General features: G+C 38.0%; 2 protein-coding genes across 2 annotated transcripts; one reads left to right on the top strand and one right to left on the bottom strand.

Moving 5' to 3' along the window:
• The first annotated feature begins 19,371 nt into the window (after positions 1-19,371).
• LOC121374513 (neuronal acetylcholine receptor subunit alpha-7-like) lies at positions 19,372-20,628 on the top strand. Its single transcript, XM_041501615.1, has one exon. The coding sequence runs from the start codon at positions 19,372-19,374 to the stop codon at positions 20,626-20,628; it is 1,257 nt and encodes a 418-aa protein (XP_041357549.1).
• Positions 20,629-30,635: 10,007 nt separating this feature from the next.
• On the bottom strand, positions 30,636-59,356 carry LOC121374512 (ganglioside GM2 activator-like). The gene is made up of 5 exons (XM_041501613.1): positions 59,302-59,356; positions 38,724-38,928; positions 36,908-37,037; positions 31,451-31,502; positions 30,636-30,745 (listed from the first exon to the last, which is right to left on the bottom strand). Exons 1-5 carry the CDS (start codon positions 59,354-59,356, stop codon positions 30,636-30,638), a joined length of 552 nt encoding a protein of 183 aa, XP_041357547.1.
• Between the last annotated feature and the right edge of the window lie 12,733 nt (positions 59,357-72,089).

Raw genomic sequence — 72,089 nt, 5'->3', positions numbered from 1 at the left:
CGTTTGATTTGTTTAACGACATCACTTGCATCCATTAATAGCAAGGGATATTTTATATACACGATCCTACAGACAGGATAACACATACCACGGCCTTTGATATACCAGTGGTGTTGCACTGGCTGGAAAGATAAATAACTCATTGGGCTCACCGACGAGGTTTGATCCGAGACTGTCCGCGCAACAACCGAGCGCTTTACCACTGAACTACGTCCCGCCTTCCTCTCTAGTATACATAATATTTACCTATGTAAATTGAATAAACTATCAATAATACCGCACATCTCTAGTATACATAATATTTACCTATGTAAATTGAATAAACTATCAATAATACCGCACATCTCTAGTATACATAATATTTACCTATGTAAATTCAATAAACTATCAATAATACCGCACATCTCTAGTATACATAATATTTACCTATGTAAATTGAATAAACTATCAATAATACCGCACATCTCTAGTATACATAATATTTACCTATGTAAATTGAATAAACTATCAATAATACCGCACATCTCTAGTATTTATCTCGGTAAATTTAATAAAGAATAAATAGACATGTTTAGGTCTCACTACACAGATGTCATCTGCCATTGAAGTCTATGTTAAATTACCCAACTTCAAAAGAAGATTGCCAATAGAACGGGTTCTCGTTGGCACTAACAACATACTCCATTGCGAACATTCATTATATAAACATTTATTTTCACTCCAAAATTGAGAATATTTCTTTCTCCGTTTTTGCTATATGACCGCATCTGGCTGTAGTACCGGTCCGAACAGGTGGTTCATTAACCGATTCACTCCGACTGTCTCTTCCGCTATACACCTATCTTCCAAAAGGTCAATGCATAACATTACAAAATAACATGTGCAAAATACAGTCAGAAGGCTTACCATTAAACATACAAATTGTTTTAATTCTTCCCCAATTCCTAGAAGTGAATATGTGAACCACAACATATGCACAGTTAGGAACTATAGTGGACTGTGATCAATGAACTCTCACCCAGAAGTGAACTGTGTAGTGAGACCTTACCGCATCATATTGTATTTATCTCTGTAGATTCAGTAAGTTGTGGGGACGGGACGTAGCTCAGTGGTACAGCGCTCGTCTGATGCGCGATCGATCTAGGATCGATTCCAGTCGGTGGACCCATTGAACTATTTTTCGTTCCAGCCAGTGCTCCACAACTGGTGTAACAAAAGCCGTGGTATATATTATCCTGTTCGAGGGCTGATGCATATAAAAGATCCCATGCTGCTGATCGAAAAGAGTAGCCCATGAAGTGGCGACACCGGATTTCCTCTCTCAATATATGTGTGGTCCTTAACCATGTGTCCGATGCCATATTACCGTAAATAAAATGTGTTGAGTTCGTCGTTAAATAAAACATGTCCTTCCTTCCTTCCTTTCCTTCAATAATCTGTAAACATACATGTTTACCGCATTATGTGTTATTTATCTCTGTGAGTTCAATAATATAAACACACATCTTACTCTATATACACAATATTATTTTCATCTGTAACTTAATTGTTAATTGTATATTGACAGTACACAAACTGACAATAAAACCATCTAAACCAGCTTGTTGCATCCCAAAAACTGATAAACATTGTAAGCTGTAAAAAATAAATATATAAAAAGGTGTGAAAAGATATGTGGGTGTAGTAAGGCCATGTGGTATGTTCTGAAATGTGCATCCACTGCATTGGGATGGCAGGTGGTAACGTTCCCACACTGGACACGAAGGATGACTGAGACGTGTAACATCTTGCAAAGTTCACTACGACTGGTATATCAAAGGCCGTGGTATGTGCTATCCTGTCTGTGGGATAGTGCATATAAAAAATTCCTTGCTACTGATGGAAAAAATGTAGCGGGTTTCCTCTTTATGACTGTCAAAATGACCATATACTTGACACCCAATAGCCGATGATTAATAAATCAATGTGCTCTAGTGGTGTCGTTAAACAAAACAAACTTTATTTTTTTCTTGCAAAGTAAAAGTTTGTGTTGTTTAACGACACCACTAGAGCATATTGATTTGCTAATTCTGAAATACTCTTAAGAGAAACCCTGCTACATTTCCTTTTTCCATAGTAGCAAGAGATTTTTTATCTGCACTATCCCACAGACAGGATAGCACATACCACGGCCTTTGATAAACCAATCGTGGTGCACTGGCTGGAACAAGAAATAGGCCAATGTGCAACCGACGGGGATCGATCCTAGACCGACAGCGCATCAAGCGAGCTCTTTACTACTGGCCTACGTCCCGCCCACCTTTTGCCAGCTATGACCACCCATAATGAATTATTATTACTGTGACGGAACATGCTCTTATCTTTTCGCCTGTGGCGATGTTAATTGTTTTAGAGGGCCGTGTGCAGCTTGGTTACGTAATACCCCCGCGCGACGGTGGTAGAGCTGCGTGACATTATGCACTTAGACCAGTTGTGGAGGCCATGTGGCCAGTAGTTACGTAATACCTCAGATAGTGCGGTTTACGACCGGGTATTTCTGGCGAACTGGCGACAGTAAGTCTGGCCACCTAAGGAAATATACCGTCTTTGGGAGTTGTGGGAATATCACATCATAGGTGAGGTACCGCGTTGTGCCCCCAGGCGATATTCGCTGTCTCTCAGATTTTTGAATAAATAGATAGGATTTTAGATATATCGGGGAGAATCATTGGAAGGCTCCCGGGGAACGTAGTCCGACTGGACTTGGTAAATATATTTTTCTGCTCTGTTGTATAATCTTGATGTGATTGATGTGACTTTAAATATTTTAATACTGTATTATACCAATATTATTTAGACAGTGTCTCCGGTAATCTGACGAAGTAAATTGTAGGCTTCACTGTTCTAAAATATTAAAGCGTAGCCAGTCATCCTAGAGGACCTAGGTAAACTGTATGTTATTGTCTTTATTGTGATAGGTACCAGTATTAATTCTGTATTACAAGGTTACTGAATGAGTAGTTAAGGGTTAATTAAAACTTAACCAGTTAGGAATAGAGTTGTAATTCCTTTATTAATTAAGTTCCCCTGGAAGCGTTTCTCAATTATCACACGTGTGAGTGTTGTATCACAGTGAAGTGATTAGAATATTGTGTAAACTAGACACCTAGTGATTAACTAATTAAGTGATTAGTTCTGGGTTGTTATTATATTGTTGTTGTTAATTAACTACTGCGGCAAGTACATTTGTCAGCGTAGTGTTAATACAGATTCCAAAGTGTATTGTGTTTTGTTGTGTTTTTTAGTCAACTAAACGTGCTACATATATATATATATATATTTATATAAGATCTTATCTCTGATATACCTAGAGCCGAGCCACTCGGGTATTAGACTGCCCGATACAGAGAGATCTAAAAGATATACAGTTAGAAGAGATATTTGGATAATCGTGTTTTATTCATTTACGGGTATTATAGGATCCCCGTGATAATTACTCTATTCAAATAATACTATATATTGTTGATACATAATCTACATGTATTATGCGACACAATTACAATTATATTGGATTTACTCCTGTATTTTAAAATAGTATTTAGTCTCACATGACGACTTTCAAGGTATGATAAAGTCTTGTTAAAAGTATCTTCGTATTACCCTGTTGACATCATTTTATGTAATTATGTTCTATAATTAAACAAATCATTTTCTGCATGTATAATAACAAAAGAATTGCCTACCATGTAGACCAATGTTAGGGGGAATATTTCTGTAAAAAATTTATATAGGTAATAATTATATATGTATCAAAATCCATGTGCTAGTGAGTTCCGTGGTCTAGTGGATAAGCTGCTGGACAATCAAGCTGACGACAGTGGTTCAAATCCCGTCAAAGCTGGCTCACACATTCATTCATCTTTCTCATCTATCACCCTTTGCCTATCATTATCATTATCTTAATATAAAAAAACTTTCCAATTTCTCCCACGATTTCAATCTGTTTCGACCCTTTCCTTCAGTTTCCTCCGACTCTGTCTTCTGAGCTGTCCACACCATCGCCTACCTGTCTCAACTTCCTCCACGGGTGCAGTCTCTGTGTACTTCCCTGCACCCACCTGGCATCCTCGTCCTGTGCCGCTAATAAAGCTGGTCTGACCCACGGCACTAACTAACGACCGCCGGTAGTAGGGGTGCATAGTAGGTGGTTACAAGTGCCTCTTAACAATGCCAGAAGTAACTACTGAACACTCCCCGAAGTGGTCAGACTAAGCCCACAGCTAAACGCTGATGGGGAATGGCAGGTGTGTGGCACAGATAGCCACAGAAGACAAGCATTTGTTGTTTTTGGAGAGACAAGAACTGGGATGCGGAGGTGGACAGCGAAAGAAGTTGAAAGATAGGAGGAGTTGCCAGATCGGGAAGAAATGAGATGAAATTCAAAGGAGAGAAAGGAAAGGGGGCAGTGGGATAAAAAAAATCCATGTGCTATAAATTTTAAAGGGATAAGTCGGTTTTATTCGTAGAACATTTCTGAGCTGTCTTTTATTAGAGAATCTGTCATGTTTTTTTCTAATAGTGATTTTTTCCAAATTAAGAAGAAACGTGAACGTGAACTGTTTGAGCATGATGCCCCTATACCACTTGGTTTCAGGCATGTCCGTCACGGGTCCGATCTCTGGATAGCCAGCGATCTGACCCCGGACAGAAATGAAGAGAGATGATAATGTGAATCTTAAATAGACCATTTCTAGCTTCTATTTATTTCCTGGCCGGGTCTATTTTTGATGTAATGCTCTTGAACTATTTGATAAGATGCACGCTGGATGCACCACCTACCAACAATCTCTCACCCTCTCCCAGAGGCTATAAAATGGCTGTGCAATGTGGTGCGGCACCAACCGTTCTACGGACCACATTCGCCAAGATTCCTGGCTCTCGAAAGAGCATATTTTCGTAAACAGAGTCTTTATCTTTGCATCCTCCTACACACAAACAACGAGTTAAGCCAAACGCGTCGTTTCGTGCGTGTGGTATAACCGATACCATCAACAATATATTTACGGAAATCAAGGCGCCCGTTTTATTGCGGCACTCAACGGGTATACATCAGCGTGTATCAGTCAGATCCGAAACGGAGAGGGGAAAAGGAAACGGAAAAAGCCGACACTTCCCTGACAGGTGATATGAAAATATGCTACCTATCGGGATGAAAGGCAAAGGTGTAGTGGTGTCGGTAATAATGTCTCGAGCACGAGAAAAATGCATACTAGTGTATTTACTATTTACAGGGGCGTGTTCAGGAGGCCGAGTGCTCGCAAACTATTTGATTGGTATCATCGTCTTCTATTAGAAATATATCACATTCACCAGTCTTACGAGAGACCGCGATCGTCCGCCCTCCTGAACATGCCTTAGATTATATTCGGCGGTTTTGAATGTCAATTCCGTGCTTCTGCGCAATTCCGGTTCTGACCACATATCTCAGTGACACCTGGGTCCAATTTAACAAAACATCGTAAGTCTAGTTTTGGATGTGAACGTAAATTTACGACTAAACCACAATTCTTATTACTGTTACAGAACAATAAATATAGTTAGAAGTACACGTATTTCATTTAGTTTTGTACTTAAAATGCACCTTGTTTCGTAATTATGTACTTTTCTTCGTAAAATAGATGCCAAACATGTGTAAATATGCCCGGCGTAACTGCTAGTCGAAGACGTAAAGTTACGATGTTTAGTGAAATGTGTCTACAGAACGGCACCATTCGAGAGCTAGACGGACATTTGGACGGCTATAATCGCTCTCTGCAGTCGGACGGAAGGAAGGAAATGGTTTATTTAACGACGCACTCAACACATTTTATTTACGGTTATATGGCGTCGAACATATGGTTAAGGACCACGCAGATATTGAGGGAGGAAACCCGCTGTCGCGACTTCATGAGCTACTCTTTTCGATTAGCAGCAAGGGATCTTTTATATGCACCATCCCATATACAGGATAGCACACAGCACGCTCTGCAGTCGGAGATAATTCTCTCTAACGGAAATGCGAGATGTTCAGGTATCACCAAATAGACAAAGATTTCCGCTGTAATATAACAATAATCCTATGTTTGACGTTAAATCGCCGGTAACAGATATTTCACATATTGAACACTAATACAATACAGGAAGAAACTCGTCAGCACCTACGTAATTAACCGAAACATGGTTTGAAGGAAATGTTATTAGTAATTGGTATTTATTAATAAACGTTTTATGACTAACGATATTTGATAAAATATCACATTTAAAAAAATCCCTAGAACGTTTTTTAATATTTTTATTAAATGAAAAAATTAAAATAACAAAATAAATTGCCATTATTTGCAATAACTTTAGGCGAAACATAACATACATACATAATATATATAACTAGATCGTTCCAATGGATCATTTCTGGAATGAGCAATTGACACGCTGTGTTTAAATATCACAAACACACATACACACGCGCGCGTGCACACACACACACACACACACACACACACACATGCATACATACATACATACACATATATGCACGTGCGCACGCACACAGACATGCACACACAGACATACACACACAGTCACACACACACATACACACACACACACACACAAACACACACACACAAACACATACACAGTCATACATACACACATACACACTCACACATATACAGACACATACATACACACAGACAAACATGCACACATACACACATACGTACACACACATATACTCATACGCGCACACACACATACATGCACAGTCACACAGTCACACACACACACACACACACACACACACACACACAATACGAAATTGTGTCTTAACGCTCCAAATGTAATTATGTTCTACAGTAACATTTTAAAAAATATTTTGACAGAATCATACGAAAATATGTAGCACACTATGTTTTAAATGTAGCAGAATGGTGTAGTTCAGTATTATAGTTTCGCCTGAAATGCAATAAATGAACAAATATTTTCTCAGTGGATCAACTGATTGTTTTATTTCCCGTTCCAACCAGTACTCCACAGCCAGTGTATCAATGCGGTGTATGTGCCGTCTGTGGGCAGGATTTAGTTCAGTCGATATAGCGCTCGCATCGGGTGCTTGGGTCATACGATCGCAACCTCTCGGGGGACCCATTCTCTGATTGTTGTGGTTGTGGTGTGTGCTGTCCTAGCTGTGCAAAAGTTAATATAAAAGATCCCGTGTTGCTAATGGAAAAATGTAGCGGGTTTCCTCTATATGTTAGAATTAACAAATGTTTGACGGCTGATGATTAATAAATCAATGCGCTCTAGTGGTGTTGTTAAACAAAACAAACTATAACTTTATTCTATGTGTGGAAAACATAACTCGTGCTTCTAATCGGGAGGAGTACTGGTAACTTGTGTGACCGAAGCGGGTTTCTTCACTCACTGTCAAGAACAACAAAAAAGGTTTTTGTTTAACGACACCACTAGAGCACATTGATTTATTAATCATCGGCTATTGGATGTCAGACATTTCGTAATATTGACGTATATTAAGAGAAAACCCGCTACATTTTTTCGTTGGAATGGAATGGAATAATGTTTAACGTGCACGTTCAGAGCAAGCTGTTGTAGCGCACGCCTGTCCTCCGTCCGGAACAGGACATTTTTCCATTAGTAGCAGGGGATCTTTTATATGCACCATCCCGCAGACAGGATAGCACATACCACGGCCTTTGATATGCTAGTCGTGGTGAATGGGCTAAAAAAAAAGTATTAGCTAAGCCCAATAAGCCCACCGATGGGGATCGATCCTAAACCGACCACGCACCAAGCGAGCTCTTTTATCATTGGGCTACGTCAAGTATATTATGATCTTTTCACCTTCAAATTTCACCGAGAACCACCTTTATCAACTTGCTCCGGGCCTGATTACCACGTGTTAAGAATCTCTCATTAGGCGCGGTGCTGGGGTGTCGTTAACCAGACCTACCTTTCGCGATAACAAAATGACTGCGCAGTAAAATACAATAGTGATTTTCGCTGATGAGTTTTGGGTTAATCAAGACTACCTGTGGTTCTACCTGTGAGGTCTCGATCTTCCCGGTAGGTCTGTATTGCCACTGATACCCTCCTCCACGTTTAATCACTCGTAGAGATGGGCGATACATCGAGAGAGACTCATTTAAAGTCTATGATTAATTCAAGATACTAAATGTTCCTGTATCGGAGTGGAGAGAGAGAGGGGGGAGGGAGAGGGAGAGGGAGAGAGAGAGAGAGAGAGAGAGAGAGAGAGAGAGAGAGAGAGAGAGAGAGAGAGAGATAGAGGGGGGGGGGGGAGAGTGAGGGAGAAAGAGCGAGAGAGAGAAAGAGAGAGGTGGGGGAAGAGAGATACAGAGACAGAGGGAGGTGGATTTTTTTATTATTATTTCTTGGAAACTCCTTAACACTTATAGCTTAAGTGTTTGTGTTCGATTCCGGAATTCTACCTACAAGGATTGGCTTTGTTTTCAATGATTCACACACAATCAAGGAAAGGATTTTTTTTATTAGCAACATTTTTGCTGAAAATCGCAGTTAGAATTTTGGGGTTACGCTGCGCTAGTATATTGCACAATAACAAGTGTATTTATTTATTTATTTATTTATTGGCAATGAACAAAATTAATAATCTTGGCAATGAATAATAGTATTTAAACAAATAATCACATATTACAACCAATCACAGCCGCAGCTATTTTTACTCGGAACTTTCTTCTTTGATACAATGCAACCTAATTTGAGAGCCATGTTCATATATACATGCAGGCCTTTCCCCAGGATTGATTTAAAGGGACATTCCTGAGTTTGCTGCTTTGTAAGATGTTTCCGATTAAAACAATATTTCTTTTTTTTAGGATATAAAATGAAATTTAACCAAGTACAGATATTAGGACGATCAGAAACACGTTTAATGTACAGCCACTAATATTTTATGCAGAAAAATATATTTGATATGTAATTGCAACCGTTAAAAAGTCACTGTTAGTCGATAACATCTTAAAAATAGCAGCAAACTCAGGAATGTCCCTTTAAGGCGCTTACCTTTTTAGCATCAGTTTAACACAAATCAAGCCAAAATAAGTGTGGTAGTGGGTTGAAAACAATTAAGTGTTTGCCGTCAGTCCAGAAAATCATATTATAATGTATTATATTATTTATTTTATATTTCTTTAATTATTTTTATTTAATTTATATTATTTATTTTATTATTATAATTATTATTTTATTTTTATTATGTCAGCATTCTTTTAAGACCGGGCAGTGTTCTCGTTGAGTGACTCCTCCCCCCCCCCCCCCCCCCCCCTCAGTTTTTTTTTAAATCCTTCCTCATCCTTCCAAGTAAATCAGAGGGAAAATCCACTAAAAACATTTGAAAGCTTGGTTATATCTTTGTGTGTTAGGCCTACCCCATATTTAGCCCCTCAGTATCTTGTACAAAAAAAGATTGGTACAATGTATTTTATATAGTTGAACTGGAGATAATGTCAGTCTGTCATTCACAGGCATTCATTTTGGTATTATATAATAAAACATTTAAGTTTCTCAAAAATCTTCTTTTTTCTTAATATGATCCCCATATGTAAGATAACACTGTTCTGACTTTTTTATTTCTATTTTATTCAAATGAATCGATCGCTTTGATATTGCCGGCTGATAAAAGTAGTTTCGTTTTAATAAAGGCGGTGTAAATATTATTTGCTACCCAAGATATATAATTTAATGTTAAACACAACTTCCTATACAGTATATATTATACAAAATGTATATATAGTGTATTAGTGTGTGAGTGCGTACGTACATACGATTGTATGTACAAATCATTGAGGAAATAGTAAAGTACCTTGAAAAGCTTCACATGTATCATAGATGATAGAAACATAATATAATTTAGTGTGGAATTTATATACGTACTTAATGACTAGTATGTAAAAGTATCTATATAATCTTATGTTGTGTATTGTATCAGGACGTAGCTTCTATAAGAGTCTACCATGAACACTTTTATAAGTTCGTGGTTTTAATAATCCCGATGAAACAACTGCTTTGCCAAAATGTTATGTACAAAACTACTCTAGAAAAGTGTTTCATTGATGCATACCATTATTATAACCTGGGAAAACCTCTAAAGTCCGTGTTATTCAGAAACACAAGTTTGAAAATGTAAGGGGTTTTTATCAGGTGCACATAAAAAGGCTATATAGAGGATATTTCATGTTTTTTGTCAAATATGATTTATATCTCATCGAGTGAAGTTTGCAGTCATATCTTACGAGTCGCGCTTATGATTGCAAAGTTCACTCGATGAGATATAAATCATATTTGACAAAAACATGAAATTTTCTATTTATTATATAACTTTTGACAAAAACATTTTCTTTTTTAATTTATTTCCCTAGATCATTTTGGCAAAGTCAAGTTTGGGTGCCTTGCCTCAATGCCTTACAGAATTTATATGCATAGAAAATATTCAAATATATTCAACATATGCACACATTTAAATAGGTATATAAAATGTACACAGTTTGTTTAATTGTACAGTACATTCATTTTTTTATAAAATAAATCATGGATATTGAAATGGACTCAATATACACCCGTAAGCTATTTGTTATGTTTATTTGTTCTGAGGACGGGCTAGTACAGAGAAAACAAGGTTGAAGAAAAAACAAAACAAAACAAAAACAAAGTGGTTGTTGTATTACAAAGGTGGACAACGATGAGAAAAACAAAGGAAAAAAAAAAGAGAGAAGATATTGGTTAGTTTGAAATATTGTGATTGTAACACTATCATAATAGAGATGGAGTAATGAGACTTAATAATAGAGAAAAAAATATATATATATATTTTTTCTAAAGTTGAAACCGTGTAGACATTTGTATACAAAATCAGTTGTTTCTAGTATTTTTTAATCGAAAAGATTAAGCCACTTAGACCATTCGATGTTAAATTTATCATATTCACAGTTTTTATAATAGATATATTTTTTTATCACTTTTATAGTATCAATACATAGATTTCTTTTAACCATCTTCATTGAATAAATATAATATTTAACATTAATTATTAACCAGTTTATATTTTTTGCTTTTTTATCATCTATCATACCAAAAATAACTATATTTTTAGTAAATGAAATGCGAATTCCAGTTTTTATAAATATCCATTTTTCAAAACATTTCCAAAGTTCTCGGACTTTGTCACAATCGTAAAACAGGTATTGTAGCGTTTCTGGGAGATTACTACAGAAAACGCATTTATTTGAATCAATATAATTTATCATTTTGTCAATTTACCTTTATTTTTAAAATGCCAGCAGAAAAATAGTTCCCGCTTTCTTACAGTGAAGATAACACAGTGCCGATAACACATTTTAGAGTGGCATAGTGAAATTTTCGCTCTAAAATGTGTTATTGTCACTCAGTGACTGATAACACTTTTACTTCACTGATATTTTAAGATATTTCACTAAATAGTATATAACAAAAGGTTTTATGTAATGAAATAGTTTAATTATTTTAATGCATATATACAAATTATTAATATTATTTCAATTATATTTTTTCTCAGCTTTTTTTATTTCTATGCATTGATGATAATACATTTTATTTATCACAAATCAGATTTAAAAGGATGAAAAAAGGTACCGAGGACTTTCCACAGAAATGACAAAAGTGCCTCGTAACATCGTTTCAATCAGTTTGTTTGTAAGTTATACATTTGGGATTTTCGGATCTATTCAGGAATCGACGATAGTTAACTGGTTTTATATTTTATGCTGACGATGTGTTTGCGTGCTGCCTTTAAAAAAAGCTGTTCTCGCAGGGAATTGCATTTCAGGACACTATGCTTTGCGCCCTAGATTTCAGTCAGCCTCCCCACCCTCACCCCAATGTTTACTTGCCTCCGCCAGGCCTCTTAAGGCGCGTGTGAGGGGCGGGGGGGGGGGGGAGTGGAGGTGCTCAATTCCCTGCTCCAAGCTAATTTTCTTCTTTTTAATTTTTTTAAAAAGTATTTTCCTGTGGAGCATCGTATAAAATGTTTTAGTCGCCAAATCGGCGACAGTGCAGAGGGCTGTAAAAAGTGGTTTAACAGTATTTCCATTAAAATAGCAGTAGATCTGTGTCTGTATGAAGATGCAGTTCAAATTCAAACTGCGATGTCAAATGTTAATCTGTCGGTCACCCTTGTTAGATTTTGCAATAATATACATTTAATAAACAGTAGTAAATTAAATTATTATGATTCAATCTTTTGTCGGCATGTAAATCAAGGTCTAATCTTTTATTTCAAAATAATAATAATAATAATAATAATAATAATAATAAATAAGTAAAATAAAATAATTTGTTTTAAATACATTGAAATAAAACACCGAACAATTTGGTCATTATGCAGCATTGAAACTTTCTCTATAAACTTTCATAGTCTGTATGTTTATGTAAGGCCTATCTGTCTAATTTATTTACCTATCTACCTACCTTCACACAGATACAAGCGTAATACATGCCATGCCTTCTTTATACAGGTGGTTATTATACATAGCAGGTTCTACTGTCTTGATATTCTCGTTAAAAACAAGACAGCCACTGTGAAATGTTATTACTGTGTATGTATAATTAAGTCAATTTGTATTCTGTCGTTAAACGCCAATGCAAGTCGCTTTGAAAACGCTTAAAGTTTCTAAACCCGACCCAGCCTGTGAGCGAGACAATATGGCCACTAAACCGCGTTTTATACATCCAGTGGACGCCATCTTCCCTTCTTCTGCCGACGTGTCGGTGTCGCTGACAGTTACTACTCCTTTCGTCGCCAGCGGTCCGACGCCACTGGTAACGGCACCGCCATCTTTCTCACAATAAACATTTTGATTGGCCGACGTTCAGTGTTTTGGCGCCATGTCATCGCTCGTATGCTACGCGCCACAACAGTGGCCGGCCAGATTAGGTGGGTGGTCCATTTATTTCACCTTTTACTATCATTAACATAAATCAGTCAAAGGCACAGTCAATACAAACATGTCACGTTATGCATGGGGAACCGAGTGCCATTTTTCTTAATTGAGTGCGGGCCTGTTTTGTGCGCACACCCTATGACTTCTAATGGCCCATTACAGAGAGGATATTTCTCTCTTTTTTTTTTTTTTTTTTTTTTTTTATGTTGTTCAACCAAATAAGACGTTAACCGAGAACATACTAAAATATCTTCTTAATCCATTCATAGAAGGATGTTGATATAAAATATACGTTACACAGCATTAACAGTACTATTAGTCGTTAATGTTCCTTGTGTATAGAGAGTACAGATAGGTTGTTGATACGCTAAGATTAAGTGTTCAGTAATCTGCTGGAAAACTTAATACAGGACAACCGGTATTAAACAACCATTTATGGAAGTATCAATATGTGACCTTTAAACACAGGTGGCTGCTTTTATTATGACAAAATATCTAATGCATTATTTAGTACGGTGAAAAGAGCAGACGATATTAACATGGAACTCATTTTCTGCAATATTACACAGAAAGAAAATTCTGTCATAGCTTTCTATTGGTGTCTGTGCGAAGGCAATCTTTATTTACATAAAATTTATATTTCATTGTGTTTTTATAATAAGATTAACATTGAAACAGGATATGTTAAATACAAAAACAAAAGAATAAAGTTAATTTTGTTTAACGACACCACTAGAGCACATTGATTTATTAATCACCGCCTATTGAATGTCAAACATTTGGTAATATCGACATAGTCTTAGAAAGGAAACCCACCATATTTTTCCATTAGTAGCAAGGGATATTTTATATGCACCATCCATAGACAGGATAGCACATACCACAGCCTTTGGGATACCAGTCGTGGTGTCCAAAAAAAAGAATTGAATAAACAGATTTGTGATTACAATATCCGTTTATAAAACGTCATTCTATAATCAAGGGGACATGTGTTACTATAAAAGTTACAAATATAATACCATCTTCGACGGACCTGAAAGTATTATGTGATAGACATACATCAAATGCTTGGCTTCCTTATAGATAACATAAGAGTATGTCAGATTTGGGAGTGAGACATATTGGTAAGAAGTAGGTATCCCCAATGGCACCAAATGTGCTCTATTACTCGTTGATTTGTTTCTCTAAACTCTCGCAACTTTGCGATCTCGCAGTGAAATGCTAAAAGTCTTGCAAAGAGGATGCTTTGTTGTCTAGCAGAGCCTAAGAGACCTTTGTGAATTAGGCCCCTGGTTAAATCGAAACAAATGAATCTAGCTAAAGAATTAAATTTAGGTTCTTATATCATGTAGTAATAGCAAGATCACATTTTCTTGCCCACTGGACAGGGTTATCCAGCTTTTGCACTGTGCAAGAAAAATCTGTCTGACCCTAGGGCTAGATAAATCTATCTGACCCGAGGGCTAGATGATTTCTACATACGCGTGACGTCATAACTCATGTTTTACGGCGATTGACATCATAACTCATGGTTTTCAAAATTATGTTTGCCATTGCACGTTGTATCATTGTTTTAAAAATATTTAAACAAATTAATATTTTCAACTTTAGATTTATTGTTAAGTTGTTGCATTTTTATGTCGTACCATAAGTTGGACTATATTTTTCAGCGTATGATTAAATGAGTTTCATTGTTTATAGGTGATATGTTTTCGAATCGTTCAACAATAAACAAACCGTACGTAGCTTACACAATTAATGTTTTGTTACTGTAATTAAATGGGTAAGAAAAAGAATCAATCACCGTTGTGAGGTATAGATAAGGCAATTCCAACCCTCGGGACAAAATGTTTTTGTAAGGGCCTCAGTAAACCTTGGCCTCACAAAAAAACTTTTTGTCCTGAGGGTTGGAATTGCCTTATCTATACCTCACAACGGTGATAGATTCTATTAACCTTCCACTGATTTACCCACCAGTTAGAAATAAAAGAAAATAGAGAAAGTGAAAAACCCAAAATCAGTCCGTTTCATACCGTGATCTATAGGCCTACATAGAGATTCAAAACGACGTTGGCCTTCATACAAAGCTGTATGATAAAAGGGATGACTTCAGCTTTTCAGTAGTCAATTTTCCTTTTTATGTAAAACAATATTTCTTCTGCTTCAGCTTTTGTACTATGTAGTTTGTAACTAATGAGATACAACAGCGCTTATAAAATGCCAATTTTAAACAACGACATATCATTCTGGTAGAGAAGTTGTTTAATTAGGGTTATAACATTGAAGGACTCCTGAAAGCTTTCACAACGTTTTATGACAGACATTGAGAAGCCAATTGATTACAATAAAATGCAATAAAATCTTTATTGCAACCATTGTGTGAGTACACTGGTTAAGGGCACAGATTTCCATTTAATAAAAGAAAGAGAAAACAAACATATGAACTAGTTATAAAAACAGTAAACAACAGATATTTAATATATTATGATATGACGCATTAGAGAATAAAATTATGTCTGATGCAATGCCCTATTTTGAATATGCATATAACCTTTCAAGATTTTGGTGAACATCTTGTATATACATCTCAGCTTGTTAATGAAAACAATGGAATATGACGATAATAGGCTATATTCATGACGGGTGTCACTATCTAGGCAGGATATGTTCATTTTTCGCGAACACCTAATATCCTTCACTGTTTTGAATGCCGTGGCACACACACACGCACACACACACACGCACACACACACACACACACACGTATATATACACACACACACATACATACATACTCACACATACACACACACATATATATACACACACACACACACACACACACACATACACACACACACATATATATGTGTAAATATATATGAAGAGTTCAGGCGCAAACTGCGATATAAACCATTTTCTTTCTTGTTTTTAGTTAAAGCCATTATTGTATGCCCGCTGATTTGCCGCAAAACGCGATTGATCCTTATGAAATTGTATTGGGTAAATCCCGGGGTTTTTTGGGGTTTTTTTTTTTTATCAAAACGCGATATACGCCAATTTAAAAAATCACTTTTACTGAAAATTAAAAATGGATATATCGCGTTTTGCGCCTGAACTCTTCATATATATATTCCACTGAACCCTGTTCTGAGCAAGTTTTAACTGGGAGTTGCAAGGATGAAAAGGATCTTCTGGGGAGTGGCAGTCCTCCTATGGCCGACGAACCTGCATATTAAATATATATAACAGCAATCACGATTTTTCGAAATACCCTTTCGACTCTGCCTTGTGCAGAGATACGGTTTGGATTACAAATTTTAAAAAACACCGGTTTTGTCAGATTATGAGATTTTGATTATACCATATACTGTACACTAAACAACAAAATATACGTAAATGTTAATTTAGTGTTCTTTAATTTATTTGAAATTATTCTGTTTGATTCTCATTAGCTTTACGTTGTAAACATTTTATATCATACTGACAGTCCATTTAACGAATTAATTTTAGCATAAAAAAACAAATATATACTAGCATTTATTATGTTATAATCACGTTTGTTTCGTTGTTCAGTGTATGTTATAGGGTTGATCTCTGGTAGAGCGCCTGCCTGAGTTTCGATGGGTTGTTCAGTGTATGTTATAGGGTTGATCTCTGGTAGAGCGCCTGCCTGAGTTTCGATGGGTTGTTCAGTGTATGTTATAGGGTTGATCTCTGGTAGAGCGCCTGCCTGAGGTCCGATGGGTTGTTCAGTGTATGTTATAGGGTTGATCTCTGGTAGAGCGCCTTCCTGAGGTCCGATGGGTTGTTCAGTATATGTTATAGGGTTGATCTCTGGTACAGCGCCTGCCTGAGGTCCGATGGGTTGTTCAGTATATGTTATATGGTTGAACTCTGGTAGAGCGCCTGCCTGAGGTCCGATGGGTTGTTCAGTGTATGTTATAGTGTTGATCTCTGGTAGAGCGCCTTCCTGAGGTCCGATAGGTTGTTCAGTGTATGTTATAGGGTTGATCTCTGGTATCGCGCCTGCCTGAGGTCCGATGGGTTGTTCAGTGTATGTTATAGGGTTGATCTCTGATAGAGCGCCTGCCTGAGGTCCAATGGGTTGTTCAGTATATGTTATAGGGTTGATCTCTGGTAGAGCGCCTGCCTGAGGTCCGATGGGTTGTTCAGTATATGTTATAGGGTTGATCTCTGGTAGAGCGCCTGCCTGAGGTCCGATGGGTTGTTCAGTGTATGTTATAGGGTTGATCTCTGGTAGAGCGCCTGCCTGAGGTCCGATGGGTTGTTCAGTGTATGTTATAGGGTTGATCTCTGATAGAGCGCCTGCCGGAGGTCCAGTGGGTTGCAGGATCAATTATCGTTGTCCCATAACTGCTATATCAAACGTCATGGTATGTACTGTACTGTCCTGTCTATTGTAATGTTTATAAAATATGTCATGCCGTTGGTTTCTTCTTTCCTTCATTCTCTGACAAAGACTCAGCATAGCAATTTGTTGGCCCAAAAACAGCCATAGCTTATGATGTCTGGTGATGTGTTTAAACATAATTATGCCCATTTCCTTTTCTTTCTTTTGTGAGCATTTGTCCACAGACGGAAGGGCACATACCACGATTTTTAATATGCCTGTCGTAGAGTACTGGATTGAATTTTATATTTCTCCCGCTACCACAGTGGGTCTACCCATGGGGATTGATCCTACGATACTTTGGACATCATATCACTACAGCGACAAACACACAAACAATAATGAAAGTGACCTTACTTCAGGCTTCGTAATTATAAGAATCTCGCGAAATTAAATGTTTCGCCTACCAGAACCTTAACATGTACACTGTGATGAAAATCCATAGGTGCAACTATAAACCAAGTTTCACTGACCTAGGACTTATAGTTTGCAAGAATCGGATCTAAACGCGAAAAATTCACGTTAAACTTTAGCGCACAAACAATCTAATTAAAATTAGCTCCACTATTACATGTGGATCTAACACCAGCCAGTTGGAGCTCATGTCCACCAATCAAAACCTTACTTGCAGAATCCTGCCAGTGATTTAAAAATAATTTGAAAACATTCCGAATTATCCTGAGAGTATACGACATGTTTCGTGTGAATTACGAATGCCTTAAAACATGTTTTATTTTATAAAATAAATAATTTGTAATGTAAAACTGAAGACTGATTTTTTTTTTTTTTTTATAAATAAATAAATAATTTTCAATGTAAAATTGAAGACTGATAACCCACCCCGTACGTATTGGTATGGTTCGCTGTACTGCGGCCACTAAAATAGACTCGCCCGATATTTTTAGAATTTGTATGCTCCCAAATAACGTTATAAAAAGCGAAGTGTGATTGGTCAATATTTAAATTATTATTTACAGACGAAATGTTACCTGGACATTGGGGACTACGCAGTGTTGTTAGTTTTAAATCACTGGCAGGACATGAGCTCCAACTGGCTGGTGTTAGATCCACATGTAATAGTGGAGCTAATTTTAATTAGATTGGCGCACAAATTATCAACGCCTCCGCTGTCATAAAAAAGAGTAATACATGTATTTGTATATCGCCGTTTTAGTTCATATTTAGGCGAAACAAAAAACGCATGTCTCTTAACTAAATAAACACAAACGAACGAAAGAATGGAAGTGTCACTATTGATGAATACGAAACCGACAATTAGAACGATCAATTGTGTCTACGCGAAACATTAAACTGTCCAAATGACACTCATCTTGTATAATAATGTCCCTGGGAAATATGCACTTGGCACTGTTTACATACGGTCATTTCGATTGATTTGTACTGCCACTATAGCAATACCTTCATTAAACTCTTATGGGATTGATTGTGAAAGGGTCTATAAGAATTGATTCTTGTATTTTAATATGTTATTGGTGGGTTTCCTTTTCGCATTATGCACTGGTTGGCTGGCAATGTGTGTTTAAGTAATGACAAACCTACGAGTTTTCTATTAATTCCACGAACACCAATTGGACGAACAGTTAAGTGTTCTCACAATCCGATCTGTCTTCCATTTGTTTTAAATCAGCTTGGACGAACCTTCCAATGATCTTAAAGTAAAAAATGCCTCTACTTCCTGTGCATATAGATCAATATGACACATCGTTAAAGGAATACAAAATAACATTCTTCAATTTCATTTCATGTAGACAAATCGGATGAAACGTCAGTCGTTATAAACTAACACTCTCTTCTGTTTCGTTCCATGTGTGATATACCAATTGGAAGGAGAGATCACAAAGCGATATTCTTCTATTTAATGTTCCATAAATCGATATAAATGGATTGCTTTTATACCAGTTGAAAGGAAAGACCACAAACTGGGATTATTCTGTTCCAGTCCGTATAATGCAAAAGTTCAGCATGGAGGGATTTTCACTAACCGTTCTCTGTCTTCTTCTTGGAGGGATCGTCCTTTCAGAATGCCAGCTGAGTTCCTACGTCCAGCAGGTGTACACAGACATCGTGGACAAGAACAATCCGAGAATCAAACCCGTGGTGCAACAGTCCAAGCAGATCGTCGTCTTTCTGACGTACTTCCTCCTGTCTATCAACGGATACGACGAGAAGTCGCAGACCCTGAGGACGTCGGGCTACCTGCAGATGGTCTGGTACGACGAACTCCTCTCCTGGAACGCAAGTGCTTACGGTGGAGTCGTGCAGCTCAAGCCAGATCCCAATAAGGTGTGGAAACCAGATATCACCATCAAAAACGCCGTGAATCACAACGAAATGTTCTCTTCTGCGTTCAGTCTGAATCTCTTCAGCAACGGGATGATCGTATGGTACCCAGGAGACGACCTTGACACCTATTGCAACATGGACGTCACCTTATTTCCGTTCGACACGCAGAAATGCAGCATCGAGTTTTTCATTGGCTCTCAGCCGCTGTACGCCGTAGACATGCACCCGAAGATTGCGAACATATCCATGACGGCGTTCCAGCTGAGTAACGAATGGGACGTGACCAACACTTCGGCTGTTCGTGAATTGCGGGTCTTGTCGAAGTTCGAGTTTCCCTTCATCGTCATGTCCATGACCATGCGCAGAAAGCCGTCCAACCTGATCCTCAGCGTCTTGCTTCCGGTTCTGATAGTGGCCTTTCTGAACATCTTCGTCTTTCTCGTGTCTGCTGAATCAGGCGAGAAGCTGTCGTTCGCAGTGACCGGACTTTTGACTTACACCGTTCTTCTGAGTTATGTTACGCACACGTTACCCAAGACGACGGACACGACATCGATCCTGGCCGCCTTCGTCGGAGTCATGACCGGCATGAACGCAGTTTTTATTCTACTCACGATTATCTCCCTTAGAATTTTTTTCCGCGATCCCGAGTCACATCCGGTACCCATGTTCGCCAAGCAATTCGTCACGTGCCTCAGATGTATTACCGGTTATGACGCCAAATATGACGTCAGTACAAAAAAGATGAAGATTCAACCGGTCGACGATAAGGTATTTACACCAAAGGGAGAGAATTCTGGACAGAAGTCTCGTCAAATCACCTGGAAAGATGTCAGCAGGTCGTTTGATAAACTTTGCTTCTACATCTTCATGGCCGGACTGATAACTGCACTGTGTGCAGTATTCGTGATATATATGTAATAATAGTCATGCAAATTGTTCTCTCGAGATGAAATGGGCCTACATAAACAACAAACAAACAAACAAACACATTACTATTATTTATTTAATCACAGTGATTTAACAGAGAAAGTAATTCTGAAATTAGATAAGTTTAGTTTTAGGGAAAATAATTATTGCAGTCTGTCTAGTAGATTAACTGCTAAATAACAAGAACGACTGAATTTAACGACCACAAGATACCTGTTGCTGATGGTGGAAAAGACTGAACAGATTGTGGAATATTCTGAAAGTTTATTTTGTAAAAACATTCAATCCTTCGATGAAAGAAGAAACTCTAAAGGTGTCTCGCCTCACTTCCACATTTTGTGGATCCGTAAGGAATGCGCATGTTGAGAACCAAATAGGTTGACAGATAAATGACAAAACGAAAACTAAATGACTTTAACAGGAAAATAAAGATACTGGGTATAAAAACCTCCATATTCATCTGACACCACTGAAGAATTAGTAGAATACTAACTTCGCATTGTACGAAATAGCATATGGAATAGTTTAGAATACCAATATAACCATTTAAACTCCTTTAATCGAGGACGATGTTTACAATATGATTTGTATTCATTGTTAAATAACATTTTATCTTAGATACCTTTCGTTGTGAACCAAGAGCCGGATTTAGCCGAGTGAAAAACAGAGTTTGTCGGAGACGAGAAGGCTAGATGATTAGCATAACCGATTCATCGGAGAAGATGTTTTCTTTGTTTCTTTGTTTGCTTCTTTGTTTGTTTGTTTGTTTGTTTCTTTATTAATCCCATACCGGTTTGTCTTTCTCTCTGTCTGTCCATCTGTCCCACATAGTTTTCCGGACTTTTGTTCACAAGATACTGAGCTAAAATTTTATATATAGTACATATAGTGTGGTTTGATTTTCATACCCATTTACCCATTTTTAACTGAGTAAATGAGGAGGTATGAAATGCCTCGAGATATTGAGCTAAAATGTTGTGTGTAGCTTATCACATACAGTTTGATTTTCATGGCGATTTACCCATGTTTCACAGGGTCAAGGTCATTGAACTTCAGAGATACGAACATTTGTTTTCCGGACTTTTTTCCGCAATGCCTTAAGATACTGAGTTGAAATTTTGTGTAAAGTGTATTATGTAAGTTTGACCTTTATGGTAATTTACTATTTTTTCTCAGAGTTATGGACCTTGAACTTTGGAGATACGAAAATGTGTTGCATCAGGTAGGGGACATGTATTGCTTTAGCAGTACTCTGAGAATGCTCGTTTATGTCTTTCTTTCTTTCACTCTAGCTCTTCCTCTCTTTCTTCACTCTCTCTCTCTCTCTCTCTCTCTCTCTCTCTCTCTCTCTCTCTCTCTCTCTCTCTCTCTCTCTCTCTCTCTCTCTCTCTCTCTCTCTCTCTCTCTCTCTCTCTCTATGTGTCTCTCGGTCATTTGCTCTCTCAGAAAAATTTAGTTAGTCATTACAGAATCATATTTCATAATTTAGTGTTATTTATAGAGGGAAGCTCACGAAAGAATGGGTGTGTATGTGTCGGTCTGCCTGTATGTATATATGTATGTATGTCTATCTGTCTGTATGTATGTGTGTGTGCACACGCTTGTGTCAACATGTCTGTGTGTACGTGTTCTTGTGTCCGTATTCCATTGTGTGTGTCAGTGTGGGTGAGTGGTGCGGTTGATGTTATGGATCCCTTAAAGGAAATATATCTTCTGGCCATCTACCTATTTTTCTCTCTGTTTTTCCTTGCCTTCTCCAACACGTGTCTCGCCCTTCAAGCGACGGAAACGATCAGAAGGCGAGTTGTCCCTCTAAAATGGGTTAATATTCAATGGTAACGTTACCGTTCCGGAGCGACGCGATATGCTGGCTTCATGTCGCCACACATGCTGTTTGTGGTTTCGCTCTGTTGTTCTATTTAGAAAGCTAAGTGCTTCGTGAATAGGAGACAATGTTACTCAAGGGGCGTACGTATTTGTGTATTATGCTATGGCGCCCAGCGAAATGGTAAAATTAACTCAAATTGGCGAGAAAATATTTTCTGTAAACAATCACCTTGCTGTCAACGTACGACTCGCGAACCTTTAAGAACGGCAAGTTCCGTCAAAAATAGGAACCAAATGTCTACAGACGTATATTATATATGTGTGTATACTACACCAGGCGATAAGACGTATATGTGTGTATACTACACCAGGCGATAAGACGTATATTATATATGTGTGTATACTACACCAGGCGATAAGATGTATATTATATATGTGTGTATACTACACCAGGCAATAAGATGTATATTACATATGTGTGTATACTACACCAGGCGATAAGACGTATATTACATATGTGTGTATACTACACCAGGCGATAAGACGTATATATGTGTGTACACTACACCAGGCGATAAGACGTATATTATATATGTATGTATACTACACCAGGCGATAAGACGTATATATGTGTGTATACTACACCAGGCGATAAGACGTATAGTATATATGTGTGTATACTACACCAGGCGATAAGACGTATATTACATATGTGTGTATACTACACCAGGCGATAAGACGTATATTACATATGTGTGTATACTACACCAGGCGATAAGACGTATATTACATATGTGTGTATACTACACCAGGCGATAAGACGTATATTATATATGTGTGTATACTACACCAGGCGATAAGACGTATATTATATATGTGTGTATACTACACCAGGCGATAAGACGTATATTAATATGTGTTTACACGACACCACGCGACACGACAAATAGTCCATACTCTTTTTCTGTGATAAGATTCCGGCTGGTTGTTGTAGGACAAAACATTCAACTAATGTAGAATTGTGAATAAATTAATTTAGGGTATTTGGGGAATTTGGAAAAGTGGGTGGAGTTAGATGTAGATTTATTTATTTAATACCACAGTAGTGACCGTTAGGCAGGCACATTTTGTTTTGAAATTTTGTGTTTCAAAACGTATCTAGCAAGCGAAAGCGAGTTGAATTCGTTTCTAAACAGCTGTATTAGTGCACTTGCTTGGACGAGGTTTACAAAATAATACTAGATACCCTTGGTGAAAAAAATATATTCAGAACATATCTGTGTCGTGGTTCAGAATAAATTAATAGTAATGGGTGGGTACATATAGGTGTATCGAATGGATGGGTTTGTGAGTATGTGTGTCTTGATCATGATATGGTTATTTGGACATGCACTGCGTCCCAACGCACAGGAATATGGTCTTGTGTGTGATAATTTGTTGTTTTACATATTAAATTTATGTTATTACGTACCTTGTGCTTGAGATCTGCTTTATTACCATTTAATAGTTGACATTCTGTGGTTCTGTATATTCAATGTGTTTTTGGTCGTCTTAATGTTTGTAAGAAGCTCAAACTGGATTTTGTCTTCAAATAATTTCGTACGTACGAAAAAATAGTTTTTTGCAAATAAAATGAAATTTAACCTAGTACAAATATTAGAACGATCAGAAACACGTTTAATTATACAGCCTCTAATATTATATGCAGAAAAATATATTTGATATGTAATTACAGTCGCCATAAAGTCTCTGTTAGTCGATATCTCTTAAACATTGCAGAAAACTCAGGAATGTCCCTTTAATAGTTGACATTTTTCTGCATATAAGCTTAAGTAATACTATTCTTAGAAAGTCTTAAATTGTGAATGCACATGTATGTCTATGACAAAATCTGCTTTTGTGATCACTTGTATATACTAGTAATTGATATGTGATATAATACATTGTTTATGACCCCTGATGGTGTTCATTTGCTGACAAATTGTTGAATTCTTTTCAACGAAATGATTGTAGTAGAAAATACTTACAGTTATACAAAGTGTTATATTGAATGTGACACATACATCTATTAATTTACGAAAGGAACTGTTGCGTTATCTGTTTAGGCCTGCTACATATAGCATGTATTTTACATATATACATGTCTTCATTTATTTTCCGAAATGTCCTCATTGTATCTGCTTGTTAATGTTTTCAGTTATATTAAATCTGTGGCTATTATCGTTTGTTTAATTGCCATATGTTATATCATTGTGCCATTTGTTCTACGTCCTCGTCTATAATAAAAGACATTGACAAAACCTAAGAACAATGACCAACCAAAACGCGTGTTTCACGTTACAGTTTAACGACTGGAACGTCATGACATGTGCTGTCCTCTTTGGTGGAATGTACATACAGTAGAATGTTTTGTTTAACGACACCACTAGAGCACATTGATTTATTAATCATCGGCTATATAATATTGGATGTCAAACATTTGGTAATTCAGACATATACCCAAAGTCCAGTCAGCAAACGTTTCGCTAACATTCGCGAACTATTTTGATTGGTTCCTGACTTGGCTAATTTGGTTTACCGTGAAGCGCACAAACCAGTCTAGCGGACATTTTTCAGCTCGGTGTGACTGAACTCAGGGTACGTCTCAGAGGGGAATCCCGCTACATTTTTCTGTTAGCAGAAAGGGGCATTTTATATGCACCGTTCCACAGACAAGATAGTACATACCATGGTCTTTGATATACCACTCGTGGTGCACTGGCTGGAACGAGAAGTAGCCCAATTGGCCCACCGATGGGGATTGGTACATACAAAAGAGTACTAAAACTTCGTACCCCTTTGTTGGTATGTTACTACACCCCACTTACAACTTGTAATATCTAACATGTCAGAAGAAATCCGTTAACAATAAACGTCCAGCGCATGGATCAGTTTAATGCTAGGACCAGACTACCAACTGCTAGCACAAAGTTGGTCCACTTTCTGCTGTCAAGACTTCTACGATTGTCCAGATGCTAGTCTGGGCGCTCTTACAACTCGATTCTCTTCGTATAACCCATTAGTTGTTAATCTGAGTTCATCCGTCGTAAGTCAGAGTTGGGGAAATTACAACGCAACCGTGAAGTCGGCCAACTTTGTCGTGTCAGTTGACATTATGATCCTAGCATTACGAACCTCCCCCCCCCCCCCCCCCCCCCCCCCCCCCCAGCTATGTCTGGTTGGACATAGCCCAGCCTCGTGGCCAACGACTGCGAACTACTTGACTGGTCCCCGATGTGGTCATTCGGTTTAACGTGTAGCGCATGAACCAGTTTAGCGAACGTTTTTTGCTCAGTGTTCAGTGACGGCGAGCTGTGCTAACGTTTGTAAACTATTATTTGACTGGTTCCCGAGGTAGTCATTAAGTTTAATGTGTAGCGTAAAACCTAGTCTAGAAAACGTTAGCGACAAACGTCTGGCTGAACTTGCCTAAGTATCTGTACAATATAGATTTCAAGAAATGTGATACCAGGCTTCAGTGAATTACTGTCAAAACTGTGATAATCTTGTACCAGCAGTAGTGTATAGCTTAACGTGAACTCCCGAAATGATGAATGCACTTGTTTTACACCAATTCACTAAATGGCTTTGGGGTGGTTCCAATTAAGTGTGTTTTGCTTCCATTTTACTCGAAAATAAATCTTGTAAACCGTTCCATACTGAATTATATTTATATTATGAAATGACACACCAAGAGCGAGTTATCAAATTGTGTGGCATTAGATGCAGTATTTAACAGAGGAACGAAATACAGCACACCTTTAATGACTTAGTGCCACGTCTGTAGTACATGCTCTGGAAGATTAACCTTTTTTGGTTAGGGAGTTCGTCATCATTTTGTTTAACAACGTCAAGCACGTGGACGCCTAAATGTTTCTACTGGCAACAGGTGGGGCTAAAGAGGCATTAAGGGGCGTGTACCCCTGTTTTGAGTCTACGTGTATGAACTGTTCTTTTAAAATGCCAGCCAAGCACGTGCCATATTATGGTTACATTCATCAGCAAATGGGAAGCGAGATTTAGCTCAGTCGGTTGGGTGCTCGCTTGAGGTGCTTGCGTCGCAGGATCGAACCACCCCGGTGCACCCATTCAGCTGATTGGTTTTTTTCTCATTCCAACCGGTGCACCACAACTGGACAAAGGTCGTGGTGTGTGCTTTCCTGTCTGTGGGAAAGTGTATATAAAAGATCCCTTCCTGCATTAAGAAAAATGTAGCGGGTTTCCTCTGATGACTACGAATTAGAATTACCAAATGTTTGATGATAGCCGATGATTAATTAAACAGTGGTGTCGTTAAACAAATGAAACTCTCTTTTTTTTCATCAGCAGATAGGGCGGCACTTGGTTCACTAGTAGAACATCTGGATCAGTGTACCTGTTGGGTTATTTGATGACTGAAATATTAAAGACTGTGGTATGTGCTGTCCTGTCTGTGAGAAACTGCAAACCGGCTTAGATTTGTTAGAGAAAGGAATGTTTGGTTAACGACACCTCGGCGCACTTTACACGACTTCTGGTTTCTAACATATTGTTATATTGACACTTGATCCAGAATGAAAAAAGAAACCTGCTACCGCCACATACCATTCATACCAATAATCAGCTAGGGATCTTTTATATGCAGTGTCCAAAAGACAGGACGGTGCATACCACGATCTTTTGATTTACTAGTTATGGGGCACTAGTATGAACGGAGGAAAAGAAACAAGACCCATCACAACTATTTAACTACTGAGCTTCACCCATCCCCACCCCACCCCGACTTTCAAAGGAATATGGTTTAGTCGTTTAATATATATTATACGTTATTAAATAACAGGTTAAACTATTGGAGAATTCATAAATAATTGTGTGAAGATTTTGGCCATATAGCCTTGCGTACTGGAACAGGACCTCCAACCATGGCGGCACAAATGGGGCACAAAAGGGGCGGGGCCAGCTATTAAAGCTTGTCAACTAGCCAATAGGTAGAAATTACGCGTTTTCCCCGTTAACCTACTTATAAAGGTAAAAGGGCGCGCAACCAACTACGTCAGTCTAAGTATGGGTTATTACTGTAAAAAAAAACCCTTGAATAATGTAATGTCAGTCACAAATCATAGTTGAATGGAAAAGAGATGTACGGGGTCTTTTTTCTTAATGGAACCCCAGTCTACGTTCAGTGTTTCTTTTCGTTGAAGTGGGAATGCCATTTAAAAATAAAAAATAAAAATAATAATAAATAATAAAAAATAATTTAAAAACCCACCTAAATGAATATAAAATAAACAAGAAACTATAACATTAATTTTTATTTTACAAAATACTGCTTTGGAACTACAAAAACACATGTGCGTATATATACATATAATTAATACACCTTAATATACTCCACCTATTTATAAATAACGCGCAGTAATAGTTACACAGTGACATAAACCGACAAGCCAGTGACGTGTAGGACTAGACAATTGAGAGGCTTTACATTTTTAACATAAACAAGGCTGCAGTCGTTCTAAGTGACTTGGCCCCTCTAGCTCTCCTGAAATCAAAACGTTAATTAGTTTGTGTAATCCCAGCTTAATGTATTCGTATCCACTGGATGTGTTAAGTTTATTGTGTAGTATATCAAAATGTTATCATAGGTCTTGGATAAAACACACTGAAATGTTTGGGAACTTGTCTCTCCCGTTTTCTTGTCATCAAAAGGATTCAACTGATTATAACTATATTAACTTTGGCTCTTTTTTTTCGTTTTAGGGGTGGAGGGGGAAGGGGTGTTGTTTTTTGTGTTTTTTAAATAGTTAATATATCATTAATTAGTACTTACAATTTAGAACTGGAAGAGAAAATATTTCTTGTAAAATACGGTTATGATATCATTAATTATCAATCTGGGTAATTTTACAGAAAGTCCTGGTCAAAATTGGACTCAGTCGGTCTCTTTCTGATTAAATGTGATTCATTCCTAATAATCCCTAAAACGAAAACTTGAAAGGTACAGGCATACCAAACGCTAAGAGGTTGTGGTTTTGGTGGGGGGGGGGGGGGGGGGGGGGGGGGGGGATTACAGATCTATGATAGATTTTAGATTTTAATTTTAATTTTACCAAAATACTTTATCCACACACAGTCCGACTGAAACAAAATGCTATCATTCGTACTGTCACACTAGACAGTTGTCATCCCTACTGTTGGATGTAACAATTCATTCACGATTTGTTAAGACTCCCTATAGATTATTTCAGACTGTCTGTATTTGGAGGTAATATTTTATTAAAATGATTTCTTAACTGTTGTTTGTTATATAATAATTGGTTTACTGTTGGTTGTATACGTGTCATCATAATTCAATTATCTTTCTTTTTCTTTTGTATTCTTGTTGTTTCAGGAAATTTAGTAATCATATCTCACAAGCAAAAAACTAAATAGTTAAGTATAATATTGATTAGAACTTTAGCAGTCATCTTAACAGAAACACGAAGAAACAAGCCTACATTTAGCGTCGAAACGTTTCATGTTTAACAAGACAACACAAGAAGTAGAAGATAATTTTTTTTTTTTTAAAATCAATTGAACACTCACACTGACTGGCATTATAACTGTAAATGGCTACATACACTGAACAACTACAACTAAAGAAACGCGAATCAATGTTGGGAATAATTCGCAAGTCGATTAGGTTTTATATTATTGTTTGATCGCAAGTCGATTAGGTTTTATATTATTGTTTGATCGCAAATGATGGACTAATGAACATTTTCGCACAACAGCCTGTATTACATTTGATTCTAATTATATAATAAATAACAAATTCATATTACAATTGCAAAATAGATTCGCATTTCTTTTGGCATTCACAATATTAATCTACAATACTTTGTTTGCAAATACGTATAATTTGCTGTTTATCTTTATTGCTTTTGTATGACGAAAGCGTTGTCTTCGAATTTAAAATATATATATATATTTCTCATGCCTTAAATAACATTAAGGTCGTCCAGTTTGTTATAAATTGGCAGTCTTTAGTTATAGGTAATGCATTGCTTACTGCACAGTATATACAAAACAATATACATGTAATATAATACTTTGATCTCTGTTAAGAAAAAAACACGAAAAAAAAACACACGAAAAAACTCCAACTTTAATGGTACCGTTACCATTAAAGTAACCTCGGGTACTTTCGATAGTTTACGCTACACGTCTTGAAAGTTAAATGTAGGATTCGTGTTTAACCAGCTAATGTGTTTAACCTCCTCGGTACCATAACTAGACAGAATTAAAATTATGCATTATTTAATATCAAAATAAATGAACCTGTAATTTTCCTATACAGTATTTTGTATATTGTCTCATACTATTTATATGTTGCTGTTTTTGCTGATGTTGCTTTTGCTTTTCGATTCCACTGTATAAAGTTAAACGCACCGGAAGTAGTGAATGATCGCAGATTCACCACCTGGTGAATGAACATTTAATTTTGTTATCGTCGAACTTGATAACTGCATATTACTAGCAAGCAAGACATGCAACCGTTTCATTGCTGAACTTTACATGCAACTGTGCAATTACAGTAAATTTATAAATACAGCAGGGTACTGAATGGGCCGGATCAAACATGTCTTTACAGAAGACATGTTCTGTCTTAATAATTGTCCTGACTTTCTTTTTGAAATAAACGATATTTATATTCATTATATTACAGTACCAATAAATTTATCAGCAGATAACGGCATAAAAGCAATTCAGTGGGTTTGTTTGCATGATACGATGCCTGGTCTCAATAACTGGCTGATTCCAGAGGAATCTGGAGAGAAACGACAGTTTATTCATTACTCAGCGAGTTCTACAGTGTCCTGAAGAAATGAGGACCACGGTATTCTGTTCAAGGTTTCATGGTATGTATTTACCATTAATATTAAGATAACAAAACTGTTATCATATTAAAACCCGTACAACACACGTACAAAACAGCTGCATAAAGAAATTGCTGAACATATATAAACAACACGAATATAAGACCAATACAACTGTGACCAGTATTCAGTTACTAGTATTTCGAAGTTAAAGACAATCCTTTCGTCCAATTTCGTTTCAGGTTCGTGTTCGATAGTTTAACTTACACGAACACATCCTACGGTTTCCGAATGCTACCGCTTTATTATGCCTTCTGCCGTCACATCCTTGTCTGGTTCTCGTGTGCCTTCTACCGTCACATTTTTGTCTGGTTGTCCTTGCAAATTTGTTTGCGTGTTAGTCACTTAAAAGCAGAACAATAAACACAAACTGATACAATTTAGTACACGTTCACGAAATACACAACAAATAAGCACAATATCAAAATTGCGCAAATACGCATACGTCTAGCCAAAATGGCCGACACGACCGTCTTGTGGGGTTTGAATCTATCCTTTGTGAGAGTACCCAACCCTCAAATCCGTGGATCCAAAGTCTGTGCATATTACAACTGCATTTCTGTTTCTTCTTTTGTTCAGTTTATCACAACTGTCTGGAATTCCATCAAATAGTCTTGCTTATTCACCAACATATAATGCTGCTGGTTTCGGAAGTGATTATTTGTACACATGCGCAAAACCAAAACTGTCACCATTCTTCTGAACCCACAATATATTGATTTTCTTGACTTCCTGTCGCTTCAAACTGAATGCAAACATTTCTTTCTTTCTTTGTTTTGTTTTTGTTTTTGTTTGGGTTTATTTTATTTTGTTTTGTTTTTTTGCTTTCTGTTCTAATAAAATATCTGTTGAAGGCCACGTCGTCACAATGTCGTCTGTTTTGAAATAGACCAGCTATTCGTGTTTGGGAAAGAAAGTCATATTTGGTGATATTTGGTTTAGATACTCGAGGTTGAGACCCATTCTAGGCGTGGGTCGCTTGTGAGGCTAAATTTTGAACAGCCATCCTCGGTGACGTTTCTTCATTGAGAACTTCAACTCCAAACAACCCAACTCTTTCTTGTTTTCGTCCAAAATGTTCAGCACCAGTTCATAATCGCCCTGAAAATAATTTTAAAAATATTAAATAATTATAATAATATATGTACCGGCTCGGTGGTATAGTGGTTAAGCTATCGGACTCAAGGCTGGTAGGTACTGGGTTCGCCTCCTGGTAGTTTTTACGACTCGATTGGCAGGTGTAAGGCCACTACACAAACTTCTCTCTCATCTCTTACTAACAGCTGACAACTAACCTGAACAGCCCAGATAGCTAAGGCGTGCACAGGACAGCGTGCATGAACCTTAACCGGATATAAGCACGAATATATCTATACATGAAATTAAATTAAATAATGATATATAATTGTAAAATAATTTGAATTCTTACACACCCGTTGGTGAGAACATTATTCGTTATTTTTGATAACACATACTTGTTAACACATATATGTGTGATAACATTTTACAGATATACGACTGGCTGCACCTATGTGATGACCAGGTCACCAATGCCATACAATCCAACAGGAAAAGCACGGTAGAAATCGATCACGAAATGTGACATACAAGTTAACCTGAAATTGTCTGTGACGCACAAGTTAACTATAAGTGCAAGGGTCGTACATAGGTTTTAGTTGGAAAAGGCGTTTAAATTTATTTTAAAGCTGTTTTCTGAAGATATGTAAGAAACAGAATGCTACATTCGTGTCCGTTAGATACCGTTTATCTTACAGTTCGTTGATTAAACGCGTATCCAACTCGCTTTCGCTCGTTAGATATGTTTTAAAACAATGAATTGTAAGATAAACGGAATCTAAAAAAAAATTCATACTATGGAATTTACTACCAATGACTTATTTCTGACCTGATTATTTTCTAAAATGCACACAAAAATAGGGTTTCTGGGGGGGGGGGGAGGGGTTGGGTTTTTTTTGTTATTTCCCACACATTTCTATGTCAAACCAATATAAATTATTTACACAAAAAACCCAACATTTTTGTAGGAGGATGAGACAGAATATAATTGCATCGATTCACAAGACATTAAACACTCAGTGACGTTAACCACAAATATGAACGTAATCGTTGTTAAGAACATTCTTGTCAAACACTTTTGTTTTCGAAGCCAATATAATACTTAGTATTCAGCCTTAATCACTGGCATCAGTGTCTGGTGCAGTAATGTATATTAGATTGACGTTAAAACTAAATATATTGGAATAATGTGCCCCCAAAAAATTAAAGTCAAAGTAAACTTTAGAACAAACTTCCTATACTAATATTAAAACTGAAAATGATGGGGATAAATTTAAACCTAAATTTAAATCAGATTGTTTGCTTGTTACTGGTTTAAACTTGTAATAATAAATTCGTAATGCGCAGTTTCAAACGATGAAAGTGTTGTTCGCTTTTATTTTATTTTTAATTTATTTTCGTGTTGACATCCAATAAAGGTTCATGTACGCTGCCCTGGGCACAAACCTTAACTATCTGGGTTGTCTGTCCAGGACAGAGGGTTAGTAGTTAGTTGTTACCGGCCTCGGTAGTGTCATGGGTAAGTCATCGGACAGAAGGCTGGTAGGTACAGGGTTCGCAGCCCGGTACCGGCTCCCACCCAGAGCGAGTTGTAACGACTCAGTAGAGCTAATTTTAATCAGATTGGTGTAAGACCACTAACAACTAACCCACTGTCTTGGACAAACAGCCAAGATAGCTGAGGTGTGTGCCAAGGACAGCGTGTTTGAACCTTAATTGGATATAAGTACGAAAATAAGTTGAAATGAAAAAGAAAGGTTAGTGGTTAGTGAGAGAGAGTGTCGTTATATTCGCTGTGGGTGGGAGTCGGTACCGGGATGCGAACCCAGTACCTACCAGCATTATTTTTGATGGTTTAACCACTACACCACCTGAGGCCGGTGTACGCAAGTGTTGGTCGCTTTCTTTGAAGGTTGTTACGACCAGCTAGCGTCTTAATACGTCTAGAATGCGTAACGTGTGGTGCTTAAACTCATCACGCCTAATGAAGCATAGCTTTAAAAAGTATTGCCCAGAGGCAAAACCGACATGGTGGTCCAGACACCCACTATAGTTCCTGCTACAAAAACCGACACTTGAAACACACACACACACATACACACACACACACACAAAAGGATGGGGGTCTTCTAGATCTTCTAAAAGCAGACGAACAACAAAACCATCCCAAAACAAACAAAAATAGCCCCACTAAACTAGATTATTCTTCGCTGATGTGTTACGATATAAACAACACGTAATGTTATTCGTCAATAAACAAGGTGTTTTCATAATGAACAATGTGGTGTTGTAGTTCGGAACCTGCAAGCCGTACGACGCAAGATACATCACGAGGATGCGCCAGGAAATCCGAGGCGGGATTTAAAACCAACAAAGACCTCCTGTTAGAACTAGAACTCCCATACTACCTCTAGGGCCTAGATTACATTTGGAGAACTATAGTTTTGTCAACAAAGGCTACTCTGTTGGCCTTTAATTTAAGGAGAGCCATGAAATAAAGGGCGTGGCTTTAGGGTGGATGGTCGTGAGTTTTACGTGGTACTGTACAATGAGGTAAATATAATGTTTCAACAATTCTACGCAGATTATATGTTCCAAAATGAAGGGGTGGGTTTTTTTCTGTGTTTTTTTCCGACAAAGCTTTTTTCTTTTTTGCTTTTCATTTATGTACTAAATAAAGTACACTAGTTGCGGTGTTTCAAACGAAAGGTGTGGTATTATATTTTTAAAAAGTCAATGTTATCTTCAGTGTTAGGTTCATGTTATAATATAATATATTTTTGTTCTCCTTCCTTGAAATGGAAATATTTAAATAAATAAATAAATAAAAATTCCTTGAAATGAAATATTTAAATAAATAAATAAATAAATAAACACCGAGTCATTCAAACACATTCTAGCTTACAGCCAATAATGAGACGAATCATATTTACCAATCTTAAAGTTAAAGTTTGTTTTGTTTTGTTTAACGACAGCACTAGAGCACATTGATTAACTAATCATCAACTAATGGATGCCAGAACATTTTGTGATTCTGATACGCAGTCTTAGCAGCGAGACGCAGCCCAGTGCTAAAGCGTTCACTTGATGCGCGGTCAGTCTAGGATCGATCCCCATCAGTGGAGTCATTGGGCTATTTATCGTTCCATTCAGTGCTCCACAAATGGCATAACAAAGGCCGTGGTATGTACTATCCTATCTGTGAGATGGTGCATATAAAAGATTCCTTGCTGCTAATCGAAAAGAGTAGCCCATGAAGTGGCGAAAGCGGGTTTCCTCTCTCAATACCTGTGTGGTCCTTAACCATATGTCTGACGCCATATAACCGTAAATAAAATGTGTTGAGTGCATCGTTAAATAAAACATTTCCTTCCTTAAGAGAAAACCAGCTATATTGTTCCACAAGCGTCAAAGGATCTTTTATACGCACCCTCCCATTGTCGACGGCTCAATATAACTGAGGCTGGTAACATATTGTTTAAGATGTCTTAATGGAGACATCTAATTCGGTATAAAGCACGTTCAAAAATGTTGTGCAGTGCTTGAACTTTCTTTACTTATAAGCACGCTAAGTACTGTCCATTCTAAACCACGCCGTAAAATGTATTTCCATTTGAGAGTGATTTTATTGTAAAACTTAAATGGCTGTAATCAATGTTCAGACTGTCGATACCATCGATCTAACCATGCACAAAGCGCACATGATCGAAACCATGCAGCATTGTTCAACCAATTTGAAGATGATACTGTTTACCTGAGCATTAAAAACTGGATTATTTGTACTTCCGTGTTGTCGAGGAGTTCAAACATATTCAAACATCCTTGCATATTCCACAATAATTGTACTTGCTCATTGTAGCAAACCCTTTCGCTTGAAAACAATTGGCCACTTGATGTCATTGGAATAGTACTTGTATTTCTCAATGTTAAAAGTGTCATCGATCAATAATTTTTTTTAATAATTACAAGTAAATCATGCGTAAAGCATAGTTTGGTGGGTCTCCGGAATACATGACTACAGTTTTATTTAAAGAAAAGGTTTTAAAAAACTAAAACGATTACAAATAATGACATTTAATTACCGGTGGACCGATATTATTGTTGGGATGAAGCTAAGTGGATAGGGTGACAATCATCTTGGGATGAAGCTAAGTGGATAGGGTGACAATCATCTTGGGATGAAGCTAAGTGGATAGGGTGACCATCATCTTGGGATGAAGCTAAGTTGATAGGGTGACCATCATCTTGGGATGAAGCTAAGTGGATAGGGTGTCAATCATCTTGGGATGAAGCTAAGTGGATAGGGTGGCAATCATCTTGGGATGAATCTAAGTGGATAGGGTGACAATAATCTTGGTGTGAAGCTAAGTGTATAGGGTGACAAACATCTTGGGGTGAAGCTAAGTGTAGTTCCTTGGTTAGAGAATCCATGAAATGAGGGCGGGATCATACCCCTACATTGGATTTATTCCCCAGTCACAGAAGGGGGCCAGAATTCACGAACAGTGTGACTGGTACCACCGCGTTCCATCATACCTGCCCCGTGTTCAACCACAGCGATCAACGCTAAGGTTCGCGAACTATTTGACTGGTTCCCGACGTGGTCATTGCGGTTAAGGTTAAGCGCATAGACTGGCCTAGCGAACTTTTTTCTGCTCGGTCTCGTTGAACTCTGCTTATATTCAGTTAACGTTAAACGCAAAAACACACCCAGTCTAGTGAGCAACCTTGAACACTCAGCCTCCTGAGCATACATTCGTCCTGGCTGCGTTCAGCCACACACACAGAGCAGCAAAGCGTCCACTAGACTGGTTTATGCGCTCAACATTAAAACGAATGACCACTTTTCGAACCAAATAGATCTCGAATGTTAGTGCTGTTCGTTGTTTCTGAAGCAGACTTGGGTTGAGTTTAGCCAGACCAAGCAAAAAAACGTTCGGTAGATTGGTTTACGCGCTTGACGGTAAACCAAATGGTCACGTTCGGAACAAATCAAATAGTTCGCGAACGTTAGAAAAAGGTTAGTTGGCTGAGCTTGGGGCATGTGTATGAAAGTTAAAGTTTGTTTTGTTTAACGACACCACTAATGCACATTGATTTATTAATCATCGGCTATGGGATGTCAAACATTTGGTAATTTTACATATTTAAAGAGGAAATCACTACTTGTTTCATTAGTAGCAAGGGATCGTTTATATGCGCAATCCCATAGACAGAATAGCACATACCCCGACCTTTGATATACCAGTCATGGTGCACTGGCTGGAACGAATGTTTCAAAGACCGTGGTATGTACCATTTCGTGTTTGTTACGCAACTTATAAAGTACGCTTAAATAGGTTACCAAGTATATTACAAGTTTAGCATTTATCAAAATTACTTACATTTATTAATGCACCAGCGAAACCGCTAATTTTTGGAACATTTACAGGCACTTTTAGTATTGTGAATTCTCCCGCCAAAAGTGGACAGTGACACTGCATGTTGAAGTGCCGCAAAGTCCGCGGACAACCATTCGTTTCGTATCTTTCCAACTTTTGACAGATGTTGTTGTAGGTGCTGAAAACAAAATAAAAAAGTGTCATTAACAGAATAAGATAACACCATCTGCATCTCATAGATACGTATGGTGCCTCCTTATTTATACATTTTAATAGACAAATAAGCAGGATACGTTATGGAAAAAATAAATATTTTCATCTCCCAGACTATTGAAGTGACCGAATTTTTATGTATGTGGGATCTTGAATTGTCTGGAATTCTGTGTACTCTTTATAGATGTACCAACCCTAAACGAAAATTGTCCTCTTAACAGCAAATGATATTGAGACATCCGGTTATTCACCAACAATCTAAAACAAAAGTATGACAAATACATGTACCATAACAATATTTTAAAAACAATTAGTTGTTGCAATTAGCACATGTAGTTGTCTCATTATATAACGTCCTGAAAATACAGCTTGGACAACCAAATGTGTGTCCAGAACATTGTGCTTCAACCTTAGCTGATATTATATTATTATTGTTTATATATTTACCAAAAACAAACAGTTTGGTACAACCTCAGTACTGTGTAGATCAATAGTAAATATGTAGTTAAGCACGGAAGTGAAATCGTTATCATAGACTGACATTCTAGTTTTTCAAGCCGACCTCGACATATTGATTGGATGGCTGTAATTTGACAGTTGGGATCGATCAGTTTCCTAATATTTATTATCAACAAATATAAAACATTCTATTACAATCGATATCAGATATGAATATGTAGGTTCAGTTCTTCGATTCGCTCTTCACCCAGAAATGATCCAGATATTATTGACATGGGAGGGAAGAGAGGAATGTTTTATTTAACGACGCATTCAACACATTTTTAATTACGATTATATGGTGTCAAACATATGGTTAAGAACCATGCAGAGGACATGCGCTGTTGCCACACGATGGGCTACTGTTTCCGATTGGTAGCAAGGGATCTTTTATATGCAGCATCCCACTGATACGATAGTGCATACCAGTTGTGGAGCACTGGCCTGAACAAGAAATGGCCAAAAACTGGTCCACCCATGGGGATCGATCCTAGACCGACCATGCATCAGGCGAGCGCTTTAACACACGGGCGTTCGAATCCTAGTTGGAGTGTATGGGTCTTTTATTACTACCACTGGATGGTACGAGTCATACCCTGTGCTGTCGTATATATTCGACAACACAGGCTATGACTCGTTTCGTGGAGAGGTTCTAAGTCGACACCCATAAACTCCAACCAGGACCCAAACGTCCGTGCTTTGATATTGGACTACGCCCCGCTCTCGAGGGAGGTGGAGGGAGTGTTGGCATATTTATACCCACCACGCACCCACTCCCATCAAACATCTATCGAACAGCATGTACAAGAAAACAAGAAAGGATTTCTTGTAAAGAATCTCCGAAAGCAAATGTCCGTCGTACTTAAAATAAGATTTAATCAAAACCAACAACGCATACAAATTTATCACAACCACCAAGTATAAAAATAGTCATGCCATATAAAAAGTTTTTAAAAAACCCACCATCACCACCATTTATAAAATAACTTAAACAGATTAACAAGGTATAAAATAATTCAGTTAACCAACCACAAACCCCCTATTAAAGATCAAAACCTCAGCAGATCTTCTTGGGAACTTTGGGTTGAGAGTGTAGAGAATGCTCATGGCATTCATGCTTGAACCTTTGATGGTCCAAAACTATTGTGCTTACCATGAGCCTATTCGGTTGTCAAAACATGGTATCATAAATGGAATTCCGAAGAAATATTTCATTATGCTCATCTCTATTGTAATTCTTCGTGGTAAATCGTGCGTCACGTTCCCCACCATACTGACGTAAAGTGTTCCGGGAATTATTATTGGCATCGGGTGAGCCTTGATGTTGTAAAAGTGTATTGGTCTTGTAGGGTCTTTCCCTGGAAAAATAAAATGAGAGAAGAAAGTTTAGCATAATGCAGAAAGACAGTTGCAAGTATGTTTCTAAATGTTACAGATGTTTAAAGGGACATTCCTGCTGTAATTTTTCAGATGTTATCGACTAACAGAGACTTTTTAACGACTGTAATTAGATATCAAATATATTTTTCTGCTTAACATATTAGTATGTGTATATTAAACGTGTTTCTGATCGTTCTAATATTTGTACCAGGTTAAATTTCATATATTTCCTAAAAAAAAAAAAAAATTCGTACGTACGAAATTATTAAGGCAGAATCCAATTTGGGCTTCTTACAAATATTAAGGTGACCAGAAACACATTTAATATATAGACACTGCAAGAAAATATATTTAATATGTAAGTTTAATCGTATAAATATTTTATTAGTCGGAATCATCTTACAATGCAGCAAACTCAGGAATGTCCCTTTTAATAGTGGTTGTCCGCAACACAAAACATTTGTAATTACAGTCCACCTGCTAGTGAACATTGATTAGTCAATCATCGGTTAATGGATGTCAAACATTTGATAAACTTGATATATTTTCTTGGAGGAAATCCACTATATTTGTTCCATTAGCAGCAAGGTATTTTATATATATATTTGTCCATACAGTACAGCACATTTCACGGTCTTTGGTATCGCAGTCGTGGGACACTTGTTGGGACGTAAAAACAGATCAGTTAGAGAATGGTTTCAACGACTAAGCTAGATCTCGCCCCTCTATAATATTAATAATGGTATATCTTAAAACAACAACAAAAACCCTTTAAAAAACATTCCCACAAACAAATCCCCTAAAACAATCAAACATGTAAAGTTTTTAAGCCAGTGTTATTTTTATGGGGTTTTTTAATGGTTTCTCTTACTGAAATAAAATATATAGGTTAGATTATCATATTGGGGAACACACTAGATTTAATATTCTACTATTCTGTAGGATGTTGATAGAGTTTGTCTTCACATACATCATTATATGTTTTCGAAAAATATTTGTGTTATGGGGGGGGGCAAATACAAAAATATGCGCTCTTTTGTTTTGCTGAAGAAGCTTTTAGATTACTGTACTCTTGTTTGTTGGACTATTTTTGTTTATTTGGGAGGGGTATGTTGTCGTTGGGTTGGTTTGTGGGTTGGTAATTTCTTGTACGTTTCTTCTTTTATGTTTGTTTTTGTTGTTTGTTTGTGGGGGGTTTTGTAGGGCTTTTGCTTGTTTTGGGGGAAGGGTATTGTTTTACTTTCACTTTGCTTGCATTTACCATAGTTTGACACCCAATAGTCGATGTAATTTTCGTGCTAGATGTTGTTAAACAGTCATTCTATTCTAGAAAGAGACTGAGAAACACAGACAGAGAGAGAGAGAGTGAGAGAGAGAGAGAGAGAGAGAGAGAGAGAGAGAGAGAGAGAGAGAGAGAGAGAGAGAGAGAGAGAGAGAGAGACTGGCTATAACAGAGAACAATTATTCTAGTATGAGAAAAAAAAAAAGAGAGGAAACAATCGCGACACAGACGAAAACCACGGACGAAAACAAAACAAAACAAATTAAAAAACATATCCTGTATAGTGTTTTTTTCCAATAACACAAAAAGGCTATATATGTGCACTTTCCCACAGATAATTAATCAATCAATCAATTATTCAATATTTTTGTTTTACAACAACTAAACAATTATTGTAAAAAAAAAATTAATAATAATAATAATAATAAATCCCCAAAGTTCTATTAGTGCAAAGTCTATTACAGAAGCACATTGCATGTAAATGGAAACAAAACACTTGTGATATAACAGTAGGGTAAACTGAAATGATATTATCTGACGACATCGGCATTACTGATATAATTTATTTCCATGATTATAACTAGTTGAAGTTGAATCATGTTGTTAGACAAACAAAAAGTGATGTGACGACTATATTATCAATGTGATCACAATCTAACTGTGGCGTGATACCACCATGAGTTCCGGAAATCAACACTGACGTGTTAAGGACGCTGATAATTTGACTGGTTCCATCATGTTCTGTGATATCACTTTTCTCTAACCTTTGGCGAAAAAATAAGTCTTGCGAGCCACCGCGATCGCTTTCCGTCCTTGGTTTAATCATCGGCTATTGGATGTCAAACATTAGATAATTCTGACATATATGCACTTCTTACAGACTGGACAGTACATGCCACGGTTTTTGATGTGCCAGTCGTGGTGCACTGGTTGGAACGGGAAAAAACTAATCAGGAGATGAGTTCACTGAGGTGTTTCGATGCTACGACGCAAGTTCTGTCGACTGAGCTAGATCGTTGACAGTACGAGTCTAAAAGGTGTTTAATGGGGCCGAGGAGAGAGTGACCGCCAATTTTTAGTTTATCAGCAGGCGCTGAAAGCCCACCTTATACCATGTGCTATCCTATCTGTGGGATGGTGCATATAAAAGATCCAAAAAACTGCTACTAATGGGAAAAGGTAGCCGTTTCCTCTAAGACTATATGTCAAAATTACCAAATATTTGACATCTAACAGTCAATGATGACTAAATCAGTGTGCTCTGGTGGTGTCGTTAAACAAAACAAACTTTAACTTTAACCACAATGTGCGTGAAAGTCAGCTGCTAATCTCGACTTGCACGGTGTATGGTGGCATTAACACCCACAGCTGTTTGTGTTTAATCGTGATAATCGGATGAGACGGGTCGAGCCCGCTTATATCCTCGGTGTCGATGATCTCTCGACTTATTGAAACAGCCCGGGGCTTCTGGCTGGTGTGCCTCCGCGTTCGTTATCTTGTAAAGTTTCAAATTTCAATTTACAGTGTGCCACCCGGGCGCTACAAGATGGCGGCGATAGCGATCTTAAGGTACGTTCTCACGGGGCGACATGAAGCAAAAAGTTAAAGTTAGTTTTGTTTCATTATCAACTAAAGCACGTTTAATAAAGTAATCGTTGGCTATCGGATGTCAAAATATAATTTTGACACATTGACTTGGAGCATTAATTCATTCACTCACTCACTCATTGAATCATTCATTTATTCATTTTAACTTGATTTTCGTTATTAATTTCAATTAAACTTCTAGCACGCTGTCCTGGGAACACGCCTTAGCTATCTGTGTTGGTTGTCCATGATAAAAGTTAATTGTTAGTTATTAATAGTTAGTGCCAAATAATATGATGTACACCTCCACGTTCAGCCATTAAACTCATTGTGGGAAATAACTGGTCTGGGGATGCAAACACAGAACATACCAGCCTTAAGTCCGATGGTTACATTGTAAATATGTTGTATATACGCTAATTCATAATCTTTGTATTTGCACACTACAAATCATGAAAAGAAAAAAAACATGCTACTGAGAATCCCATCATTTGAACGCACCTTTATTTTTATTTTTTTATTATTATTTTTTTTTTTTGGGGGGGGTTGTTGTTGTTGGTGGTGTTGGGGCATATGGGAGTTTTGTGTTGTTTTTTAATACTTCACACACACGCGCGCGCACACACATACACACACACACACACACACACACACAACAACACGCATGGACATCCAAAACACACACACACACACACACACACACACAACACACGCATGGACATCCAAAACACACACACACACACACACACACACACAGAAAAACAAACAAAAAAACTCACAAAAAACAAGCAACACCTGACTTGCTACCCCGGCGTAACCTGACTGTGGTGATGGGTGCAAACAGACTGTTATCGCACTCGTCTCATATTCGCCGCGATAGACAGATAATCTGCATTGGACGCGTGGCACTATAGTCACTGTAATCTAAAGTGGTCTATTTATCATTGAAATTCTTCTACATGCTTGTAAAGCGTTAGCTGATGTAGCCATCTGTTTGAATGGTTTAAAAGAAAAAAACCCACGTAGATCGCTATACGATTTTGGCACATCAATTATGCCATTGTGTAGAGGTGTTTCGCTACTTCACAGGTGAACAGACTGCGGTAGGTAGGTGACAGGTAGAAAGGATTACAGTGAAGAATGGCTGGCACGGTTTTCAATATTCCCATTAAGTGGTTATCCTAAACACGGTGGAGCCGTGACATACATTGTGGTTTTCTACAATAGCAAGGTGTTGGTTTAATGAAGTGCCACGACAAACACGTGGCCCCGCCCTCAAATCCCCGCGTCTATAGCAACAATAGCAACCGCAGCGGCGGCTTCGCATTCAGACAGATGTAAAAAAAAAAAAAAAAAAGTGAAAAAAAAGGAGACAGATTTACACAAAGAAGCGTGTTTGTATATGTCGATATTAAAAACCGACTTTAGCGAGATTATCAAAGCGTGGCGTGGTGTACAGAACATGTCAAATGCGCACATGTGATATGTAACGTGTTCTGGGTAAACGAAAGCTTATTAGTATATCTGGTGACACATTAAAATGCCAATATCTCATGTAAATAGTAGAGCACACAGGGTCGTACAAAGTCTAAAACAAGAGGGGTGACAGACTGACAGTACAGGATATTCTTTAGGTCGGCAAAAGAGACATTTGTTAACTATACAGGGTACTTTATCTTATTTTTTTCTGGCTGTTCAACTCCCCTCCCTTGTCCCATGGATGAATTTGTTGTGACTGTTTTTCTTTTAAATTCATCATCCCCAATAATATAATAATATGACAAAAATGTCTTGAAAACGCGTCTCATGGCATCTTTATTTATTTCTAAATCTTCGAGGAAGCATGCCTCCGAACGAACTAAAGATCTCACTCCCATTGGGAATTCGGCTCATTTGTCTTTCACAAACTCAGATTGTCTTTTCTTTTTTATTTTGTGACCCCGTCCCCTTTACAAAATCCTTGATCCACCCATGTACTTACCACCCCCGCTAATACGCACCTGGCGTAATCGAAATACTTAACAAAATACACGGTTAACATATTAAAGGTACATATTGCAATATATGTGGAAATCATATCAATGTCTCAAAATATGACAGTTGACAATGTAAGATGGATAGGACTATCCTGAGTAAAGTAAGTAGCGGAGGGCGGGATGTAGACTGAAGGAGGTCGGTCTGGGATCGATCCCCGTTACTGGGGGCTCACTGAGCTATTTCTCGTTCCAGCCAGTGCACCATAACTGGTATATCAAAGGCCATGGTATGTGCTATCCTGTCTGTGAGATGGTGTATATTAAAAATAAAAAAGCTCTTGCTACTAATGGAAAAAATATAGCGGGTTTCCTCTCTAAGGAATTACCAAATGTTTGACATCCAGTAGCCGATGATTAATAAACCAATGTGCTCTAGTGGTGTCGTTAAATGAAAGAAAAGTTAAAGTAGATGACCGATTAATATACTCCTATATAAGGGCCCAATTTCACAAAACATCGTAAGCCTAGTTTTGCACGTAAATCGTTAACGTAAATCTACGACTAAATCACACTTCTTATTACTATTACAGTACAACAAATATAGTTAAATGTACACGTTTCATGTTCCTTTGTCCTTGAAATGCTCCATCTTCCGTAATAATGTAATTTCAAGCGTGAAATAGATATCAAACACGTGTAAATGAATGTCCGGTAGTTGCAGACGTAAACTTACGATGTTGAAATAGGTTCCTGGGTTATAAAGCCAATTTAAATAACTTTAAATATGAAATATTAGATCTATATCGGTAACAAAGTTGGATTTGGTTAACGACACCAAAAAAGAATATTGACTAATGAATCATTGGCTATTGGATCTCAAACTTTTGGTCATCTGTTATGTAGAGTTGAGAGGAAACCCGCTACATTTTTCCAGTAGTAGCATGGGATCTTTTACATTCACTTTCGCACAGACAATGGTTTTCACTTATTATCCATTTTTAGATACAAAAATGGTCCTTAGATCCATGACAGTATGCCATTAATATGTAACCAATAAAATGTGTATAAAAATAGCATAGCTTGAAATTGACGTCGATACCGACCGCAATTGTCATAGCTGCAATATGAATTGTCTCAAGTCTGGGGTTTTAAGGATGGCTGTTTGTTGCTGTTAGATACAAATTATTGTGGTCGGTCGAAGAGATAATTTGGGAGGGGGGGGGGGGGTAATTTTATGTTTATTTGTTGAAAACGCTACTAGTTTAAAATTGCTATAGGCAAGCTCAAAATTGCCGTAGATGAGAATTTGTATACGGCAAAAAAATAACCAAAATCATAACTGCCGTAGGTAATAAATTAGGAAGTTCGATCCCTGCATAGAGAAATATGGCACTTGTAACTATGACATAGTACCTTTAATACTGGTATCAGCCTATCAGGGCTGTGCCCAACTTAAAACAAGTTGATGCACAGAGGGGGGATCAGAGAGAGAGAGAGAGAGAGAGAGAGAGAGAGAGAGAGAGAGAGAGAGAGAGAGAGAGAGAGACAGACAGAGGCAGACAGAGAGAGAGAGAGAGAGAGAGAGAGAGAGAGAGAGAGAGAGAGAGAGAGAGAGAGAGAGAGAGAGAGAGAGAGAGAGAGAGAGAGATGCTTGTGACGTAGTATTTTTCTTTCTTTCTTCAGCAAACTCAAATTGGGGCGTCAGAGGTTGGAAACGGAGAAACCGTAATGGGCCGAAGTTTTCCGAATATTATGACTAGCAACGAAAGAACGATAACTCATATTAGTTGTCGGCTGGTCTATACGTGGTAACAAGATGTTTTGCGAAGACAGATTTAATTAAATATGACCCACTGGTCGTAAAATAAAAGTCGGTTGGAATTTCGACGATTGTATTTATGTCGAAAGACAAACCTATAAACCTTAACAAGATATCGTTCTTCAAACGGATCTGATAAACTCGGTATTCATTATAGTTACGGCAACAGAAAGGCGAAGTAGAAAGCGTCTTAAGAGATGGCTGGCTGAAAACTCTGGTGGTCTTATTAGAGTAATTGTTCAACGTATTCCAGAAACCTTATCGGCAGCATCTTTCTTTCAGATCTACTTAGCAACAATGCGGAATGTGAAGTCATTGTGTACACTTTGACGAGTCTGTGCAGAGTAATTACAACTACAAATGAAGTGATTCCGCGAGGCCGTCATAAACAACATCTAACCGTCAACAACTCAAATAGGTGAATCGGTTTTACGATCATCAAAACGACAAATATACAGTCACAAAAACTACCGATACGAGAGTGTTAAGAGCTATCCTCGATGGCATATTTTGGTTTGTTGGGAGTATACATATGTATGGTTTTGCTGCTGTTTGTTATTTTTCAGCCTGATGTACAGAACATTTATGTAGTATATGCTTGTATATTCTTGTATATAACGACATATGGAAAAAGGGCGGTAATTTTTTAAAGACATTTTACCATACAGCCGTTTGGCTAACATAAGTTTCTTTTCTTTAACGACATTACACGAGCACTTTGATTTATTAATCATCCGATCATCGGCTAATGGCTGTTAAAAATTTGATAATTTTCACACAGTTTTGGAGGAAACTCAACATTTTCTATTAGCAGCAATGTATATTTTATATACACTTTCTTATGGATAGGACAGTACGGCCTTTGATATACCAGTCGTGGGGCACTGGTTGGGACGGGAATGTCAAGGCGTATTGCTATTTCGAGATTTGATTGCGAGAAAGAGAAACAGTTCATAACACGATCTTTGATGTACCAGTCGTGGAGCACTGGATGAAAACACGAACAACTGAAGGCAATCAATCATATCACTTATCGCACTTCAAGCGAGCGCCCTACCACTAAGCTATACCCTACCTAAGCTATACCCTACCCTAAGCTATACCCCCCTTAAGCTATACCCCGCTCTAGGCTACACCCTACCCTATGCTACACCCTACCCTAAGCTATAACCTACCCTAAGCTATACCCCCTTAAGCTATACCCCGCTCTAGGCTACACCTTACCCTAAGCTACACCCTACCCTAAGCTACACCCTACCCTAATCTATAACCTACCCTAGTGTTACGGATATAATAATACAAAAATAAAGAGAAGAAAAATGTCTAAAATACATCATAAATTATTATTTACGATTTATGTTATTGTCGACATAGATTTGCAGTTCTCTCTCTCTCTCTCTCTCTCTCTCTCTCTCTCTCTCTCTCTCTCTCTCTCTCTCTCTCTCTCTCTCTCTCTCTCTCTCTCTCTCACACACACACACACACACACACACACACACACACCTCTATAAAGACCTGCACACTTACACAAGAGACACACACGGTATAGACATTTTCTGCGGTGGCAACTTCTCTGCTTGCCCCCTCCCCTTAGCTATGATCCTGAAAACTGTTTAGATTTGAAGATTTGAGACGTCCAGTGTCAGCACAGTTCACGTAACAAACAACCTCACTGGACCTTTCTTCTACATATTCTGACTACAAAGAAGACTCTAAATCAGGAAAAACCCCCGAATGAGACCTTTTATAACGTATATTATATTATATCTAAGATCTCTTTGCTGGTGCGTGTGCGAGAATTATAGCAGGGGAGGGTCTAGACTGTGACGACCGAAGTTTATAGGGGGGTTGTGTCATGCTCCCCCGGAAAATATATTGAGAAAGAAAAAAAAATGTGCTTGAGCAGAGAAGGGTTTCTACCCCGAAACTCTCCCCATGCACTGACAGATCCCAGATGCCGAACAAGCAAAACCAGCTGATTACATTCTCATTGGAACGGGGATGGAGATGTTGTTGTTGTTGTTGGTGGTGGTGGTGGTGGTGATGATGGTAGTATTGTTGTTGTTGTTGTTATTGTTGTTGTTAATTGGTTGTTTGTTTATTTTAATCAATATGTGAGGTATTCGCAAGAAACCTAGCTATATGTATTGAAAATACATTATTCATTCATTTCATTTCATTTCAACTTATTTTCGTGCTTCTAGCCAATTAAGGTTCAAGCACGCTGATCTGGGCACATACCTCAGCTATCTGAGATATCTGTCCAGGACAGTGGGTTAGTGGTTAGTGAGAGAGAAGAGGTGTAGTGGCCTTACACCTACCCATTGAGCCCTTAAGAACTCACTCTGGGTTGAAGCCAGTACCGGGCTGCGAACCCTGTACCTACCAGCATGTAGTCCGATGGCTTAACCACTGCGCCACCAAGGCCGGTTGAAAATACAAATGATGTCTTGGGGCTGCTTTTTTCAAGCCCAACCATTAAAACCATTTAGTTAAATAATGTAAAATCATTTTGAGTATGGACTCTAGCGAATGAACGGACGGACAGACAGACGGATGAACGAAAGAACAAATGAATAATTATCGATATCTCGGCATCTGATGTAATAGGGAGATATTATACAGACCATAGATAATGCGTGTTGGTTGGTGATGATTTGCGTTGTTGATAATAAACACCAAATTATCTACCACTAATTTTGAAGAAAAACAGCTCCAGTATTATGAGCTAGACGGACTTTTTGGATTTCTTTCTCTTTTTCTCTTCATTTATTTTAATGACCAACTTAAATTATTATTTAATACGATTTTGCTGAAAAGTGCTCATATTTCGCTTTTCACCCAACCGCCATTAATTGCCACACAGCCCTCTACGGTCTGGCGTGATGTATAATTTCTGAAATAACTCAATATATTTCATATAGCCTGCAGTGTATTTTATAGACAGGAAAGGCTTCGGAACACGACAAGACTGCCTAAGGCGGTTCCGTCAAGATATTGGTCTATTTCTTCGAGGTGGCATAATCGATAAGTGGAATCACGACTTGGGTGGGCAGGCGTGCACGAGTTGAAGCGGTAACAGAACGCGCGTACGGTAAATAGTAGGAGGAGAATAGCGCAGCCATTTCTCATCTTTATATTGGTTTAAATTATGATGAGTCGGATTGTAGACAAGGCATAAAATGTGGATTATAAACACCATACACATAATAGAATTTAATAGGGATACAAGTCATCATTAATTTTGTAGGCAGAAATTAAATAAAGGGAAAGGAAGGGAAGGAAGAACCAGCTAGCAACATTAAACATTAAGTTACAAGAACGTTTTTTCGCGGCGCGTCTTTTCTAAACAAATGTACAGAGTTTTTATAAGAAAAGAAAATGAAAGGAAAGTAAAAAACGGACACATGAAAAATTAAGTTTTTATAAAAACGTTTTTTCTCGACGCTCTTTTCTTTAAAAAAAATGTATAGTGTTAAAAGTCAGTCAGTTAATTTTTTGTTTATTTGTTTGTTTATTTGTTTGTTTGTTTGTTTGTTTGCTTGTTAATATTTATATATTTTGTAAGTTAAAGAATGAGGATTAGTCGATAAGAATACAAAAATGTATTGAAATGGAACTCATTATTTTACGTCTAAATCGAACTTGTAAAAGGTAACATAATCTAAAATTTAATTATGTGACTGTTTTAAAAATGTAAAGCAATATTTGCAATTATTGTTTATTAATGTGTAACAGAAGGTTTGTAATAAAAGCAACATTCCTAAATTGATTCACAAAATACATTCTTAGCAATTAAAAACTGGATTATAATTTTCAAAATACATTGTACTTATAAAGTATTTATGTATTTATAAAGTTTCAAATGTAATATTTTTCGCATAATTATATTTATACAGTAGTCATGGATAAATTATATTTTTGTTTTTTGTTTTGTGTTATCCAAAGTTTCCCGAAAGTTATTACTCACAAACTTGAAAACTACAATGATTCCATCGTCAAAAATTAAAGAAATATTTCAACGGCCATCATTTTTAATTTGCTATGAAAATAGAACCGTTTATTTTTTTCAAACAATTTTTTTCATTTCAACTTATTTTCGTGCATATATAAAATTAATGTTCAAGCACGCTGTTCTAGGCGCACCTCAGCTATCTGGGCTGTCTGTCCAGGACAGTGGGTTAGTTGTTAGTTGTTAGTGGTTAGTAAGAAAAAAGAAGGTGTAGTGGTCTTACACCTACCCATTGATTCGTTAAAACTCGCTCTGGGTGGGAGCCGGTACCGGACTGCGAACCCTGTACCTACCAGCCTTATCTGGGGCGGATCCAGCTTTTCTGATGAGGGGGGTCCAAGACAAAAAGGGCACCATAACATTATGAAAAGGCACTATTGAAAAAGTATATAATAGTGCTACAACAGGGACGCTGGCAGACGTATTCTACAGTGTTCTATACATTGACAGAATAAATAAATTTGTAAAAAACCTAAAAATCCTAAATAAAAGGGGCACTTCTCAAATTTGACGGGGGGGGGGGGGGGGGGGGGGGGGGGGGGGTCCGGACACCTTGGACCCTCCTCTAGATCCGCCCCAGCTTATCTCCGATGGCTAACCACGACACCACCGAGACCGGTAACTCAAGATGGTTGATTACCCCCGATCGCAGTACAAATGCAAACATTTTTATTGTGAAAGAATAACTAGTTTCTTAAACTGAAAACCCCCAAGGTGTAACGGAAAATGTTTAAACAAGTTACATGTGTACTTTACTTTATAGTACGGTGAGGGCGCGACGTTGTCCGGTGGTAAAGCGCTCGCTCGATGCACGGTCAGTCTGGGATCGATCCCCGTCGGTGGGCCCATTGACCTATTTCTCGTCCCAGCCAGTGCACCACAAATGGTATTTCAAATGCCGTGGTATGTACTATCCTGTCTGTAGGATGGTATATATAAAAGATCCCTTGCTGCTAATCAAAAAGAGTAGCCCATGAAGAGGCGACAGCGGGTTTCCTCTCCCAATATCTGTGTGGTCCTTAACCATATGTCCGACGCCATATAACCGTAAATAAAATGTGTTGAGTGCGTCGTTAAATAAAATATTTCTTTCATAGTGTGGTAATATAGTTGACGTGCCTCTATCCAGTTAAGGTTCAAGCGTAATGCCATGGGAACACGATTCAGTAGCCTTAACCGTCTCTCCAGGACAAAAAAAAGGGAATATTATACATATACATATTATATATATTAGAAACATACAAAATACATTATAAAATACAAAATAACAAGTCGGCCTTATCGGCGTCTTTTCATATTTAAACACTTTAATAACCGGAATAGCCAAATGTTCAGTTGTAAGACTACTGTTATTTAAAATTTACATTAATGGCATTGTGGATTGCTTAAACTGTGCAACAAGATTACTTGCATACGATACTAGAGTCAATTAATGAGTGGTTTGTTATAGAACACGATCTTAAACCAATTTGTTTAGATTTCAGATTGTTAATATACAAATGTATCATTGTCGACCATAATATTATAATCTTAACTCATATTTGTTTAGATTTCAGACTGTTAATATACAAATGTATTATTGTCGACCATAATATTATAATCTTAACTCAGTTTGTTTAGATTTCAGACTGTTAATATACAAATGTATCATTGTCGACCATGATATTATAATCGTAACTCAGTTTGTTTAGATTTCAGATTGTTAATATACAAATGTATCATTGTCGACCATAATATTATAATCTTAACTCAGTTTGTTTAGATTTCAGATTGTTAATATACAAATGTATCATTGTCGACCATAATATTATAATCTCAACTCATATTTGTTTAGATTTCAGATTGTTAATATATAAATGTATCATTGTCGACCATAATGTTATTCTGCCAAAAAGAGGACTGCCACTCCCAGACTAGTTTACTAAATCAAAACTAGCAACAGACAGAGCTCATTAGAAGAAGTACAGCCGCGAAGACATGCACTCATGAATCACTGTGTATATTCAGACTTGATGTCAAATAATGCTGTACGTACTAAAACGATGGTTCATTAGCCCATCTTTTTTATGTTTTCTTTTTCTTTTTTTTATCACAGCCTATAAGCTCTTTTTGCCGTTTGAATTGCATTTGCTTACTTCTTTGGGAGATCTCCCTCAACATTTTTATATTTTCTTTTTGAGTTGTATCGATCTAATTTGTCTGCACGACCGCCATATTGGACAGCCCATTTTGTTGCGGTCGAGATGCGGTCAAAATGTTAAAATAAAATAAAGTGCATTTCCTTCTGGAAAAAATAAACTAAGGACTGTGATCAAACAATTATCCTTTTAAGTATGTACAATAGATTTTTCAGCATTTTTGTTTACAATAAACAATTAAAGGAAATAAATGAACAGCGTCTGTGTTAATATTCTGTATACCATACCTTTTTTGTTCGCTATACGCCTTCAAAAAAGTGGCACGTTTTTTAGTGAGTTACATTGTTAAATTCTGCCTTGTTTTATTGCGCACACGTAGGTAGGCCTAACTAAATTTTATAACACTAAATGTTCTTATTTCATGAATACTAGCATCATAAATAACATTACGTTCTAAGTGTTGTAGCCAAAAAATATTCTCAGTCACGTATTCTTAAGTTGTGTGTAGGAGTTGGGTTTTTTTCGCAAGGCAGACTTCTAAATTACTTTCATTTGCTGCAATACGGCGTCTACACCTGATGTACTAATGACGCAAAATACTATTGACAGACATTTTCTGTGATCAGAATGCAACAGGTTCGAATTAGAGGGCTATATTTTTTTTATGAGGAATGTGGCATTTCGTTCCGGAGACGGCCGGACTTGAATGAAAACAACACTGGCCTGATTTCGCAGGCGAGTTCGCCGGGTGCAAAGAAACCCGCGTGTATGAGAAATCCGCGTGTATGAGAAACCCTGTTTTGACATGTGTGTCGCTCGGTTCGAAATGCATGACATTTCGCCGAACGTTTTGCCCAATTAATGGCAAGTCAGTGACACCTGTGACACCTGTGGGAAGGCTGGTTATTATTGATATAATTTACCTTATTTCTGATACGGCAGTTCGCACCTGATGTATACTGGGGTTGTCTATAATTAAGTGGCCAGTCACGTCAAAGCAAATGTTTTAAAACTTTGTTATTCGAATGGATGCATGAATACACTCAATGAAAAACAAATAATTAAAAAATAAAATAATTAAAATAAAAAAACACTCCAGATTTTTTCATTGTTTACAATATGTTAATCATATTTCGTATTTGGAATTAAAGGGACAGACCCTAGTTTTTAAACACTAAGGCATAATTTTCACCTAGACTCTAGTTTCAAACCGTAAAATGGACACTAAGTTTGGTCAATTTACAAACATGTAACAAATTTGGATACAACAGAGTGAAACAAGAGTCTGTGACGTTGAAATACCCTTAACATTAGACTAAAATGCGACTCCATAACAATTACTTCTCAGACGCACGTGCGTTTTTAAAAATATGAAAAAAGCATTTTGTGGTATTAGAAACACCAGGATAACCAGAAACACTTGAGTTGTACGGAAATGGATAATCTAAACAATAAAATATAAGTAATGTTTGATTTCAGTGATCAAAAACGACTCTAATAGTGAAAAATATGGTGTAGTGTTTAAAAACTAGGGTGTGTCCCTTTAAGTTTAACCTTTTAAAATTGAGTATTTCCGAATAATTTTTGCCGATTACGGATTCCACCGATTATGGATTCTCCAATTGATTTTTATTCTTATATCTACTAAAGGTTCATTCATGCATACATATCAGATATCTGGGTTTCCTACCAAGACAGTACGTTAGTGGTTAGTAAGAGGAATGGCCTTACACTTTCCCACCTAGTCGTTAACATCATTCTAAGTGGGAGCCGGTACCGGGATGCGAACCCAGTACCTACTTGCTTTAATTCCGATGGCGTAATCAATTTTTAATTGATTCACTGATTCATTCATTAATTCCAATTTATGCTCGTGCTTATATCCAATTAAGGTTCAAACACGCTGTTCTGGATACACGCTTCACCTTTGCTATCTGAGCTGTCTGTCCAGGACAGTGGGTTGGTTGTTAATGGTTAACTAAGAGAGGGGAGTCAAGTGTACTGGCCGTACACCCACCCAGTGAATCGTTAAACTTGCTCTGGGTGGGAGCCGGTACCGGGATGCGAACCAGGTACCCTACTAGCCTTCCTTAAGTCCGATGACTTAATCGCTATACCACCGAGACCGGTACTGCACTAACAATTATCCGACATCTCACCTCGGAAGTGTGAAGTGGAGCAATGTGCCAGAGACGCTTAAAACTGTGTGCCGGAAGTTCGCATTACATGCAGTAATCACCTGTAGAAGCACATCGAGTTTATTTTTCAAAAGACTGATAAACGCAGATATTTAAGGTATAATTATTTGAAGAGAAATACTACATCGTTGACTATAGATACCAGGGCCGTAGGGGTGGGGGTGGGGTGTGGCAGAATGAACGAGCATGGAAGGCGCAATATACTAGGGGGTCTGGGGTCATGCCCCACGGGACATTTTGAAATCTAGAGGCTCTGAAGTGCCATTTTGCAGCATTTTCAGGGAAGTTACGTACTTAAAATGTCAGTATTAATAACCAGTAATTTTGTTGGGTTTTTTGTTTATTCATTCATTCATTCATTCATTTATTTATTTATTTATTTATTTATTTGGTATCGGCAAGCATATAACAGGGTATGGACATATGTTAGTTTGTTGTTACAGATAAAATTAATATTTGAATCCCAATCTAAATTATAAAACAAAAGCACTCGCCGTTTAAGGGGAGCTATTACTCTGGCTCCCCAATCATTCCCAGAGACTAGTTCAAATTTTAACAAAGTAACTTGGGATCCCCTTAGCATGTGAAGTTTAATAAAGTACCACAGAAGAATTGAATATCAATGTTCAATACAATGATACCGTATCTTAAATGGTTTTCCTTAATCTGAATTAAGGTAACAATTAATATCTGTCCTGAGGGTGTGTTTTTTTCACGTCCAGGTCTGGCGTTTCATCGGATGGTACTAGCGTCACCAAAAGAATGAAAACAATAATTTTTAAAAACAAACCTGAATAGCTCAGCATACAGAAAAAAGAAGAAGCTTAGAATATGATGTGAGTGGAGTTGCAATAATTAAAATAAAATCAAGCTCGTTTATTTTTACCATTAGCTACCACATATTAATTTAAAATCTGAAACGATAGTCCAACTGAAACGGGATTCCAACGAAAAGGTATTCATTTATTTTATTTCAACTTATTTTCGTGCTTATATCCAATTAATGTTCAAGCACGCTGTCCTGGGCACAGACCTCGGCTATCTGAGCTGTCTGTCCGGGACATTGGTTCAGTAGTTAGTTGTTAGTGGTTAGTGAGAGAGAAGTCGATGTAGTGGTTATACACCTACCCACCGAGTTGTTAAAACTCGCTCTTGGTGGGAGCCGGTACTAGGCTGCGAACCCAGTACCTACCATCCTTATGTCCGATGTCTTAATCACGACACCGCCTTGCTTGTTTCAAAAGGGATTTAGCATAAAGTTTCCGACTATAGCGACCTAACAGAAGCAAGGTGTTGTCTATAAACTGCCAATCTCTCGCGTTAAGCTACAGATCAAAGGATCCGCCAAACAGCAAAACGGAGTGGCGGACATTGATATTCAGAATGGAAAATATACAGGATGGTGTCTTAGAACCCGCTCCAGCTATTAACACGCTGTATGCAAAGTTAAACATCTTATTTTTGCTTTCATGTTCAGTATCACACGTAGTGGTACACCAGTTTGTGGCAACCGTATTAACGTGTTTACTCGTAGTAGCAGTTGTGTGTTGTTTTTGCCACCTAGATCAGGCGATAATAATCAATAAAAATAAAAACTTCATATCCCAAGTAAAGATCACGGCGCCTTTACCGATACTCTGTAGTCTGTTTGTTTGGTTATTTATGTGGGTGATGTATGCCTCATGAATTTCCTACTCGTTTGTGAAAACCAGACATATTGGTTATCTCTTTTAAGCATCTTTATCTGTCTAAATCAACGATTGGATGCTGTGACAGTTGTCATCGGATACGTCCTCTTCCAGCCAATCAGATTGTTGGAAAACTCAGCTGTATGTAACCATAAACATCATTGGTTACGTTTAGTTTTGGGCCACCAAGTTTATTACGTGGACAAAAGTATTTTAATTGACGTAAATAAGCAGTTAATCACAACGAGAAAAGTATTGTCGCATTCAGACTAGTATGGCTGTAAAAATGCCAGTACAATAAAAACGTCTATGAAGCTGTGGTATGACAATAAAAATACTTCCAATGTGTACATCATTTGATTCCACAAGGCAATAAAAACAAGTTTCCGTTACATGAAAAACTATCGCCTTCGACGTCTTAGTTATGTTCAGTCTTTAAGATCGGTGGGTATTGGGTCCGCGTATCAGTGCCGAATATAACCTAGAACAAATATTAACGGCATGTTTTATCATGTGTTGTCAGTTATAATAGTGGGTTTTTTTTTTTTTTACTTTTTGCCTTTTTTCTGCACTAATGTTTGTAGCCTGAGTACGCTGTCGTTCGAGAGTTTTCTCCATCTCAACCAGCGCCTCACGATTGGCATATGATACGAAAATGTGCTGAAAACCCTACCCTGTATACGCGCCCGTATTAACACACACACACACTCACACACACACACACACACACACAGAGAGAGAGAGAGAGAGAGAGAGAGAGAGAGAGAGAGAGAGAGAGAGAGAGAGAGAGGGCGCTGCCAGAGAGCCTATTTTTATCGAAAAGCAGAACGGAGAGAGAGAACCCCTCCCCCCCCCCCCCCCCCCCCCACACCAATCGTTATAAAACTTGGGATATAAAAGAAACGCATAGGCGAAATATTCATAGAATTATCTCTTTAATACAAAATGGCATAATTTCATTATTTATGATTGTATCACAGTCAAATTTGACATGCGTATGCGACAATGTTCTTGTTATGGACTGACGACAGTGGAGGCGTTTTCGTCACCAAACAGCGTCGCACGAGGGCGCTGAAATCAGTACATTGTGTGGCCACCAGCAGCAGCAATCACTGCGCGACATTTCCTTGTCATAGACTGACACTGAGTCTCTGAATTCGGGCACGTGGAATCCTAGCCCATTCTTCCCGCAGTGCATGTGACAGTTGCGGAAGCGTCTGAGGCTCCGGGTCCCGCTGGCGTGTAACGTCTGTCCAGTTCGTTCCATAGTAGATGTTCAATGGGGTTGAGATCTGGCGATCTTGATGGCCAATGGGCACCAGCACATTAATGTTCTCATTCTGTAGGAACTCCACTGTTGAACGTGTCCGTATGCGGCCCTGGCAATGTCCTGCTGAAAGAGTTCTCTCTAGTAGATCCAAGATGGGAAGCATGTGACGGCGAAAGAATTCATCCCGGTAGCGTAGCAGCTGTCAGGTTGCCTTGTACGAACACACTTCTGCGACTGGTGTATGAGATGTACATCCGGAACATCATGACACTCCTCCACCGAAGCTGGCCCACTAGAATTGGGGCGACGCAATTGTTGGCAAAACACGTTCACGTCGCTGTAGAAGGGGGAAAGGCGTGACTCGTGTCGCTGAACCATTACTTAGTCGCCACATTTCCCACAGGTTCAACCTCTGTACATTCGTTGCACCGACGCGAACAAGTAAATGTCGATGTTGATACGTAGGAAGGGGCGCAAACATACGGTCTCCTAGCCCGAAACCAGCTTCCGGAAGTACGGTTCTGAATGGTTTGGGCAGGACACCCTACTTCAAAACCAGGTATGAGTCCAGCAGTGTTCGTTGCTGTTGGCAGTTCGGTGACGCAAGTGCAGAGCCAGGTATGTAGCGATCTTGTGCTTTTGCACGTTGTTATGCGAGGTATTCCACGTCTGGGACGGTCTTCCAGCTGATTGAAACGGCTTGTACCTGTCCCAGAGGGACGTGAAATGGTTGTGCTGTCGGTGGACGTTTCTTGTGGCGTGCGGACTTGCGTTACCGTTGAAATGCGAAAGGAGGCATCAATTGCGTGAAGCATAGCAGCTTTAAACACCCTCCTACCACTAACCCAATCTTCTCCCGAGTTTCACGTGCAGTCGCCAAAATCTGACCATTTCACGCCGAGTTCTATGCAATTGTCGCACAAACGTGCCACAACGTGCGTGAAAATTTGGTTAGTTTGAGCGTTGACATTTGGGCATGCGACGTCTCCAACTCCAGGAATATTAACAGATCATTCAGCAACCGATATTTTATCAAAGCAAAACCTTTCCTTCTTTCCTTATCACCTATGCGTTTCTTTTTTGACAGAGTGGATGATGCATTTCTGATTCAGGAAAGACGGACACAGCATTTTGATAGACTAGTCGAAGAGAACTGTATGAGGGCATATTCAAGACGAAGCGATGTGCGATCGCTCACTAGACTGGTATTTACGCATAGATGAATGTTTTATGATACAAGACGACGATGGTATCAGTCAAATTGATCGCGAGCGCTCGGTATCTGTTTCAGTTTGAATCCGACTAGTCCACTCCGTGGTCGCTCTAGCCACTAACCTACATTCCGCTCCGTGCAGACGATAATTATTCACTTTAATTTACTTTTCACTTAGATCCAGTCAAGGGTCAAGCACACTGGGGCACACATTTCAGGTACATGTTCAGGAGGGCAGGCGATAGCGGTCGCTCGTTAGACTAGTGTATGCGCCTAACGTTAAATGAATGTCAGGTGATAGAAGATGATGGTACCAGTCAAACTGTTCGCGAGCGCTCAGCCCCCCGAACGCTGCAGGTGTCTGCTGTCGACGACAGAGGTTAGTAATTAATGAGAGAAGGATTGTTTCATTTACGACGCACTCAACACATTTTTATTTACGGTGATATGGCGCCCGACATATTGTAAGGACCACACACATAATGAGAGAGGAAACCTGCTGCTGCAACGCTTTGGGCTATTCTCTTCAATTACATTCAACGGATCTTTATATAAACCACCTCACAGATAGGATAAAACATGACATGGCCTTTGCGGCTCCGTAGGGACGATATTTGAAGTGGGGGACACAAGCTTGGTGGGATAGCACAATCTCTGGTGGGGAGATGTTTGTATGCATTCATATAGAGTACCATTTAAAAAATCGTACATTTTCGTTTTCAAGTAGGGAGGGGGCGGTGCCTAACTCTCCCCCCCCCCCCCCCCCCCCCCCCCCGGTACCTACGGGCCTGTTTTGAAACACTAGCTGTGGAGTTCTGGCTGGAACAAGAAATAGCCCAGTGGGCTCACTGACAAGGATCGATCTCGCATCCGGCGAATATTGTATTCTGATCTACGCCCCCCGACCCCCACCCCCTCCTTTAATTATTGAGAGAGATGTAGTGTTATTTAACTCCTCAGTGCGCGCTGTAGACCCGCTCTGATTTGGAGCCGGTACTAGGATACGATCCCAGCACCTGCCATCGTTAAACCTGATAACGAGCGTTACGCCACCATAACCGGTCACCGAAGATCAAGATAATGTTTTAATATTGATAGTCCCGACGTGTGTCGAGAGGTGTTTATGCAGCGTAGTTTGAGAACATAAATATAGACTATTTCAGCTTACCATAGCCTACGTTACAGATACACCGCATGGGGGTCGACAGGAACAGGGCTACCATCGCGGGGGTTATTTATTTTATAAAGATCATTGGAAAATATGATATATTTTGATTTCTGGGAGTCAAACGATTACCACATCTTACGCAATAGATCAGTATCAAATGTATCTTAAAAAATGGTATCATCGATTGATTGGCTATCGGTTTCAAGACAGGTCCTGGGTTCGTATCCCGGTACCGGCTCTATTCAAGACTGAAATTGGGAAAGTGCTAGGCCACAACAACTTATTTTTTAACTAACATTAACATCTATTCTTGTCAGACAGTGTATGAATCGACTGGGTATGAACTCCAAAATAAACTTAATTTAAAACAGTGAATCAAGACTGTTCTACCAAAATAGTGCATAAAAACTAATGAATCATAGTTTACTATGATACTTAAACATCAAAACAAGAACTACTGAATCATATTTTACTATCATACTTAAACATTAAAACAAGATAATCATATATTTCACTAACTTTTATACTACAAGTATTATTTATTTAAATAAATAAATAATTATTCATTAAATGTAATTATTATTTATTTATGTTGTTATTTGTACCCCTAAGTTCTATTTGAGTTACTCAGCTTTAAAAATAAAAATGCAACATAACATGTTTGAATGTGTTTTTAACATATGTTCCGTTACTACTCGTACTTAGCGCATAGCAGTATACATGTTTTAAGGTGCCCACTCCAATATGATACTAAGTTGTTGAATAGTGTCATATGGCAGAAATTCCACATTCTATAAAATAAAATAATTAGTAAATTAATATAGGACTGTATTGTTGCAAGTCTCGTGCAGGAAATTGTTTTAAATTTAATATTTATTACACAGATTTTATACATTACTTCATCTTAGCTTGTTTTTCTCATACATTACTTCATCTTAGCTTGTTTTTCTCATACATTACTTCATCTTAGCTTGTTTTTCTCATACATTACTTAATCTTAACTTGTTTTTCTTATACATTACTTAATATTACTTTTTTTTTAATACACATGTAATGCATTACTTATTCTTAGTTTTTTTTATATACATTACTTAATCTTAGTTTTTTTCATACATTACTTAATCTTAATTTGTTTTTCTTATACATGACTTAATCTTAGCTTGTTTGTTTGTTTTTTATACATTACTTAATCTTAGTTTGTTGTTCTTATCGTAATATGATTATATAAAGTCTCACCGCAGTCTGAAAATGTGAACGTCGCTCTTTCTCGCTTCCTTCTTCCTTGGACGAACGAACACCCGGAGAAAAACAGAACCACCAATACCATAGGAATCTGCATTTTCTTTAACTGTTTCATACCAGACTGGCAAAGAAAAAACAACGTATCCAACTGTACACCTTTGTCCTTCACTTTGATGTTTAAGCCATAGCCCGTGGAGTAAAAGTCCTGTGGGTTGTCATAAATATATATTATATAAACAGAAATCCATTCAAATTTAAAAAAATTTAATTCGGATAATCACTCAATTTGATTTTTCAAATTTGTTTATATTTCTAAAATTTCCTCTTCACTTTTTAGTATTTCCATATGTGTCAGTAAAATATATATATATATATCTAAATATTTAGGCATATATCTTTTCTTTTCTTTTTCTTCTTTTCTTTTATCCCCTGGGTGATTCCGTGACCTGGCTCAGAAGGTTCTGGTTGCCTGTTGAAAGAGTATTAAGGTATACGGTCTTCGGTCTGCACTAGTAGCCAAATATTTACGACATATATTTGTGGACCGCACACGACGTCACTTTGCTGCAATCAACGTAGGCTGTCCAAAAACATTACCAGATTTCAACTTTGTGCCAATCTTTGGTACAGAACTTGCTTGAAGGTCGTGTTCAATAATACTTGAATGACCTCTTCAAAAACTGACCACTTTGTGAGATGGTTATCAACAAGCAGCTGTAACGAGGAATATAGAAAAGAATTTTTGTTTTCAAACAACACTAGAAATAAAGATACATGTTTTTCTTTTTTTCTTACTTAAATAAATAAAAAAATAAATGTTATTAAAGATTAAAAATATCGTCTTAATAAATCGAGTGTCTTTTTCCGTATGTTGTAATGAAGGAAGTAAAGAAAAAATAAAAGAAACCGCTAACAGGTACACACATATCGCGATTGGTTGGTCATTTCTGGTATGCGATCTGCTCCGAAAGCTATAAGACCACCCACGTCGTGCGTCTCTGTGCCGTACAGGGGAGAAAACGGACTCGGTAAAACTGGCGATGAGAAAGAGAGAATACTTGAAGGTGTATTGCACTACGGGACCAGTTGACTTCATTCACTTTGAATCAGTGGATTTACGCACACACTGTTTTTCTTATCTGCCAAATCACAAAGAAGGTCGTCACAGAATCAGACGTGTCATATTCCCTCTTTAACTCACACAACCCCCGACATCGTGGTAATTTTCGTGTCGCCTTTTATATCACACCCGCCGTTCTATCTGTCATCTCAACACAGGGTGACAAATAGCTCGTTATAAAGAGTCATGTTTTCATATTATAACAGAATAACACTAACTCCCGCACACCCACCCATCACACAAGTTTTCGTTTTTATTAGGGTGACAAATAGCTCGTTATAAAGAGTCATGTTTTCATATTATAACAGAATAACACTAACTCCCGCACACCCACCCATCACACAAGTTTTCGTTTTTATTAGGGTGACAAATAGCTCGTTATAAAGAGTCATGTTTTCATATTATAACAGAATAACACTAACTCCCGCACACCCACCCATCACACAAGTTTTCGTTTTTATTAGGGTGACAAATAGCTCGTTATAAAGAGTCATGCTTTCATATTATAACAGAATAACACTTACTATAACCCTCCGCACTCCCACCCATCACATAAATTTTCATTTTCGTTACGGCGACAAATAGCTCGTTATAAAAAGTAATGTTTTCATATTATAACAATACCACTACCCCTCCGCACACCCTCCCAACATACTAGTATTTATTTTCGTGAACGCTATTAGGATCCTCCCTCTGCTCTCCCTCCCCCCTTATTTTTTTTAATTTAAAAAAGACAAAACCATTAAGTGTACGCCATATTCGAATAGCATTTAATTCGCGATATAATAAAATCAAGTTTATAACACAATACCGCTAACCTTTCTCACACTCATAAAAAAAAAATACTGGGATTCTTTTTTCTCTCTCTCTCTTCCCCTTCCCCCACCCCTCTTTTTTATTAAAAAAAAAATATATATCGTTAGATCTATTAGTAAGTGTACGCCATATTCGAATAACGCCTAATTCGGCCACTTATCAAGCGTGGGATATCTCGTGCCGGGATTCCTGTCAGTGTGTTCGCCTGCCACCTGGCTATTGCTGAGAGACGCGTGAACAATGTATATCATCTCAGTTGCCCATAATCAATCTAAACACTGGCAATCTCGCCGAGAGCGTTTCGCCACCTCCAGTGGATGCCTGTCGCTGAAACACAACAGAAGCGTACACTTAACTTTTTTCTAAAAGCTCTCTGAGAGAGAGAGAGAGAGAGAGAGAGAGAGAGAGAGAGAGAGAGAGAGAGAGAGAGAGAGAGAGAGAGAGAGAGAGAGAGAGAGAGAGAGAGAGAGAGAGAGAGAGAGACATACAGACAGACACACACACACACATAGAGATACAGACAGACAGAGACATACATACAGACAGACAGACAGACAGACAGACACACACAGAGAGAGATACAGACAGAGACAGATAGAGATATATAGACAGAGAGAGACAGACACACACACAGACAGATAGAGAGAGACACACACACAGATTGACAGACAGAGACATACAGAGAGAGACAGACAGATTGACAGTGAGACGGACAGACACACACATACAGAGAGACAGAGAGACAGACAGGTAGACAGAGAGAGGGAGGGAGAATGAGAGAGACAGAGAGACAGAAGCAGAGACAGACAGACAGAGAGAGACATACAGACAGACAGACAGAAAGAGATACAGACAGACAGACACAGAGAGGGAGGGACGGAGAGAGACAGAGACAGACAGATAGAGAGAGAGACATACAGACAGACAGACACACAGAGAGATACAGACAGACAGACAGAGACATACAAACAGACAGACATACACAGAGAGAGATACAGACAGACAGAGATAGATAGAGATAGAGAGACAGAGAGACAGACAGACACACAGATACACACACAGAGAGAGAGAGAGAGAGAGAGAGAGAGAGAGAGAGAGAGAGAGAGAGAGAGAGAGAGAGAGAGAGAGAGAGAGAGACACACACACACACACACACACACACACAGATTGATAAACAGACATATTGACAGAGGGATAGACATATTGACACAGAGACAGGCATATTGACAGAGAGACAGACACGCACATACAGAGAGACAGATAGGCAGACAGAAGAGAGAGAGAGAGAGAGAGAGAGAGAGAGAGAGAGAGAGAGAGACACACACACACACACACACACACACAGATTGATAAACAGACATATTGACAGAGAGATAGACATATTGACACAGAGACAGACATATTGACAGAGAGACAGACACGCACATACAGAGAGACAGATAGGCAGACAGAGAGAGAGAGAGAGAGAGAGAGAGAGAGAGAGAGAGAGAGAGAGAGAGAGAGAGAGAGAGAGACGTAGGAGAGAGAGAGAGAGAGAGAGACCGAGGGGTCAGATCGTAACAGCAGAATAATTAACAAAGCTTTGTGATCGTCAGTAAAAGTGTCAGGGCATCGATTAACGTTCATCTCAGTCGACAATTTGACTATCAAATAAGAGATTTGTGTTTTTTGTTTTCCGTGATTTTAAATACATGGCGTTTAACCCCCCTCCCCTCTCCCTCCCCCTCCCCCCCTCCCCTCTCCCTCCCCCCCCCCCCCCCCCCCCCCCCAGGACCACCGTGACGGAGAAGACCAACGCTGTCTTGTCGGATGTTTCCGGTTATAGAATTATGTTCCACTCGCTCAGTCAGGGAGGCTGCTTTGTTTAATAGGGAGAATTAAAAACAAAAACGGGGGAAAAAACGTGTTTGTAGCTTTTAGCTGAGAAAACAAAAGAAACAAAAGCAATGGACGATTTGTGATCGAAAGTTTTATGTCCGCATCAGATCGTTTATTACGAGTGTTTACGGGCAGGAATTTTTGTTTTCAAAGCAGTTAAAAACATCGAACATTAAAAAAATCAATGACAAGTGACAAATGTTAGACAAACAAACAGACCGACAGACCAGTGGCGGATCCAGAAAATCCAGTTAGGTGGGTGAGGGTGGGGGTGGGGCAAATCACATGTGGTCGAAAATCACAAACGTTCCCAAAGGAATTCTTCGGATTCTCCAACGTCAAAAAAAAAAATGAAATATACAAATAAAAATATAGCTATAAAGAATTGGGGAGGGGGGTCTGGAGCCTACTTAGATCCGCCACTGCAGACAAACAGTTCAACGGAGTGTTTATACATCAAACATCGTTCTCAGACATATTTTAAAGTTAACTCATTCCTCTCTGTGGCAAACTGCATATAATAGAGTCCTTGCTGCTAATAAAAAAAAAAAAAAGAATGATCAAATGCTTGACACACAAAATGTCAATGGCCAATTATTAATTGCTTAATGTGCTCTAGTGGTGTCATTAACAAAATAAAATTTAACATTAATAACTAGGTCATTATTTTATTTGTTAATTATTAAATGTGATTTTATGGTACACTATAATATTCATTTCATTAAATCTGAAGTGTTTCTGGACATCATAAAGTAGCAATGCAACTACCGACAGGCGGCGCTGTGGACATCCGGTGTTAGTACGTGAAATATTTTCTGGACGATTTGTGTCTCATTACACGTATGGATATTACAGCTTATTTTGACGGTCTTAAATATAGAAATAAATTATAATACACTGTGGGAGAAATCATAGTTTGTGAGCAATGTAGGCCGTACTATCTTTCTTATTGTCGGTAGGAAAGACATAAAAATGTATTAATAAAAAGAATTGCAAGTAAAATTTAATGGCAGTACTTAAAGCGTTTGCTCGCGGTTTATATAAGTATTATTATATGTAAAATTTTATCTTCTTTTTTTCTTTTAAAATAAAAACAAGAGGTTTTTAAAAATAATTACAAAATACAGTATTTACTGACAAAAGGTGCATTGTCGGTTATATCCCATGTGTGAACCCTTGCACTAGTACGTATTGTTTGTGCTTAAAAGGTTCTAACTATATTAATATCATCATGCTAAAATGTTACATAATTAAAATGCATAGTTTAAATGAAGTATGAAAAATATATACTGGTAATTAAATTCGAAATTATTAAATATGTTGTGGCTTTGTTCTTGCTTGCCATTAATTTAAAGGCCCATTCTTAGCCAATTACAAGCATTTTAAATCACTGAATTTGCAAGCAAATCACTTATTATATACGTGGTTTGATATATTATCATGATATATCATTAGCATGTTGTATAAAATTAGAAAGTGTTTTTTTTTTTAATTATTATTATATAAGGAATTAGTCATGAATGCAGAAAAGTCCAACCAGTGCACCATAACTGGTCAAATGTATGTGGTATATGTTGTCCTGTTTGTGTAAAAGTGCATATAAAAGATCCCCTGCTGCATTAGGAAAAAATGTAGCGGGTTTCCTCGGATGACATCCAATGGCGGATGATTAATTAATCAATGTGCTCTAGTGGTGTCGTTAAACAAAACAAACTACTTTTTAAAATAAATATTTACTTATTAAAAACAATTGCTTCAATTGTGCTTGTGTCGTGCCACAAACCATAAAAAAGTAACATTTATTATTATTTTATTTATTTTTGAATGCCTTTCCACATAAAGTTTGTAAAAGCTAAAAGAATGTGTAATGCACAGCAAAATTTTGATTAATACAGGGGACTGTAATGCAGTCTATTATATAGATTTTAAAAAAATGAAAAATGTTTTCCTTTTTGAAAGCATACCTGGTTAAACCGTCAATATGATATTAGTCATTTGGAACTCTTCGGTCAACGGTGGACTGTAACTATGAGTCAGACAATTACTATATAATGTGTAATACATGTACTATGCTTATACGAACGAGTTCCTTTAACGGGCCATAATCCATGTGTTTCAGTTGTATACTAACTACTGTGGGCGTGTGCAGTACATTTTTAATTGATTGCACATTACCATCCCGGTTAATACATTTTCATACCCGATTTAATTCCACAAACAGAATCCCAGCTAGGTCAAACAGGTTTAGCTTCATTTTTTTTTTATGACAGAATGATTTTCGTTAATGAACAGTCTGCTTGTGAATAAATTTATTCCGCTTCTTTGGAGGTACGTGAGTTTCTGCACTCATGGAATGTCCCATCCTAACTTCTTGCATTGAGAAAACGCGTTCCTGCTGGCTTCAGTAATCGACGCTTTTAATTTGAACAGTCGTGTGAAAATATGACACAATAACAACGCGATAATGTGCACGCTAATGGCATGCAACGTCCATGATGTGTGAGATATAGCTCAGTGGGTCCGCCCCCGCCCCCGCCCCCACACCCGTATCAGCCAGTGCCTCGCGGCTGGTACACCTAATACTGTGGTATGTGCTGTTCCCGTCTATGGCGGCAGCGAGTTTTCTATCAAACTCTCTTAAACCAGGTGTCGAAATAGCCATATGTTAGACACAAAATACCCATAATTAAAATCATCTGAGGTAATTCTTGAGCAAATATGTTTTTTATTTGAGTATTATCATTACATGTATTTATTTCATTTGTATGTATTTATAAGCCAGTACAATGGTTCCCATTTATCGCGCAAACAGGCTGTAAACATAAACTTAAATGTGTAACTGTTGAGGTGTTTTTACACAAAATATTCCTTTCCACCGTTCACGAAAACAGGCCTGTATCGAGGTGTAGTTGCGAAGGGAGGGGGTGTTCAAATTTAGTCGATTTTAAAATATATACAGTAGCTGAATTTGTACAAGCATTCTGAGGGTCCCTTGCTAAGTTTAATGGCCATAACTCTGTCAACAGTGGACAAAATCCCATGAAAATCAAATCTGATATGTATCTCTATATGATAAAGCTGTACACAAAATTTCACTTCAATATCTTAAGTCACTATGAGAAAGAAAAAAAAGAAGTAAAGTTTGTTTTATTTAACGACGCCACTGGAGCACATTGATTTTTTATTTTATCATCGGCTATTGGACGTCAAACATATGGTCATTCTAACACTGTGTTTTAGAGGAAACCCGCTGTCGCCACATAGGCTACTCTTTTTACGACAGGCAGCAAGGGATCTTTTATTTGCGCTTCCCACAGACAGGATAGCACAAACCATAGCCTTTGTTGAACCAGTTATGGATCACTGGTCGGTGCAAGTGGTTTACACCTACCCATTGAGCCTTGCGGAGCACTCACTCAGGGTTTGGAGTCGGTATCTGGATTAAAAATCCCATGCCTCGACTGGGATCCGAACCCAGTACCTACCAGCCTGTAGACCGATGGCCTGCCACGACGCCACCGAGGCCGGTCTATGAGAAAAAATTCGAAAAACTATATGTGGGACAGATGGACATACGGACAGACCGACGGTTGGACCGGATAGGAGACTAATATACTTTCAATTTATTCATACTGTAAAACCATTTTGGTCTAAAAATAATGTACTTGTTTTGGGTTTTTTGTTGTTTTGTGGTTAACGAAACAGATTGCTTCATGTTAGGCTATAAACCAATATACGAACTGTTTGATATGTTGAATAAAATAATATGCATTTCTAATAACTGGTTGAAATGCGAAAGCATAAAAAAGAGAAGATTATTACCAATATAAAATATGCTTTCTTTTGATCTATTGTGCAGGAATCCAGAAAGATGATACTTCGTTTACAAAAGATCTTTTTGGAAAACATTGCACAATGTTTACTTGGGTTGTAAAGTCAATCAAAGGACTCCCTGTATACCTCACTTGGTTTTACGATCGTAAAATGGGCTAGCGATTGAAAACCACAAAATTATAAAATAAGCCACGGACAATTGATTGCGATGCGGCTGATAAAAGGACCACAAACAAGAAGCAACCGGACCATGTGGAACTTCATAGAGACTTTGAACCCAGGTGCTTTTACGATTTTACAACTATGTCAAATTGCTGTCATCATTTTTGTGAATGGACTTGCGCACCCAACGAAGGTTGAGCATACAACTGGAATGTTTGCCTTCATTACAAGATCCCCCTGTGGTTGGACCGCGCTTGGACGTCTTCGCCGTTTTGTTGGACGAAAAACAAAATCGGTGAATGGACAGCGATCTTTAATGCTCTGATCCAGCTGTGAAGGTGTGTTTTGAATACCATTAAAACAAATGGCGGCACTATGGCACGCCGTAATTTATGACCCACAAAACAAGCAAACAAGCGGAAAGAAGAACGGTATAATACATATATGGGTCACCAACGAAGTAGAAACATTTGTGTGGGTGCTGTGTGACATTGGTGACCTTTGTCTTTCTAGCGGGGTAGAACAGGAAGTTCAGGTGTGCAATTATAATCAAGAGTAGACCCAAAGAGTGTGCAGGTGATCGGTACAGCACATTAAGTTAATTACTTTATGAAACATACACTTGTTTAATGATATCTTATACACTGTCAGAGATGGATTTGATTAAAAAAAAAAAAAAAAAAAAAAAAAAAAAAAAAAAAAAAACAACAACAACAACATTACTATGCTTGACGAGTTTACAGGTGAGGGTGTACAGCACCTTAAGTTAATTACTTTATGAAACATAGTCTTGTTTATTGATATTTTATAAACTGTTAGAGGTGGATTTGGTCAAAAATAATATACTTGAAATACGATGGGTCATAGAATTTATTCTTAGTGGAACCTTTTGGCTATTTCCTGTTCCTATTTTCCAGGGGATCTTCATAAAGTGTGTTTTGTTTAACGACACCAATGGAGCACATTGATTTACTAATCATCGGCTATTGGATGTCAAATATTTTGGTAATTTTGACGTATAGTCTTAAAGGGACAGACCCTAGTTTTTAACCACCAAGGAATACGTTTCACCTAGACCCTAGTTTCAACCCGTAAAAATGGACACTAAGTTTGGTTAATTTACAAACTTGTAATAAATTTGGATACAACAGAGTGAAACAAGAGTCTGTGACGTTGAAATACCCTTAAATATAGACTAAAACGCGACTCTATAACCGTTACTTCTCAGACGCACTTGAGTTTTTAAAAATATGAAAAATGCATTTTGTGGTGTTAGAAACACCAGGAAGACCAAAAACACTTCGAATGTATGGAAATTGATAATCGAAACCGTAACATCTAAGTAAAGTATGATCTCAGTTATCAAAAACGGCTATAATAGTCAAAAATATGGTGTAGTGTTTAAAAACTAGGGTATGTCCCTTTTAAAGACGAAACCCGCTACATTGTTCCAGAAATAGCAAGGGATATTTTATGTGCACCATCCCACAGACAGAATAGCACATACCACGGCCTTTGATATACCAGTTGTGGTGCATTGGCTGGAACGAGGAATAGCCCATTGGGACCACCGACAGCGCATGGATTGATTCCAATTGGTGGGGACCATGTCTCGTTTCAGCCAGTGCTCCACAAGTTATTATATATACATATAAATATATATAAACCATCGCTGCTGCTACTGGATCAAGTAAAGTGTGTGTATGTGTGTGTATGTGTGGGGGGGGGGGGCATTCCCCGCTTCCTACGCCGGTGACAACTGGTGTTACAAAGGCCATAGTATGTACTACGGTTTTTGCCTGTTCCAACCAGTGTCATGAGTTGTTCTCTCATGACACTGGTTGGAACGAGCAAAAACCTCCGACCTGTTAAATGGAATTGTTGTGCTACAGTATCGTATCGCGACACTAGTCTATAAATAAAATGCATTCATTTAGGACAGTTGTATCGCGATATATACGATACATAAATGTTTTTTAATAAATTTGGGTTTTAAAAAAGTGTTCTAAGTTGTGAAGTTGTGAACATGCTCAAGGATTAAATTGTAATTTCCATGTTTAGCTGCAGGACTTCCCTAGCATTCAAGGAGTTATTTTATGAAATTTACTAGAAACGTAAATTCAAGGAGTCTATATATATATCTATAAATTATATTTTCCATGTTCAGCTGCAGGAATTCCCTTTATTTACTCTATATCTATAAATTACCTTCGACGTTGTAATGAAGGAAGGAAGGAAATGGTTTATTTAACGACGCACTCAAAACATTTTATTTACGGTTATATGGCGTCGGACAGATATTGAGGGAGGAAACCCGCTGTCGTCACTTCATGGGCTACTCTTTTCGATTAGCAGCAAGGGATCTTTTATATACACCATCACATAGACAGAATAGCACATACCACGGCCTTTGATGTGCCAGTTGTGGTGCTCTGGCTGGAGCGAGAAATACGTTGCTATGATGTCATGTAAAGTTTGTTTTTTATTTAACGACGCCACTACAGCACATTTATTTTTTTATCTTATCATCGGCTATTGGACGTCAAACACATGGTCATTCTGACACTGTTTTTTGTTTTTTTTAGAGGAAACCCGCTATGATACTCTTTTACGACAGGCAGCAAGGGATCTTTTATTTGCGCTTCCCACAAGCAGGATAGCACAAACCATGGCCTTTGTTGAACCAGTTATGGATCACTGGTCGGTGCAAGTGGTTTACACCTACCCATTGAGCCTTGCGGAGCACTCACTCAGGGTTTGGAGTCGGTATCTGGTTTAAAAATCCCATGCCTCGACTGGGATCCGAACCCAGTACCTACCAGCCTGTAGACCGATGACCTAACCACGACGCCACCGAGGCCGGTTATGATGTCATGTATACAAAACGTGTTCTTTTACGAAATTTACTAAAAACATATAACTAATCATATTTCATATGAAAGGTTAAGCACGGCACTACGACACTCCTTTCCAGCTATAAATCTCTACTTTAATAATTAAATTCAGTCCTACTGGGTGTCGTTGATTAGCGTCAACATCTACGTGATCACAAATGTAGGTAAACACATTGTCCTCCCCACCTGGCAGTTGTTGACATCCATTGTACGCCGGTCTTCTCAGCGGGGGACCAGCCGTGGCGCATACTAATTTCAGACTAGAGGGAACCACACTGGGGCTACATATTTCTAAGCTGTTATAGTATCACACGGTGGTAATTACTGTGTGTGATGCAGTAGAAACTGGAACTCGGTAAACTTTCCTATGGAACTGTTTGACGTCTCACGGGAAGTTTTAAACAATATGTTAGTTGGCATTATAGACCATGGGTTAGTTAGCCCCAGAACCACTCCCTGGAACATGCATAGACCCAGGGGTTTGTGAAAGGCGGGCGTGTGAGTGTGTGTGTGTGTGGGGGGGGGGGGGGGGGGGGGGGGTCCTCCGGGCATGGTAAGAGGTGTTTGACTAGACTTCTCCCACCACCCCCCTTTAAAGTCGGTACCTCCCTCCTGATCTGCGCCTGTGGAAATTATGTTACCTTTTCCAAATTAAAAAAAAGTTAGTTTTGTTTAACGACACCACTAGACCACATTGATTTATTAATCATTGGCTATTGGATGTCAAATATTTGATAATTTTCACTTATAGTCTTAGAGAGGAAACCCGCTACAATTTTCAATCAGTATCAAGGGATCTTTTATATACACCATTCCACAGACAGGATAGCACATACCATGGC

This window comes from Gigantopelta aegis, chromosome 6 (genome assembly GCF_016097555.1).
Source record: "Gigantopelta aegis isolate Gae_Host chromosome 6, Gae_host_genome, whole genome shotgun sequence".
NCBI lineage: Eukaryota > Metazoa > Mollusca > Gastropoda > Neomphalida > Peltospiridae > Gigantopelta > Gigantopelta aegis.
This window is presented reverse-complemented; position numbering and strand designations above follow the sequence as displayed.

Bases quoted from the DNA above. Each gene is read 5' to 3' on its own strand.
- LOC121374513 (XM_041501615.1), top strand. From the start codon at position 19,372: ATGCAAAAGTTCAGCATGGAGGGATTTTCACTAACCGTTCTCTGTCTT.
- LOC121374512 (XM_041501613.1), bottom strand. From the start codon at position 59,356: ATGGTAGCCCTGTTCCTGTCGACCCCCATGCGGTGTATCTGTAACGTA. The intron at 38,929-59,301 runs GTAAGCTGAAAT...TTATTTTTCCAG, and splicing joins TATCTGTAACGTAGGCTATG to GGAAAGACCCTACAAGACCA. The intron at 37,038-38,723 runs GTAAGCACAATA...TTTTGTTTTCAG, and splicing joins GACAACCGAATAGGCTCATG to CACCTACAACAACATCTGTC.